The 59,913-nt window shown below is 36.8% G+C and overlaps 2 protein-coding genes across 3 annotated transcripts; one reads left to right on the top strand and one right to left on the bottom strand.

Moving 5' to 3' along the window:
- Window positions 1-8,355: 8,355 nt before the first annotated feature.
- Window positions 8,356-23,263, top strand: LOC116258082 (cyclin-B1-2-like). Of its 2 annotated transcripts, none has more exons than XM_031635184.2 (4): window positions 8,356-8,603; window positions 8,725-8,825; window positions 22,411-22,537; window positions 22,809-23,263. In XM_031635184.2, the coding sequence occupies exons 1-4, from the start codon at window positions 8,481-8,483 to the stop codon at window positions 22,944-22,946; spliced, it is 489 nt and encodes a 162-aa protein (XP_031491044.1). In that variant the 5' UTR covers window positions 8,356-8,480; the 3' UTR covers window positions 22,947-23,263. The 2 variants fall into 2 exon arrangements, with proteins under 2 accessions (XP_031491044.1, XP_031491045.1); XM_031635185.2 differs by having other exon boundaries at window positions 8,371-8,603; window positions 22,411-22,508.
- A 28,107-nt stretch (window positions 23,264-51,370) lies between these two features.
- LOC116257650 (pectinesterase-like) lies at window positions 51,371-53,644 on the bottom strand. The gene is made up of 4 exons (XM_031634597.1): window positions 53,156-53,644; window positions 52,624-52,908; window positions 52,143-52,539; window positions 51,371-52,050 (listed from the first exon to the last, which is right to left on the bottom strand). The coding sequence occupies exons 1-4, from the start codon at window positions 53,642-53,644 to the stop codon at window positions 51,371-51,373; spliced, it is 1,851 nt and encodes a 616-aa protein (XP_031490457.1).
- Window positions 53,645-59,913: the final 6,269 nt, after the last annotated feature.

Here is a 59,913-nt window from a genome sequence, read left to right as displayed (position 1 = left end):
GACTCTTTCAACCTTGATGCTCCATGACAAAGCACTCAAGACTAGATCAGCCATGACCTGGACCAAACAAATAAAGAGTGGCTCAACCAAGCACACTCTATTCAAAAAATTTCTAAATAAACTAATTGGTTTTTCAAAATAGTGAAAAACTAAAAAGGCATTCTAATAGTACATATTTCTTCTGAAATTTCTAAAAATGCAAGAGGAAAATCCTAAAATCAATTCAAAATCAACCTTGCAAAAATGCCAATCTAGAGAAATTTCGAAAATATTTTCCCTAGATCAATTCTTAAAATTTTCATATTAGGTTTTAATATAAGGAAACATGTTTTTATCTATACTCTGTGCCAAAACAAGTTGAAATCAACCTATCCAAGTGTGTGATTTAGTTACAATTAACAACAGGGACGTAACAAATGTGAAAAATCACATAACTAAAATTTTGTGGCCATTCATAGTGATAGGTAAAAGGATAGAGTAATTCAGCCAATGTGAGTGATTTACCAATGTAGGATTATTTATCATAGATGCATGTAAATAAGAACATTATTTAATAGAAACGAATGTTGTTCATCACAAGAAAAAAGTTGATGCAAATAACTATTGTATTGGTATGTAACATATGTCTCTTGTGGATGGCATGGTTTTTCTTGTGGATGGCATTGTTATTTCTTTCTATTTACGTTATTCTTATTCATTTTTTGTCCAATAGTCTTTACTGCACCCTTAATTCTACAGTAATTGTGGTCTAATACCAGCCTTCTATTGATGCTTATTGTGATTTACAAGTAAATGTTCTTTGACTTAAAATTAAGATCATACTTGCATTTGAGCAGTACCATTCTTGTGGGTTACAAGATATGGGATGTTCATTGTGGCCCTTGATGTTTCATACTAGACATCATAGCTGCATTGAACTGATGGAATTGAATGCACACTTTCCAATGTTCATTTATTCAACACTTCTATATTTTTTTATGTCAATTCAGCAACAGAAAAGTTGGTAACAATAGGCTATGTAGGACTCATCCTTCACACTGTAGAAACTTGCATGGCTTGCATTTAATTTGTTAGCATTGTGTGCTTCCCCATCTTCATATGGTATATGATTCGGGCATGTGATTTTAATACATAATGACATAAAATACCTTTAAATGAATATGTTGTTCCATGTATGTTTGATAGTTTAATCACTCAATATTGTACATAACATATGCCTCATGCCTCTTATGAAATTATTCACCCTCCCATACCACATTGTACCTATGTACATTCACCTTTTGCAATTGAGGTATGTAGATATGTAGCTCACATTAATATTTTAATGTTGAAAGTTAAAATCCATGTGTCAAACCTTCTCTTCTTGATGGTCACTTTGCCTAAGTCGTTCAATAGATAATTCATATTGTTGTATGAAATTAAATATTGTTAAATAAGAAATTCAATGTAACATGTAGACTGAGTGCATACATTTATTGCTTCTCATTTGTAACACAAACATATTTTTATCTTTATACAATATTTGTAATCATATATTCTCTTTAATGTTGTAAATACGAATCATTTGTTATCATAAAGATCAAAAGTTTCCGCCATCTTTGCATTTGGTGCAAAGGGAAGAATATAGCACAAACATAGATAATGATGTGAATCTAGCCATACATGTGACACTACAACTGCTATGTATTATTTGCCATTATTAACATGTTGTTAACACCACAAATTTTTCCAAATTTTCACAGTGGCTTTTTTGAAAATTTGACTAAACATTTTAGATGAAATTTAAAGTAAACTATTTCAATGCCAACCCAATCCAATCCTATACTTAAATCTAGGAATCAATCACAGTCTCAGCTCTAAAGTAACTTAGAACTATGAATTGCAAAATCAAATGCCCTATCAAATTTTAAACAAGATTTGAAATTCGAATTCAGTTAGAACTAAAGCATAGATCTAAAAAATCAATCTTGATCAATGGCAAGGAGCCAAGTAGAATTTAGTTTCAATTTGGATATAAAATTCTAACCTAGACTAGGTTAAAATTTTAACTTAGTCAATTTTTCCAATACTGGAATTTTGGAGCAAAATCTCCTTGTCAATCCCAACCACATAAACCTTAAATTCAAGGTTATCTCAAGCCAATTTACACAATTCAGAGTACATGGTCACATGATCTGACTCAAACAAGTCAAAAGAATTTGATTTGCATGTAGTCAAATTCAGTCAATCTGGGATCACTCGCCATAAAAAAGTATTCAAAACATGATTCAAACTATAACTATGTATACTCTATACTCTAGAATGAAAATAATTCAAAACAAAGTTTAGTGGAAGTCATGATGGACTTTGACTAAATCTAAACTCTCCTAGCCCATGTGTGTGGGTTATGTAGGCTCCATCGAATTCAACATTTCTAATAAAATTCAATTCTCTTTGCTATGTCATCTAATCCAAGAATTCCGAAAGTAGAAATTAAAATTTTTCTTAGTAAGTTTAAAATTTAGCTAAGAGAACAATTAGAGAGAATTTAAATTCTTTCTTTCAAAATTGGTTTCATTTAAAGATGAAGCCAAATCAATCAAAGAGAGCTAGTTGGATCTCTCTCTCTCTTCTTGATAATAATTTTAAGTAATTCTAGTTATGAAGCAAACAATTTAAATCATGGCAATTCAATAATAATTCATTTGGGCATCATTCTCTTCATTTTAAAATAATTCCCAATGATTTTAACAAATTTCAAAGCCAATTTAAAAGTTGGTGTGTTTTAAGGGGTAGCCCTTTTGAGGCACTGCTCTTTTTCAAACAATTTTGTGAACATTCCAAAAACCAGCTATTAAAGTTGGAGCTTCTTCAATTAAGAAGAAGAGAAAATTGAATTGCAACAGCCCATTCTGGGCATGTTTTATCCCTTCTTTTCAAAAAATTGAAAATATCTCTAGTTTAAAAAACAAGTCAACTTAATTAAAAATGATATAGTTTTAAAATGCAATCAAACGGCCGCACATTTGGGCATCCTCTCCTCTTCAACTCATTATTTCAAATCTTTTGAAAAAGATCTCAAACATAAAAGTAGATTAGCACCAATTAAAGCTGATCCCTTTTCAAAACAAATTAAAGATCAACCATTTGGGCATACTCTCCTTTTAATTCAAATCTTTTTGAAGAAATTTCAAATCTAAAAATAGGTCAGCTTAGTTAACGCTGACCAATTTCAGAAACCAAAAAGGAGAGCAACCCCTTTTGGACGTGGCTCTCTCTATCTCTCTTTAAAATCATTATGATTTTAGTTGAGACCCCAAAACCAACTTAATTAAGTTGGCACATTGCCAAAACCGAATTAGAGCAGCCTCTTTAGGCAGTGTTCTCTTTTTCCTCTTTCAAATAATTTGCATTAAACCAAAACCAACTCAATTGAAGTGGTATATTTTTGAAAATCAATTAAAGAGCAGCTTCATTAGGCCTTCTCCCTTTTTCTCATTGTTTTTAAAGTCACATTTAATGACTCTAACTACATTAAGCTAGCTGGTTTGCAAAGCAGAAAAATTAAATGGGTTCACCTTACGTGATGTCCTAAGCTCTCCCTCAAGGATGAGCAACAACTCCTCCAAGCTTGCGTGGGCAGCTATAGAACTTCTCTCTTGGATGCCTAGCAGCTCCAAGTTCAACTCCAGCTCTCTTGGAAGCCTAGTAGCTCCAAGCTCACTTCCTTTAGTTTGCCTCAAGTACAGCAGCTTACATCGTCAGCTTCCTATCAAGCCAAGCTGCACTCTAACAAACCCAGAAAGGCTCAGTCGTATGGCTCTTGCTCTAACTCAGGAAAACTGAGGCTTTGCTGCTCCCCAAGCTCAGGCCAGCAACTCCATTGCTAACTTCCCTCCAAACGGCAGCCCCGCTGCCCCAAGGCAGCAGCTCTGGCTGTTCCAACTGGTCTTTCGCTTGCTGTCTTGAAGTTCCAAACCACAGCAGCGTTGCTGCCACAAAACTGCCAGTTCTTTTGCTGTCATCGAGCTCCAAACCACAACCCAATGCTGCTTCTAACCTGCTGCTCCCAATTTTGAATCAGTCTTGCTACTCCTAAACCGAATGCAGCCATCTCGGTTTGGCCATCACTTCTCCAAGTATTGACACAGCCCTTCTCGTTTGAGCAAGGTGACCACTCTCTAGCTAGTCTCTACTCCATTTTCTTTGCACGAGATGAATGAATGAGTCAGCACGGGATGAATCTCAATTTTAATTAACATGTGAATGATGTCCAGCGGAGCCACCTATGCATAAATGTACATATTAATGCAATTTATACCTATCAATTTCTGTTCGTTAAGGATCAGACTCACTCAAACATTGAGTGTAGTCCACCTTGCAAGGGGCTAAATCAATCAAAAGGAGCCTACTTGAGCCATTATCCAATATATATATATTTCTGATTTTTTTAGAAATTCCTGCAATTTCCCCAATCTTATTTGCTAAAATCAATGCCTAATCTAATTAGATTAGCAATCCTATGAAAAAGAGATTTTTCTTATGCAAATCACAAAAAGTTATTTCAACCAATAACCAAGATCAGTAACTAAGAGAAGAAATCAGAATTTTTATACCCATTTTTTAGTCAAAACAACTCCAAAACCGGCCATCCTAAAGAGGGATGAGGCTACTCAAATTCCCTGATTCTTTAAGAACCAGACTCTTTTAAAACAAGATACAAAATTCCAATTTTACAAGAGATCGATTTATCTCTCTCAAAACTTCAAAACCATCAAAAGAAATCTTAAAATCCATATTTTAAACAACCAAATCTGTGTTTTCATAAATCTAAAAGAGAATTTGAATTATCTGACCAATCCCTTAGGAACAACTCCTAAGTTCCCAAACACTTGAGCAATACCAATCAAGTTGAATTTAAATCAAAACCTCATCTAATATTTCAGCCAAAATGAGTTGAAATTAAAATTTCAAAATCATCAACAATTCCTGAAAATACTTGACTCAAGTCCATTCAAAGAATCATAAAACTCTAGAATTCATTTCAAAACAAAGATTTTGAAAATTCCAAAACTCAAAAACCATGATTTTCAAAATCAAATCAAGCTCATGGACTTGCACTAGAGTGAATTCTTGATCCAAATATCAAGAATTGATCTAGAAGCTGTCCAACATTATATTTTCTGAAAATTAGCCAATATCATGTCTCCATAAATGAAAGCTATGCATAGAGAAATGAAAAAGTGAAGCATGAATAAATCATATAATTTGCTTTCGCCAAGCATGCACTCACCCACTACACAAACACACAAATTCACTAATCACAGAGACATAAACAAACCAACTCAGAGTTGTTACTGTGACCAAGTCATATTGAAATGAAGATTTGGATCCATAACTTATGTCAAAGCAACAAAACACTCAATCCTATTCCGAACGAATCTTCAAAATTGGAAGTCATCAAATCTTGAATTTTTCAAAAGGAGACTTCATCTCCAATTTCTTAAAAATCTAGTCTTCCAAAATAAGACTTCAAAATTATCATTTTTCCTCTCAATCCTATCAATCCAAAAGAATTTCAAAACCCGGCAATGACATCGTCTATTCAATTTCAAAATTAGTTTATAAATTAAACTGTCAATTTCCAAAATCCTCAATTTCAATTATCAAAAGGATCAAAACCCAATTTTCAATTCCAATTTCAACTATCCAAATTCCAGTTCCAATTTACATTATGGGATTAAACTAATAATACCAACTCAAATCTTCAAAATTGCTAGAATGCAAAAGAATTTCCAATCAACTCCGAATCTCCAACCAAATTTTCCAATAAATTCAAGTTTTTTAACGCCAAATAGAATTCCAATTCCCAATCCAATTTTTACATAATCATATATAAGGAGAATCATCAAATGACCTGTACAACTTAAGAAATGTCAGATCCGGTGGTCCTCGTACCGACAAGTGGATTTCTTTTTGCTAAAATTTTTTAAACCACAACCAATTTCAAAATTTCTGCTGCTTCAAGTGACCTTCCCCATTTCCCATGCGACAAGTGCGACCACATGTTTGATAGTGTTTTCCATTTATTGCTTTTATAAAAATAAATCAAACTACTGCTGAAACATCTTCATGGTTAAGGCATATAAAGATATGCTACAAAAAATTGCAGCTTTGTAAGTAATGGCACATGCCTACAAACCAGGCAAGTGGCTGCCAACAAGTATTAATATCCACTCTTATGTCAAAAAAGGGATATCCTTGAACATTGATGGTCAAATCATATTTTTGGCATATCCATGCTCATCTAATGGCATCATACTATAGAAGTAGGTATTTGCTTAATTTCTTTTATAAGCTTCAGCCAATATACATGTTTTGCATTTTCTTATTGTTTTTGTCATATTTGTACTCATGTGGTTTCTATAATTCATGACTATGGATGGCAGGTTCTCGCGACCACCATATGTTAGACTACTTGTAAGCTTTATATTACCAGCTAATTCACCTATTGCAGCATGCAAAGTTGTTACTTTATAACGTGACATTAACAAATAAGGCATAGTTGGAGGTGCCAACTCATGGTTATGATAACATAAAGTATACAAGACAAGTACATCTTCAATAATGGCTTATGCCTTACTACATCTCTAGTTTTTTTTTTCCAACCTTATTTGTAATAAAGTATAGAAACTTTTTTTTTAATAACAACACCATGTGCATTTTGATTCCAATAAAACTTTCAAATATTAAAGTCATGCTAGAGTATACTAAATATAAAATTTGTGCATGTCGACCACTTTATTGAACTAAATGCATTCTGCTGGAGTACAAATGCTGCTAATTTCTAGTGCATGCACTCATATCACTCTTGTGATGGAAAAACACTATCTTCTTCACATTTCCTATCATTAGGAATAATGGTACCTTTAGATGTGTCATTCATGTTATGTGCAAGTCTCCTTTAGGTGCATTGTTTATGCAATTGTTCTCCTCATATTAAAAATTCCACTAATTGACATAAAGTTTCTTCAGACTATCATATTCTTTATTACTAGTAAAAGATATGCATATCATTCACATGAAGCAATCTATAACACATGTGCATACACAAAACAAACTTATTTGAAGGTATAACTAAATGCTTAAAATGATTTACGAAAGACATATTGACCAACTGAACAACGATGGTTAATAGTGCAAGGCCTACCAACCATATGAAGTTAAAACTGCAGCAACTCGCCAAACCTGCATAAAATAAGGTGCATTCACTTGCATGTGAAGAGAAAAATATATGATGATGATAACTTATCTATGTAATAGAAGTCAACAAAGCAGTTTACCGTATGTTGAGATGTAAAAATCAATAATAATGTAGGGACAATAAAGTGATTTACGTGCACATGACAATAAATTTGCATGTATATAATAAAAGCAATTTAGAGAAATGATTAGACAAATAATACTACAAGGATTTAAGTTATATCAAATAAAATAGTTGGACTATATCTGTTGCTAATGCTTTGGTTACTGACATATTACTTTCTCCTTACCTCAACAACCAACTGAACTTTTCTTTAGGTCTGACATTTCCCATTACATCTCTAATTGTGAAACTAGTGGGGCCACCTTTTGAACATGTAACAATAATGTGACACTGGAAATTGTGCACTGTTGTAAAATAAAAGTGCAACAATATTAGCACCTTGATAATGGCTCTTGTACTTCTATTTTTCATTTATTTTTAAACATGATTTCTTGTGATACTGTTTTTTTTTTCCTTATCTAGGACTCCTTGTCATTCTGCCTGATGAATTAGTGTCCTTTTAGTACCATATCGTTTTCTTCACTCACGCTAACTTTCCAATGCAATTGATTGATTTTTCTACGAAACTGGATCATGAGCTCATTCACTGTACAAGGCAAAATTTGGCAGTGTAAAGTTAGGTATTTCATGTTCACCCCCTAAATCCCATGAGTCACACAACGATTTGGGTAGAAAAGTAGGGATGTACAGTGAGCGAGCTCAGAGCTGAGAGCTGAGCTCGAGCTTGACCAGTTCAAACTCGATTCAACTCACAAATAGCTCAGCTCGAGTTCAGTTCGAGCTTTATGAGGTGAGCTCAAGTTCGAGCTCGATTCATTTAAGCTCCTAATATATATTTTATGCTTAAAATTTTCACATTTTTATTTAAGCCATTTTAAGTTTTTTCAAATCTACTTCCAACTCAAAACTTTACTATCGGTTTGACAAACTCGAGTTATCGAGTTATCCGTGAAGCTTGAACCCAACGCGATTAACTTATGAGTCGGGAATCTGCGAGTTCGAGTCACTCGACTCGTTAAAAGTTACTAGAAACAAGCCAACGCTTGGTAAGCAAGATTTCCTAAAACAACCTTACTAGTGAAGTTTTCTTTCTTGCACCGGAAGCCATTCTGTTGCACCAGCGCGAAGTCTCGCGTCCAATACCTGCCGCTTCGCGCAGAGAGGCAGAGAGAGGATGGAGGGTTCTTCCAGATCGATGGCTCACGACGTTGCAGGCTTCCACGATACTCTGCGCCTTGGCCTTCCAGGCGTCAAGAATGAGCTAGCCGTTGCCCACCCTCTCCAGTCTCTGGATTCGGTACTTTCTCTCTTTCCTCTCACTTTGCTGTCAACGACGGAAGATTGGTCCGTCCCAATCAGATTCCTGTTTTTGGCACGTTTAGGCCTCTGATTCTCTTGGAGGTGTATTTGTTTCTCAGATGACGGGGAAGCAGGCGGAGATGAAGAGGATGCTCCTGGGGAACACCTATGGATCAGCGTTCCATTTGAGAATGGACCTGGATAAGCAAATTCTATCGAGGTAAGCTGATGAAAGTTGTCCCACTTTGCCGAGTTACACAGTGGTAGATCTGTGTTTGTAAATAATTTTAACTTTTCCTCTCTATCGTCTCTATGTTGCTTAACTCTGACCAATAAAAAGTTTCTGGTTTTAGTGCGTCTGATTCTTAACAATGAAACTAGAGTCTTCGCCTCCCATGCGTGCCTTGTCTTGGTAGATATCCGGAAACTAGATGGGTGAGGGATAGTGATTGATAATCCGGACAGAGGGGGTCATTTTTAAGCGGAAAAGAAAAAATGAATGAAGAATTGACCTAGTTGCTGAAAAAGACAACCTAAATAGTCGGGAAACTTTGCTTAGGAAAATGATTTACTCTATGCTCTGAAAAGTCAGTGCAAAAAAGTAGTGCAAGGTTATTCCTTGGTAAGAAATGTGTTTGTTTATCTGAGGAATGAAATTCATATGTCATTATTTATTTAGGTAGTCGTCCAGCTTTTGTTCTATTTCTATTTGGATATTGTACTGATCTTTGACGAGTGCTCCTTCAAATGTAAGTTCTCTAGTCAGAAACTAATGGAACCTTTTTCTTTTTCTTTTCGGTGGATTTATTGAAAATTAGTTTCTGTTTTCTAGTGTTGAGGCTTTTTTTTTTGTATGATATACCTATCGAGTAAGAGCGAGAAACATTGAAGCCGAATCCCAATTTATGAAGAAAAATGACAGATGTTTTAGGACGTTTTCAAGTTCATTTGGATTTAAAGTCAGATTTGAATCGTATTCAGGCATTTATAGAAGTTTGTTCTGTTTTGGAATTGTGTTCAGAATCTTCAGATCATCCATTTAGGTTCTCTTTTTTTTGTCTGCACATAGTATCATAATGAATATTGGGGACAGGCAATGTGTTGATTTAGCTTTTGGTTTTCTGAATTTTCTTTCACTGTGATAAATTAATTAATTTTAACTTATTGTTGGCATAGTTGAACATGAAATTAGTCAAGATCCTGATTGGGCCCTTACAACCAAGTAATGTTAAAATAAGACCTTTCTTTGGTGAGTTAAGAACTTAGGATTGATCTTATTGTGTTGAGGAGATCAGTTGTAGAATTGGTTAATGAAACTCCATCACATCAGTGCGGTAGGATTCAAAACACCAAGGATGATAATGCTTTGCTATTGGGTGAGATTGATCCATGAGTAAATATGCCTTTGGCTAGCAATTGGCGCGTGTATGAGGCATTATCATGTGGTGACATGATTCACCACATACTCATCATATGCTAGTCAAGTAAGTGTCTGGCAGTGGTCTTGTTGGGATCTTGCTGCATTCCAAAGGCTTGCTGCCGGCAAGGGCAAGCTGGTTAAAGTTTAAACCCTCTTGTTAGATGGTGTCAAATTGCTTGTTTGTGCCTTCCAAGGCTAGAATGTATTTAAAGAACTGGTTGATATCGTGCAAGCAAGATAAAAAAAATAATTAGAAGAATAAAAAGGGCATTTTTACATGTTAGATGGTGTACTTGGTTCAAAATTAATATTTGATTCTTGTTCAAACTTATATTAACGTTACTTCTTGTTTAAATCCTTACAAGCTATTGAATCTATTTTTGATCCATTTAAGTCTTACTGTAGCTTCCTTATTGTTTTTTTCTTGTATGTATATTAACAAGAAACTAATAATTGAAGTGTTATAATTTGTACCTTTGGTTTCATTCAGTTTTGAATACATTAAGTCATTAATTAAAAATGTGGATATAAGTAGCTTTTTTGGCAATTGTTAGGTAAGTTCTTCCTTTTTTTGTCAGGTGAGGCTTTTCTACGTCGTATGTTGATAAGCTTTTAGCTTTGGGTTCTTTAGAAAAAAATTGGAAAGCATTGTAAACAACCTAAATACAGGTACAAACCTATATTTTGAGTCTTTTTTAGTAAGCATAAAACTCAGTCCAACAGGAAATCAATATAGATATAAATCTATATTTCTCTCACAACACAAACACTCACAAGAGTGAAGAATCTGTGTACTAAACCACCAAAGAAAATGTATCCAATAAATCTCAAATTGCTCCAAAGAAGCGTTACATAGAATGGGACCAGGTGGTTCCTTAAATAGACAAAATGAATGAGCTGTTAGAGACCCAACGGCTAGAAATTATAGTAGTTGGGGTCTCTAACAGCTCTTTCACTAGAGCAAAAAAAGATGGAAAAAACAGAGAAATTCAGAAAAAATACAGGAAAATTACGGAAAAATATGAGAAGAAAATATAAATGAAATACGATAATTTGTAATCCACCACTCAAACTTACGGTGAAACCACCAAAAGTTTGCTAAGAAAAGATAACTAGGAGCACTAAGCCTTTTAGTGAAGAAATGTGCCAGCTGGAATTTTGATGTTTCATACGGTAGGTCAATGGTATTAAGAATTTTTCTCTTAAACAGTGATAATCCATTTCAATGTGTTTAATCCTCTTGTGAAAAGTATGACTACTGGCGATATAGATGGACAATTTAGATGATTTTTCATGGTCGACTCTCAAATCCTTGAGTAAACTCCTCAACCAAACAATGTCCATAGTAGTTGAAGTCATAACTCGATATTCTGCTTTGATAGATGACAAATAAACCTTCTATTGCTTCTTGCACTTCCATGATATTAATGTACTCAAAAGTACACAAACTGGTAGCCTTCAGTTACCAAAATAGGCAAAAAGATTAACACGACTCACGCACTCATTGACCACTACATTAAGGTTAACCTTCAGCCAAGTTCTCATTACTTCTCATCTTGGTGTCAGGGTTTGGTTACAAGGGTGGAGTCCAGATCCAACCCATTTACCCTATTTATTCTTTCCCTACTAACTCTAAGTTAGGCGTAATTACATTTTCCCTGAGAACGCCCAACACAAACTAGTAGCAGAATGCTGATTGTTGGGATCACCTCCCTAATCAGCATTACTATAGGCAATTATCTCTAAAGATGGAGAGGAAAATAGAAATAGGCATTTGTTAAGGGTGTGCTTCATATATCATATGATCCTTGATATGGCTTCTATATGCACTGAGGTGGGGGCATGCTGAAATTAACTTACCACATGAACCGTATGTATAATGTTTGGTCGAGTGATAGTTAAATAAGACAGGGCATCGATGATCTGATGATATGGGATTTGATTTTCTAGAGGTTTACAATCATTAATCTTCATCTTGACACCAAGAGCTTCATGTGTCTCAACAATTTTGTCATCAATTATCCCTGACCTAGTAACATTGTTAGCTGCAAACTTGATTTGGGACTATAAATAGCCTCTTTGTGAATATCCAACTTCTATGCCAAGAAAGTACATTAAAAAAGCTAAATCAGCATTTCAAATTCATTCTTTAAGAGTTTTAATTTGCTTTACTCCATTCCTATCCGTTCGTGTGATAATCATGCCATCAGCATAAAGAAGGAGAATTGTAACGCCATCGGTAGAATATACAAAAAAAGGCAGTATTAGAGTAGTAAGACTTAAATTTATCTTTTACCATGATATTGCTGTAGTGATCATACTATGCTTTTGGAGCTTTCTTTAAGTCCATAAGGAGCCTTCATTAATCGAAGAACTTTTCCATCTGGAATATCATAATTTGGTGGAGGAGACATAAATACTTCGTCATTCAACTCACCATTTTGAAGACATTTGTCACATCCATTTGATATGGGTCATCCCTTAATAGAAGCTACGGCAACAAGGGTTCTCACAGAGGTCATTTGAGCAATTGGGGTAAAGGTATCATCATAATCTATTCCGTACTCTTAAAAGTAGCCTTCAGCAACTGACATTGCTTTAAATATTTCAAATGATTCATCATTTTTAGTTTAAAAGACTTTAAATACTCATCTACATCCTATGTTTTTTTTTTTTATCTTGTGGTAAAGACTGGATTTTCCAGGTTTTACATTTTTATAAGGCCACTAATTTTAATCTCATGGCTCCTCTTCATCAAGGAACTTGAACAGCTTCATAATAGTTAGATGGTTCAGTATAGGAATGGATTGCTGCAAGGCAATTTTTATATCTGGGTGAAAAGGATTCATATGACCCAAGTCTTTGAGGGGGCTTAGTAGTTTTGGTAGATCTTCTAATGTGTGACTCAGAATCATTGTTTTCTCTATTGTCATTTCTAAATGGTTCTCTCTATGATAGGTAATCAATTCCTAGACAGCCTAACATTGTTTGGATTATTTCAAAAAGTTTGAGGTCAAAAACATTATTAAAATCATCAAAGCCAATTTGAACATCTTCATTACCTTCATCATTCCATGGTAATAAGTCATTCAAAAAAGAGAATTGTAGATCATGTTTGGACTTTACCTTCTCAAATCCTTTTTCGTTTTCCACGAAGGACACATTCCTAGAAACATAAAGCTCATTTTTATAACATTTGTATCCTTTTTGACATTCACAATATGCAATAAATGCATTAATGGCTTCAGAGGAAACTTTATCATTTTTATCATCTAATATATAGCATTTACAGTCAAACGCTTTGAGTCAATCATAATTGGGTTCAATGTCATATAATTTTTGAAATGGAGACAAGTTATCTACTATCTTTGAAGGCATTTGGTTGATTAGATGAACTGAAATAGAGCAGCGTTAGCCCAAAAAAGATTTGGGAACACCTTTTGAAATCAAAAGCGTTCGAGTAGTTTCAATGATGTGGCAGTGTTTTCTTTTAGGGATTCCATTTTGTTCAGGAGTTTTTGAATATGTTTTTTGGTGTACTATTCCTTTCTTCCAAGTAAGTCATAAACAAGGTAGAAAAACTTTTCACCTTTCCCTCACGGTACTACTTCGCATTCAAGAATTTGATCTCAAGATTTAGATATTCATTTTGAATTATTTTTTAACAAGTTGATAAAAAAGTTGAAACATGAGAAAACTTCAGGTTTGTGTTTCAAAAATAAATCCAATCATATTTAGTAAAGTCATCAATGAATATAGCATAATATGAATACCCTCCTTTAAATAGAACTGTAGCAGGTCCCCATACATCCGAATGAACCAATTCAAATACAAGTTTGTACACCATTTCTTCCAGATAAGTCCTAAACAGGCAAGAAAAGTATTCAAGAATTTGATCTAAAGATTTTGGTGTTCACTTTGAACTAATTTTTAACAAGTTGACGAAACTTTTTGAAACATGAGAAAACATCAGATTTGTGTTTTAAAAAATAGTTCCAAACATATTTGGTAAAGTCAGCAATGAATATGACCTAATATGAATACCCTCCTTTTAGATATAGCTGTATCGGGTCCCCCTACATCCGAATGAACCAATTCAAATTTAGATTTACTTGTAAAAATTCTATTTGCAAAAGGTGGAGACTTCATTTTTTCCAAAACACACTTATCACATGAAAATTTTTTATTACAAGATTTCCTTAAAGAAGGAATACATGTGATTTTCTTATACTAGTTATGACCTAACTTTTGATGCAAGATAGACATATCCTCTTTCATGGCAACATTACAATAAAACTTAGACACATTGACACAGCGGTTAGAGTTCCTCACTCTAATCCCTGCAGGGAAAGCACCAGAAAGCAAGAACATAAGGGAAAACACGGGAAAAAGAAGGGATGTTATAAGGGGAATTAGGGTTTTCTCTTCAACAATTAGCCCTAAACAATACAAAGGAGGCCTTTTTAAGAGGCTTGGCCCTTAGATCTGAATTAGATGTCAGGCCCAAAAATAAAAAGATCCAAACCCACAATAACATAAATAACCAAATAAACCAAATCCAAATCCTAAATGGATCCGATTCTGGGATCTGATCTAACTCTAAACTACTCCGTGTCAGGAATGAATGGTGTCTATCTTCGTTTAAAACTTTAAATACCTTAGTTGAACCATTTTTTCCTTTTTTGGTTTGTTTTTCTTGATTTGTTCACACCAGTCCAGATCGGCTCCAATTAAGATAACACCATTAACAGAACGTCAGAAATGTAGCAATAGCATATGGGAACATGTTACAAGAATTAGCTAGAAGTCTCAATAGTTTCGGAAAGCAAGCCATCTTCTTCCTGGAATGTCCATAGGGCAACAGAGTAATATGACTCATACAGTTATATCCATGCAAAGTGTATGGGCTGTAAATGTTCTAATTATTTTGGGTTCTGAACAATCTGGTTATGAGGTTGCTAAAAGCTGAAAAAAAAGCAAAAAATACTCTAGAATCTGTTTTATTCTATCCTTTCTTCAATAGTAGCTGTTTCTCTACAGTTTGGTTTTAAGAACCTGCCTGCCTACTAAGTTATATAGGTTGTTAAAAATCGATGAAAAACTGGTCTAAGGGTATCTAATATTTTCTGTCTACATATTTTTTATCAAGGTTTTAAAACCCAGTGACTTGGGACTCGACTCGGCTGGTCTAGACTCGTGACTTGGTGTTCTACTTGGTGAGTCAGACCGGGTTATGTTAACATTTTTTTTTTAAAGAATCAACAATGTATAACTTGTTTTTAGATGTAAAAAATTGTAACATGACTTAAGTTTTTCTTATATGATTCAAAAACAAGTCCAATTAATGTCAAATGAAGTTATAGAAACAAAAATATGCATTCAGATGAAAAATTAAAAAAATGGAGAGATAGCAGGATAGTAGAACCATATCAACTAAAAAATGATGAGAATTAGATGAAATAAAAGAGAAACAGAATATGCATTCAGTTGGAACTTGAAAAGAATGAGAACTATGGACAAAGAGAGAGTCTGAGCAGCCGAAGGGAAGGAGAGAGAGTTAAAGAGAAAGGGGCAGGAGCAGGCGAGGCGACAAGGGAGAGAGCAGAAAGAAAACATAGAGAGAGCGTAACAGGTTTGGAAACACTTTCAGTCTTTCATAAGACTATGAACCGACAGAAGGAGAGAAGAATGGGGAGGGTAAAAAGTGTTAGAATATTAGATTGTATGCATTCTAAATGTATCTATATATATATATATATTTATATATATATATTACATATATTAGTTATCTAATATATGTCTTATATGTATACATATATATATATTTTATATATATTTGGATACTAGGATACTTATGTAATTTTTCCCTTTTTTATGTATTTTTATTTTCCCCTTTTCCCCCCTTTTCTTTATCCTTATTCCCTAAAGGGGACTAGTCCCAACGGCTAGAATTCTAGCCGTTGGAACTAGTCCCAACGGTTGGCTCTCCTCTTTCTTTTGTTCTCTCCTCTATATATAGTGTAGGCTCCCCTCTCTTTAACCTATGGCTTGTTAAGCCACTTCTTGTATTATTGTTGAAGATAAATACATGTTTTCTTTATCCTCTTGTTAGAGGACTCTTGTGTTTTGCCTTGTTGAGTTAGTGGGAGATTCAACAGTGATATTCTTGAAGTATTTGCCTAAGTTTTGGGCCTGATTTACATGGTATCAGAGCCACGTTTTGGCTATTCATCTTGCTGTCCTTCAGCTTAAAGTTTCAGCTCTTACTCCTTCTTTGGAGCCGTGAAGCACTCTAAGTACTCGACGTTATTGCTGGCTGATTCTTGACACAAGAAGGTGCTGTTTTGCTAGTCTCTATTGGTGGAAAAAGATTGTGACTGATTTCTTCATTTTTTCATCATCTGAAACATACAAGTTTTACACAAGAAGAAGGGAGACTGGTTTTTCTTATTGCCGTGGACTTCTTTTTGTGCGACAGCCAGCTTCGTCATAACTTGTAAGTGGATCTATCTTGTTGATTGTGATCATGGATAACAAAGTCTCGTCTCTTCCATTTCCCAAACTCTCATCAACAAACTATATACAATGGGCTAGAACTATGGAACATTTTATTCGTAGTAAAAGCCTTTGGGGACTAGTTGATGGGACAAAACTTGAACCACAACTAGTCCTTACTAAAGTTGTTGATGGAAGAGCTATGGAATTGGACGGAACCGAAAAAGAAAAAGTAATGACTGAATACAACAAGAAATGGGAAGAATGGAGTGTTGGTCATCACAAAATTATTACTTGGATCTTGACTTGTGTTGACAATGCTACTAGCGGGCAAATTTCCAAGTTAAATTCTGCCCTAGAAGCTTGGGAATATCTAAAGAAAACTCATACCATGAGAGACGTTGCTTATATGCATCATGTTCAACTCAAAATTCACAATCTTCAACAAGGAGATAGATCCATTAAAGATTATGTGGCTGAAATGGATCAATTGTATGATGAATTAAGTATTTTTGAACCACATTGGACACAAGATCTTATTCTTAGAGAAAAGCAAATACAACGTGACAAGTTTTACAAGTTTATCATAGGTCTTAGACCTGAATTTGATGTTGTTAAAACTGCCTTACTTCATCGTTCTAAAACACCATCTATGAATGAGGCTATTGCGGAGCTCCAAATGGAGGAAAATCGTCTTTGTCTTGATAAAGAGAAAGTCAACAATGTGCTTGCCACATCTAGGCCGGGAGCCCATTTGAGACCTTATAGACCTCCTCACTTCAATCGTACATATGAAGGAGTAAGAAGAAAAGTTATTTGCTATCATTGCCAAGAAGAAGGACATACCAAACCAAGATGTCCAAAACTTAGAATTTTTGACAAAAGAAGCAATGTTGCAGCTCCAATTCAAGAAGAAAGAAAAGAAGCAAGCTCATTCCAACTTGATCAACTTATAAGTGCTCTTCAACCTTTTCTAAAGGGAGGAGACACACCTTCAACTTTGGGAGCTACCGTAGCATCTACTTCTACAAGTAAGTATTCTTGGATTATTGATTCGGGTGCATCTTTTCATATGACTCCTTGTGGATCCCTTCTCACCGAATGCACTAAAAATGATTCTTATTCCTTTGTGAAAACAGCGGATGGTACTTCTCTTGAAATTGATTTTATTGGAAACCTTGACCTAGCTTTTGGATCCAAAACTTTAAAAGTACCTCAAGTAAGACACATTCTTAAATTAAGCTTAAATTTATTATCAGTTTCTCAAATAGCCGACCTAGGTTTGATATAATCTTCTCACAATCCAAATGTTTGATACAGGACCGAGTATCCAAGAAGACGATTGGAGAAAGTTTTAGAACAAAAGATCTCTACTACATAGACTTTTTGGACCTCTCAAGACCATCTTGCAATATCTCCAAAGAATGTGACATTCAAACTTGGCATCAAAGACTTGGACATTCCAATATAGAAAAAATGTCTCATCTTCCCTTCATGGAGAATTTTTGTCAAAAGAACTTTCATTGTAATGATTCTATTAAGGCTAAAATGAAAGCCTTACCTTTTGATAATAGAAATTTTATTGCCCAAAAATCTTTTGATTTAGTGCATTCGGATGTGTGGGGACCCGCTCCCATTATGTCAAAAGGAGGATTGTTGTACTATGTGATCTTTATTGATGATTTTTCTAGGCATACTTGGGTTTACTTTCTCAAACACAAATCGAAGGTTTTCACAAACTTTAAGAATTTCTACAACATGATCTATACCAAATTTGGCACAAATATCAAAGTCTTTAGAAGTGATTCAGGAGGAGAATTTATGTCAAATGAATTTCAACAATTTCTAAAAGAAAAAGGAGTTGTTCATCAAAGATCTTGTCCTAACACTCCATAACAAAACGGAGTGGCCGAGCGTAAACATAGACACATTATTGAAACTGCTAGAGCCCTTCTTTTATCTAAAAATGTTCCCAAAAACTTTTGGGCTGAGGCTGTTTTGACTTCAACCTATTTAATTAATAGAATGCCTACCAAACTTTTGAAACATATTTCTCCTTTTGAAAAACTCCACCATGTTAAACCTAATTACAATAGACTTAAAGTCTTTGGTTGCAAATGTTTTGTGTTAAGTGATAAAGACGATAAGCTTTCTTCCAAAGCTACTTGTTGTGTTTTTATTGGGTATTCCGAAACTCAAAAGGGTTATAGATGTTATGATATGGAAAGAGATAAAGTTTATGTTTCTAGAAACGTGATCTTTTTAGAAAATGAAGATAATGAAGATGGTTTCAAAGATGAACCCAAGAAACTAGAAGATTATACTTTTCTTTGGACTAATGATATTGATGATGATGATGATATTGATGATGATGAACCCGATAAAGTTGTAGAAGTGTCAATTGAAGAGGTCAACAATGATAATTCTACTAATATTGAGATCTTAGTTTATAGAAGAAGAGATCCCCAAAATCAAGAAACTAATCAATCTCTTCCTAGGAGATCCCAAAGGCACACTAGACCTCCTCAAAAATTTATCTCTTATGAGTAGTCTTTTTCCCCAAAATTTCGAGCTTGTATTATGGCTCATCACTCTTTTTATGAGCCATCTTCTTACCTTGAAGCTAAGGAAGATCCCAATTGGATTAAAGCCATGGATCTTGAACTTAAAGCTCTTGAAAGCAATGAGACTTGGGATATTGTGTCTCTACCAATGGGGAAAAAGACTATTGGTTGTAGATGGATCTATAAAATCAAAACTAGAAGTGATGGAACTTTAGAAAGATATAAGGCCAGACTTGTTGCCAAGGGATATGCTCAAGAATATGGGATTGATTATGAAGAAACCTTTGCTCCTGTTGCTCGCATGACTTTTGTTAGAACTCTTATTGCCATTGCTTCTGTTAAACATTGGACTATTTTTCAAATGGATGTTAAAAATGCTTTCCTAAATGGTCACCTACAGGAAGAAGTTTTCATGAGTGCTCCTACTGGTTTTGATCTACCTCAAAACAAAGTTTTACGACTTAAGAAAGCCCTTTATGGTTTGAAACAAGCTCCCAAGGCCTGGTTTGACAAGTTTAGTAGTGTCATGTTTAATCAAGGTTTTCAATCTTGCTACTCTGATACTGCCATGTTTGTAAAAACCACCTCCGTAGGTGTAATTGTTTTATTATTGTATGTTGATGATATGGTTATTACTGGGAGTGATGATGAAGGGATTATAGAGGTAAAACATTTTCTTAACAAATGCTTTCAAATGACTGATTTGGGAAGACTAACTTATTTTCTTGGAATTGAAGTTGCTTATAGCAAACAGGGTTACGTTCTTTCTCAAATGAAGTTTGCCAGTGAATTAGTTGACAGAACAGGTATCTCAGATGACAAAGTTGTGGATACTCCAGAAGCACTGGGAGTAAAAATGAAAATTGATGATGGAGAGATATTGGAGAATCCCACTCCTTTTCGGCAAATAGTTGGCGCTCTCTCTTATCTCTCCATCACCAGACCTAACATTGCTCATGCCGTACATGTGATAAGCCAATTTCAACAAAGACCCACCTCAGTGCACATGAGAGCGGCAATGCGGATTGTCCGTTATGTGAAAAATACTATCAACAAAGGACTATTTCTGTCTTCCTCTTCTACATTAGAGTTAGTTGCTTATACAGATGCTGATTGGGGTGGAGATCCCAATAATAGGCACTCCACCACTGGTTTTTGTGTATTTTTAGGTGATTCCTTAATTTCCTGGCGATGCAAGAAACAACATAAGGTGTCACTATCATCAACAGAAGCTGAGTATCGTGCGATGGCAACTACAACAATGGAGATAGTGTGGCTGAAGAGCTTGCTGAAAGATATGGAAATTCATATCAAGGATCCGGTCAAGCTTTGTTGTGACAACAAAAGTGCAATTTATATTGCTAGCAATCACACATTTCACGAAAGAACGAAGCATATAGAGATAGACTGTCATTATGTTCGTGAAGAATTCCTTTAAAAGAACATTGATCTCTCCTATGTCTCTTCTGAATATCAACTAGGCGACTTCTTCACAAAGGCTCTTGCCGCTGCCAGATTTAATTTTCTCCTTAGCAAACTTTCGGTTATCACACCATAAGTTTGAGGGGGGGTGTTAGAATATTAGATTGTATGCATTCTAAATGTATCTATATATATATATATTTATATATATATATTACATATATTAGTTATCTAATATATGTCTTATATGTATACATATATATATATTTTATATATATTTGGATACTAGGATACTTATGTAATTTTTCCCTTTTTTATGTATTTTTATTTTCCCCTTTTCCCCCCTTTTCTTTATCCTTATTCCCTAAAGGGGACTAGTCCCAACGGCTAGAATTCTAGCCGTTGGAACTAGTCCCAACGGTTGGCTCTCCTCTTTCTTTTGTTCTCTCCTTTATATATAGTGTAGGCTCCCCTCTCTTTAACCCATGGCTTGTTAAGCCACTTCTTGTATTATTGTTGAAGATAAATACATGTTTTCTTTATTTTCTTGTTAGAGGACTCTTGTGTATTGCCTTGTTGAGTTAGTGGGAGATTCAAGAGTGATATTCTTGAAGTATTTGCCTAAGTTTTGGGCCTGATTTACAAAAAGATACTGGAAAGTGAGAAAAATGCAAGTCCCTGAAAAATTAAAAGGGTTAAGTTAATCATTCCAAATCATTCGGAAACATAAGGTTGGAAAATAAAACAAAAAAAAAATGCAAGAATAACATATCTGAGAAGCCGATTTTTCTATTGACATAGGTGTGTTGTCAGAATCTCCATTCCAGCTAGAAATATGGCCGGTAACAGTAGATGAGTGTTTAATGTCTTTCTCCCTCATCTTTTGCCGTCGAGAAGAAGAGAACTCAAACAAGGGTTTAGGTTTTCATCCTTTTTACAACATGCTTTTATTACACACAAACCCCCTGCACATTTTAGCTTTTCTGTATTACACTGCATACAAAAGCTCAACAGAACTTGGGCAAGTCTTCCTTGACTCAGTTGACTTGGCTGAGTCAACCGAGTCCAAGGCGAGTTCTACCAAGTCTTACCGAGTTTCTGGTTAAACCAAGTCACTCTACTGGGTTGACCGGTAAGAGGGTGAGCTGAGCCGAGTCAATGAGTTGACTCGGTGAGTTTTTAAACACTGGTTTGACTAGTAGCTGTTCTCTTTAGGTATTTGGTGACCAAGGGAAGATCCAAAGTTGTCTTTCCTTTGCTTCCAATTTGTGCTCTCCAACATTATCACCAATCAGGATTAATAGAATTTATAAAGTACATAAAGATTTTTCTTATATAAATTGGATAGTCTGTGGCTCCACTTTCTTGTTGCTCAAAAATTGTGGATTTGAAGTAATAATGAAGGTGTTACCAGGCTTACTTTTCTCGCCAGTAGGCATTATTATGTTTCAATTGTATTTTATTTGCTTTAAGTAAATTAGATTTTGTGTTGTGTTATCCATTGCTGGATTTAGAGTAGTACCAACCTAGTAGCATGTGGGGCTATTCATAAGGATGCAGAGTACCTATTAGAACAAGAAAATAATAATTGGCTGACGGTTATCTGTACCTCAGATTCAGTAGGAAGTGCGCAGGATTAAAATGTCTTTTACAGGTGCTATAAGTTCCATAGTTTGATTAGTTTAATGTGGTATAATGTTATCTCACATGCATGTTTTTTATTAATTTCAACTTTCTTAAGACATTCTATCTTTCAAATCTTTTTGGTTGTTGTACTGTAACGACAGGATTTCTTGCTTGGTTTGGCTTGGTTTTGATAAATGATTCATCATCTGATGGTTTCTCATGTGTTCACCAAGTAAATTCTCAATTTTCTTGATGCAAAAATGTTTTTTCTCTTGCAGATTCCAGAGGCCTTCAGGTGTCCTGCCATCTTCCATGGTGGGTTTGGAAGCACTTACTGGCAGCCTGGAAGATTTTGGCTTTGAAGATTACCTGAATGGTAAACATATACCTGCTTCAAAAGCCAAGGTCTTAATTTTTTATTTATGCACAATTTAGGTTGGCCTGCCTATGCTCGTATAATGACCCTGAAGTGAGTCCAGTCCTAGTCCTCCCTGCGGCCAACCTCCTCCACCCCCCGTCTTCCTTCTTCAAGAAGTAGGGTTTGGATCCAAAAGTGGTAGCATTAGTATAATTTTTGTGTTGAATGTGATGTTAGTGCATAGGTTAACAGAGTTTAGGGACGCTTACATCTGTTGCATCTTATTGATTCTGTTTATATTGGTCTTTTTTGGTACAGATCCACTTGAATCAGAAACTTTCCGGCCAGTGGACATGCATCATGGAATGGAAGTCCGGCTTGGTTTATCGAAGGGGCCAGCTTACTCTAGTTTTATCTGAAGAGGTTCATTTAATTTATGCCTTCTGCATCAGCTGATCTCCATCTATGTGATGTTCTATACTGCTAAAGGATTGGGAAACATCTGCCTACGTCAGTTCTTGCAACTTACATCCCCTGTTAGATATGGTGATTGTGTTTCATTTACTCGGTCGAAGCGTGAATGCTATACTTGTCAAAGTTCTAGTGGGGGACTAAAGTTTATCGAATGGTTATTGCTGAGTTTGAACCCCGGTTGTAGTTTAGTGGCTATTGGGCTTGGTCGGTGTAATTGCACCAACATTTTGCTGGTAAACATTGTAAAGACAAAATTTGGAGTTTCTTTCAAAATTATAGTCATACAAATTCAAGGTGCAGCAAGTTGGCTTTGACTGAGTCAATTGAGAATCCAAATTCCACGTGTGCCACTTTCCATGTAGCCCAAGCCGATAGGCTCCAGCAGAATTATGCAAAGGGCTATGCCACCCATTACTAATGTGGGAACCGTCCCCATCACAAGCACCTACAATGTCGTGGTTGCACTGATTTACACTTTCTTTTCTGCAGTGCATATTGAAGTCTTGCTTTTTCTTTTCTTTTTTCAAATTCACCTTTTTCTAGTCAAAGAAGCTAAGTGAGGACAACGCTTGGATTTGAATTCGAGGTCTCACATCTAATAGTGTCTTTTTGTTTAATGAATAGCTGTTGCAGGGTCAGCCTATTGATAAGGTCAGATAGGTCATTTTAAGTAAATTATTTTATTCTGTTCATTACCTTAACTAATTTTGCTAAAAGAAGTTTGTAATATTAGAACAGAGATATTACCTTTAGGATAAGTCCATTAAAAAAAAAAAAAAACATGTTCTTGTACTAACCTACTTTTGATAGCATACCCATTGTGATGGTGATAGTAGAAGAAAACACGGCAATCCGGTGATATGGTGATTAATTGAACAGATCTCTTAACGATTAATTCTTATGAACTTTAGTTGGTGATGAGTACCATTTTCCTTTCCTAAAAATAAGAACTGTTTCCAACTTTGGAGTACATCTAGTTTTTCCTTGCTTAATTCTTTAAATCTGATAAAATAAAATTATCTAATTCAGATATTAATGGAAAAGCTTCGGAATTTGGAAGGTAAAAACGCATGGATGTTGTTGAACATAATTGACGAGACTAAAACTTCAACAGGAACATGGTTGAAAGTGAGGATGTCTTTTCCGTCATTTGTTTCATCGATAGATTCTAGGAGTTGGAAAGAAATCTCTTTTCTTATGAAATTTAGTTGGTGACAATTACCATTTTCCTTTCCTGAAAACAAGAACTGTTTCCAACTTTAGAGTACCCTAGTTTTTCCTTGCTTAACTCTTTAAATTGGGTAAAACAAAATGATCTAATTCAGATATTAATGGAAAAGTTTCCGAATTTGGAAGGTGAAAACGCATGGATGTTGTTGAGTATAATTGATGAGACTAATACTTTAACACGAACATAGTTCTAAAGTGAGGATGTCTTTTTCGCCATTTGTCTCATCGATAGATTATAGGAATTGGAAGAAGCCTTTGCCGACAGTCGATTTTTTCCTTTTCTATAAACTGAAAGGCTGTAATTTACATTGTGAAACTTCATGCCTGGATATCTTTACCTATCACCTGCAAGAAACGTCGGTTTCAATGCTTAAAAGATAGACTGATAGGAAACTCTAAGTATGTGTAACTTCCTTCACGGGATTCAGTAAGTTGCTCGCTATATCCGTACCAGTCCCTGCTGCGACCCTCATAGCTTTCTTCTGGAAGTTTTTGTTTTCCTACCTTTATTGTAAATGGTTCAAAATTTTGTACATACTTCGTTTTCTGCATACGATTATTAAGAAAGATGGGAGACCTCCTCCAGCGGGTTTGATGCAGAAAATATTTTCCAGCTTACAAATTGAAGCCCTTCACTAGTTATTGTCGCTACATCTTTTTGATGTCGTCAATCGCCCTGAATGATATAGCATAGCATAGCTAGTCGGACTAGCAGGCTAGTGAATGTTCATCAGTTTGATTTGCATGGATGTTATTTCTTTGAAATGCAAACCATGGATGTGTGATACTGTAGTTGATGGGCATCTAGACTTTCATGAGTTTGACTCTTTATTCCAATTACATAACACCCCAGTTATGTATAACTCAATAAAGTGTAGATTCAACCTAAATGTGGACCATTACTCTGCTACCAGCTTCCCTTAAGAAAAATGGTCAAGTTTTTAGTTTTGCAAGCTTATGGTTTTTCTCAATGGCAAGGTGTTTTTGAGAAATATTTCATGTGTGCATGTCAAACAAGTGGTCCTATTTCATGTGGAATGCTTAGAGTTTGAGTTATCTTTCATATTTTTTCCCCTCCCTTTCTTTAATTAAGGCCGGATTGTTGGTGATTTTAGCTCACAAGTTTATGCCAAATTTCTCAAGGGGTATTAAAGCAATGACCCAAATTTTTTCCACCTCGGCAAATTTTTCCACCTCGTAGGTAGATAGAACAAAAGGGGTAGAGATGTTGAGATATTCCACTGCTACTTTTCATTTATGTTTGGATGCCATGGTGCATGGTTTTGCCTCTGGAATGGGGTTTAACCTAAGTTTGGGAAACGTCAAAAACCCAGTTTTTGCCAGAACTTCGGAGTTGATTCCCCAAACCGGCGCTTTTGGGGGATTGAACTTGAGAATAAAGCATGCCCTAGCAAATTTGGCGAGGTGGATGAAGAAGGTGAAGAGAACGGTTTAGAGTGTTTGGCAACGAAGAAGAAAAGCTGAAACTGTGAGCTTCTTGGCATCTGTTGACAATTGCATTAGGGTTTGTCCTGAATTTGGGGGTCAGAGCCTGAATTCTGAGCCAAATCACTGTGTCTCTTAGAAATCGAAATTCAGGCATTGCTGCAACATCCACAAGAAGGTTTGTGCAGAGTATGGTAGTTGGGTGGGGTATGTATGATCTATCGGTTGAAGAGTGAAGTTCTTACACATGGGCCAAACACATTAACACATGGAGACGAAGAAAGTTGTATATATATATATATATATAGGATCCAGGAACCAAATGCATCATTGAGTACAGCGTTGATGAAGTCCAACCCTACCAAGGAGGGCCATACACTTCTTCACCGGCGCCGCACTCGACAATGCATTTGGCGTGCCGCATAAAGAATAAAGAAGAACCGTCCTGTCAGAAGCATCAAGTGAGGCAGAGAAGAACGAGAACACTACACCTTAGTTCACCGATGCAGCTCGGTTCCACAGGTGATGAAGTCGCCAGTATTGTCCACCAGAAGAATATATACAGGTGATTGTTCTCGCCATTGTAAATATTATGATGCCCTCACCACAGAAGTAGAACTAGGAATTTTTTGTGGCACGGGCCAAACTATAATTTCAAAATCTCTTAACAGAGACTGAAATAGAAAATTTCAAAATTTTTATATATATTAAAGTGATTGTTTCTAGATTTACATATAAATTTTTGAAGTTTTTAAAATCTGAGGGAGACCAAGCCCCCTGCTGGGCCGGGCCCCCCTTCAATCCGCCCTTGCCTTGCCATGGTTCTTGTACAGCTGTTTCAAAAACAAAGTCAATAAGCTTAGGCTTTTGATTATCACGGGGAATTGCCAGGTATGATCAGCTGAAGGCTGCTGTAACTGTCTTAATGGATATGATCAACAACTTTTGATGCATCATTTTGTTATTACTCTTAGGAAATAGTTGGTGATCACCATGCTAACTTTTATCATTATCTAGACTAACGTTTAGATCAGCCATGGATACACTCATATTTTGTCCAACTCTAAAATATTTCTATTTTTTGGGAGAAATACTGAAAATATCACTGTAAAAACACATATTTTGATGAATTTTCCTTTTGGTAATATTTACGCACTACCGTAATTGAATTCATGCCTTCGCTCTTATGTCACCATTTCTAACGTGATATTTTGAAAAGACATCCATTATTTGTGACAATTATTCGCTAAAATATTTCAAAAATTCTGAACTTTTAATATCTACGACGTTAGCTCAATAAAATGTTCTTTTTTTCCCGTTAGCGTTTACATGTTCTCATACTCTTAGGTATTTCATATACAATCTAGTTGCCAAAATTTTCTTGAGATTCTTTTTTCTTGAGATTCCTTTTTTTTTTTTCAGAAAATAAAAAAGAATGTGGGAAGTGGGGAAGTTCTCACTGAAATTGTTGTGAGATGTCTGGAAAAGAGGATTTGTTTTTTCTAGCCTTCACCAACTTACTTTGTAAACTTTTGAAGTTAGAAGTTTATTTCCATTATCTACGCTGATGTCTCCACAAATTTTTTCCCATTAGGAGGGCTGTTTTTCAAATGACTTCGGGTGTGGACATTTACAAGCAGCCCTGTCGTTACTTTTTCACTTACTCTCCTGACTCCTTGACATGGTTGTCCGCCAGTGGTTGACAAATTTCCATATTTTTGCTTTATCTTGATCCAAGAACTTTTGGTAGGCTCGTTTGCTATTGTGCAAGTATATTTATTTTCTGCTTCCATGCCTGTTCTGTTAGAGCCATACATTTACTGACAAATAAATGATTTGATTAACAAAGTTCTTAATGTTTTGTTAATAAAACATCCAAGTTATTGTTATTAGATGCATATCACGTAACGTGTAGGTCAAGAACTTCTGGTTTTCTTGGAACAGTTGCTGATCCACGTGCAAATAGTACTGTTTATGTAGTTCCTGGTGTTACCATGACGTGTTTACGTAATCTAATTATAGAGAATATGTACTAAGTTGATAGATTCTTTTTCCACGAAATCTTTAGGATCTGAAAATCAACGTACATTGGTCATCATCTAGGTCCAGGGAAGGATGTTGGTGTCATAGATGCAATAATAATGTAAATCAAGGACGTTGATGAAAGATACACAATAATAAATGAAATGCACTTGGGTTGTAAGGAGCTCACGAATTGCAAACTGCTTAGGTCTGAAGCAAAATTGACAAATTGGCGTCTTCTGCTGGAATAGACTGTGGCCGTTGCTGGCAGAGCAGTTGAGGATGGAAGCAGTCGGGCCAGAACGTGACGCTGGGGGAGTGTAGAGTCATGTTAAATTTCGCAGCAGTGATAAGTACTCTCAATGGAATACAGGGGTGGTCTATTTCACCGGTATGGATTTAGAAACTGTACCGCTATTATGATTTAGATTCAGTTGTGTATTTAAAATCTCGACCTATTTGAAATTCAGGTTCATATTCAAATAAAAAAAACTTGGGTTAAGATCCAATTTAATGTATGAATTTAAAAATCAGATTTACACATGGTTTAAACTTTTCTTTAACATTCAAAGATATGGTAAATGTACATCCCGTTCAAACTCGATCCATTGGCGTCTTTATTCTTATACAAGTTATTTGGCACCAATAGTGAGTAAAATATGACCTAGGCTACGCAGGCTTCGTAAACCAAACTTTTTCTTTGCAGACTTGCTTTTTCTTCGTTTTCTTTTTTTAGTACAATATATTGCTTGCAACCACCACCATATTGATTCAAGGAAGCACTGACAACAAAAATGCAGACATGTATCTGCAGTTATCATTTTCCCTACTAACATTGAAAACTTTCTGATGAGTTTTTCTTCGACGGGGCTTATATAACAGTGAGCTTCTTTCAAGTCTCTCTCCTTCCTCGTATGACCCTTTGTTTTTGTGTTCAATTTTGTTTGTCATCGATATGTCGCTGCCATTTTTCAAGTCAAGTTAAGATTTGATAGCAAAAGATAATAAGAGTAATAGAAAAATAATAGTTGTTCCATTACATCACTCCAGGATAAAAGATCAAACTCGAGGGCTCAACTCTGAAGTTTAAAATTTATTGCTCATTGGCAATTAGTATACGTTACTTTATCACTTGAAAGGAGAGTAATTCTCGGGTCCCTTTTCAAATTCAGACCCCTTTTTATTATTAATCTTTTAGTCAAATAAAGGTTTTAAACAAATTGAAATGAGAATTTCAGTATATAACATAATGAATTCCAGCCAGGCCCATTGTTATAATTAATAATTTTATTCAGTAATTGATATTCAGGTTTTAAGAAGAAGTGATTAATTTCTTGAAACTTTAGAATTAGGTTGATCAAGATTCAGAAGCAGATTGGAGTTGGAGATAGGTAGGTTCTGTTACATCATTCGTTTAGATCTTTTTAAATTAAATGAACTCTATGGTTACTCTAATTAAATGATTTTATTTGAACATGTGTATAAGATTTTAAATTCCTTTCATACTCTTATTTGAAATGTATACAAGTTCTTAGATATCTTTGCACTCCTTAAGAATGTCGTGACTTGTTTTGAGGAGTGCAACATAGCTGATTGGACTGGCGGAACAGTGAAGGGACATCGTCAATTCAATTCTTATGGATGCTACTTCCTTGAACTGCAAACTGTGAGTGCACGACACTTAGTTGATGTAGGAGATTCTTATTTGGATGAAGCTTATGCAGTTAAGTTTGACAGGTCGCTGTTAATCCAAGGTTTGTCAATAAATAAAGGTTTGGGACTGTTCTTATATAATTATAAGATTTGGTAAAAACCATCCCAAAGTCAAGTTCAAAATAAGGTTGAGTGTCTGTACATGCTGGCTTCGATATTATAGCTTGTTGTATTGGGTGATATCTAAAATCAACACAAACATAAACCAATGATATAATGTTAGATTTTGGTATAAACTAACAGTTAGGGATAATTTTTCTCTTTACTCCCTGAATTTTAAATATTTGAAAAAAGAGAGAAAATTGCTCCTCTAATACATGCGATATGACAGACACAATTGCATATTAAAATAGGAAACTTTTGTGATGTTTAATATGAGTGCATATATTGGTGTTCTTGTCAAAAGGCAAGACAAGAATAGAAGCAAAACAATAATTTATTAAGAACTCCGATAGCCAGATAGGAAAATTAAACTACGACATTTGTTTACTTCAGATCCATGAATTTGATCCGACATTTTTTTTGTTGTTGTGGTAAAAGATCAACAATAAAATTTATGGTTCACCAATCAAACTGATAAGGGCGTTAGACCGGAATGCAATCATTTTCTTTATATCTTTTCATCGAGAAAAGTTCTGATTCATGAAAAGAGGAAGGATGATCTGATCTTATTAAGTCCATATATGTGAGGATTTAAAATCATGGTCAATCAAATGCCCGCTAAAAGGTGAGAAGTTTTTCATATTGTCATCAGAGTTTCGTGTGAGCAACATCAAGATTCTCAATTCAACAAAAGAAAAGGATTTTTCTAAAGATTTGGATGAAACATTCACAAGAAAAAGAGAGGTGGGGAAGAGAGAAAACTAAAGAAAAAGGTTACAAAAGGAAGCGATCTCTGCCTTCTGCCCTACTCCACCAACTCACTTCATCTTCTCCCCCTCTCTCTTCTCTCACTCTTTACCCCAAACAGATGACCAACAAGAAGATTCATAGGGAGAGGTAAGGCCCAAATTGAGGATTAACCCTAGCTCCGGTATAAATCTGTATGCGATTGATGACAGTGTCTGATTCCAAGAGCCAGACGCTACTCGAGGCCTGTGCTGCCTGGGATTTGTCCAAAGCCATTCACATCCTTGATTCTTTGATTTCTATCCAAATGAAAAAGTAAGGTAATAATATCTTGTTACAGGTGAATGAAGTTAACTATGACCAAGCCATGTCTATCTTCAACTAGGTTATTATCATGCTCAGGCTATGTTTTTCCATCTTATTATTTGGTAAATATCGGACAACTAATTCAATGCCATGAATACAGATCTTATGGGAGAACCCTATGTCTCCTTAAGCATTAATTGGAAGGGGAACTATTATGCCTGAAATCTTTGGGAAGGACCCGTTTTGAGAAGAACAAAATTTTTACAAGGAATAGTGAAAGTTTCGTAAACTAGATGGATCAATTTTTTTAGAAAAGAATTCTTATTTGGGGGAAATTGCACCCGGTCTACCCTCTTTCGTTTTCTGTTCCTCTAAGCACCAAGAGTGATAGAGGTTGGAGGAAGAAGGGAGTGAAGAAGCATGAGGAACATGAGGAGGAAGGGAGAATGGAAGGAGAAAAGGGGGAGAGGGAGAGAAACAGGAAAATGAGAGAAAGAAATAGAGGAGGAGAGGAGAAGAGGGAGAGTTAGGGTTTGAAGTAAAAAAAAAATGCTAATGTGATTCCTTCACGCCGTCTCTTATGAATTTTTTGGGTTTATCTCAGTAAAATAGCATATTAGAATACTTAATTTATAGTTTTTGATTGAGATTGTCATTTTTTAATATGAGTAAAGATTTTAGGATATGTGATTTTTGTTGTTTGCTCTCTTTGATGATAACAAAGCTTTTGTGCTTAGATTAATGAGTGACTGTTTTGATAAATTTTTGTAAAATATTAGAAGAGAACAACTCCATGAGTTGTAGTATAGATTTGGGGAGAGAGGGAGCTCCAATATATATATATATATATATATATATATATATATATATATATATATATATATATATATATATATATATATATATATATATATACTTACATTTGTTTCACATACCTAATGAATCAATATCCGTAGGCACAAACGAAGGTGTGTTTGGATGCCCTACGGAGCAGGAAAGTTTTCTTTTATTCTTTTTGTCCTGAGCAGATTTTATTTAAGACACGCATAATTTGTTGTGTTTGAGCTTAATGAATGTTATTGACATGATCTTGTATGTATAAAGGATGAGTAATGATTTTTGCGATGGAATAGAACCTAGAGCTAAAAAACAAAAGCTAAAGAACTATGTAACAATAAAATTTATTTGAAATACTTCTATGCTAAAGTATTTGTCAATGGACGAGATAATTAAGTATATGTTGTGCTTCTTAACACTCTTACATAGTCTAGAAATTAGATGCAAAGAAATGAATCACTTCATAACACTCCTTTGGAGTTTAGAAACTGAAATTGAATTCATAAGTAAACCCCCTAACACTTTTTTAGAGTCTAGAAATTGGTGGTGAGTAGAAACTAAACTTCCAAACACTCCTTCAAAGTCTAAAAATTGGAAGTATATTCATATTAAACCTCTTAACACTCCTTAGTAGTCTAGAAATTAGAGGTAAAGTTGTTACTATCCACAAGATTACTAAAGAAATGAATATTTTAAGAATAAAAATTTCATTACTGTGAGTCCCATATACCCTTTTTAACTCGAATGAATTTAAGATAGCTAAGAACCAGTTGAAAAATGTGTAAGGATTAAGCCAAAAGTGAGATGACCGTTGAACTTTGCTTATTTGTTATTTTGTTGCATGATTTATGCTTATTTTGCTGCAGTATTGGATCTCTTGTGAATAAGCTTATTTCTTATTGTGGACTACTTTCTGGGTCTACAAGGCTCATGGTTCATTTGTTCTGTTTTAAAAGGGAGCAAGATATGAGCTTAAGTTGAGCAAAAGAGCACACGTGTAGGTTTAGCTATTAGAGTTCCACAGTATATAATAGAACAAGACCATTTTCACACATTTGGATCTACCCCATATTATATATAGAGGAATGCATAGTTCTCATTTAGGGAGAACAACTTTTTTTTTTTAGTAAAGGTAAGACAGTTAAATTGGTAGTTGTTTGCTCCATGTTAGCATTAGAAATTCAAAATTTGTTGTGAATTCTGTTAGATTATGAAACTGTAGTGTTATTACAGGCTTCTTCTCACTCCTAGAGTCTAGGGGTGACAATTTGGTATCAAAGCAAGGTTTAGAATGGAATTATCATGCATGCATTTAGACTTAGTTGTTTGGTATGGAACTCATTATGATGGCTAATTCTGTAGGATATGCTACCTTGTTGACGTGGTGATGGGGTTGAGGCACCACAAAGTAGTTCTTCTTTTGAGATGCCTCAAGATCCTCATAGGGCACCTCCAACAGATGCAAGAAGTATAGTCGAGCAATATCTTAAGCAAGTTCGACAATTGCTCAGACTTTCTCAGGCACTGGTGACCCCCTTGAAGCAGAAAATTGGTTGAGGAGAAACTGTGTTTCTCCATATTTTTGTTGTGTGGTCCAGCTGATGCATGGTGGAAGGCTGTCTAGAGAAGATATGTAGATTGTGGTGCTCTCACTTGGGATGACTTTTGAGGGAATTCAAAACAAAGTATTACCTCTAATGTATATAGAAAGTAAAAAAAAATCAGTCATAACAGGGCAACATGATTGTAGATGAATATGAGCAAAAGTTACATGTTTGCTACTTTTCTCACGGATATCAAGCTGGTTGAGGTAAAGAAATGCTAAAGATTTGAAGGGCTGAATTGAAGAATCAAAGAAAGATTGCTAATAGCAAAATATCAAAAGTTCCCTCAACTCATAGAGGCTGCATGACAAACAAAGATTGGACTATGCGAGAGACATGTAGTTTTAACGCATGAAAGACCATACATGGAAGTGAAGCAAGTAAATCTCAGTGATCTTAAGGGTCATATCAATGTCAGTTTGAGGTCCTTGCTATGCTGCTTCAGGTGAGGGATCGACTGTGGAACATCTGGATCTATAGCAGCATGTGAAAGTTGTGGATGTTGACACCTTGGTGAATGTCAAAAATGATTTCAATGGTTATGAGTGCGGCCATTTGGAATATATTAGAAGGAACCGTCCTATTCTTATAGGAGGCAGAGCAGAGACTTCATATTCTTAGGCCTCAGGTGTAGTTGTATCAGGTTATAGCAGGTCTACATGTTTGACATTATGCAGTTGAGGACGCACTAGCTTATGACAAAATGAACTCATAGTAGAGGCCAAGTCTTTGCCATGTCAATTCAGGAGGCCATAACTGTCAAATTCTTCTTTCGTATACCTTAGAGCTATGGCTCGTTTAATTTAAAAACCTAGTGCCTTGCATGCATGTTTAACATTTACCTCTCCCTTAGGAAATATGGTGGCAGTTGGGGAGGTTTATTCTACATGTGTTATTTCTTGGGGTGAATAATAGATTTATGCAGATTTGATAGCCACACACATTCAAAAATTTAATGTTATATTGGGCATGGATTGCTTAGCCAAATATCACTATATAGTGGATTGCAATAAGAAAGAAGCCACATATTAGAGGCCCAGCCCTTTCTTGTTTTCCCATCTTTTCAACTTAGAAATCTAGAACTCAAACTATTTCTACTCTATTCGAATTTATCCAACTCTCCCCTTGAAGACCACATCCCCTTAGCCTCTACTAGTTCACGAGGCCTTTTTTGGCCAGCTCATCAAGCCTTTTTTATGTCACCTTAGAGTTTTGATTTATCTTGAGCCCAACCTCTAACTTTAAACCTATGTAACATAGGCTATGTTGTTAAAGCATGCCTAGGCCATGCCTAGGCATGGACTAGGAAACAGTCCACATGCATCGTGTAAGTCCATCACTTAGGCGATGAGTTTGGTGATGGCATTTAGGGACGCCTAGTCCATGGGAAGGAATATGCTGGCACCTAGGCTTGACTAAATGTCAACATGCCTAGTCAACGGGAATGTATATAGTGATTTGTACAAGCTGTTATAATGTATAATATATGTTACATGTACAATTTGTTGTAATATATATTGTATTGTATTGATTTGATACAATTTTTGTTTGAAATTATTCAAATGGAATAGTTTATAGGGTCAGGTGCCAAGCACTTCCAAAAAATTTGGGTGTGGGGATATGGCTGTGCACACACTACAACCAAAACAATATATAAAGTTTTAATAAAGAAAACTAAGTTGCCAGAAAAATTGCCAAAAAATTTGCCAGTTGTTAGAAAATTCTATTGAATAGGTAGAGTTAGACCATAGGGAACATGAACAACCGTTTAATGTTTATGAAAGGCTCTTTATTTCCACTCTATGTGCATAGATTAAAAGACAACCTAATTAATGGACAAAAATAGACTTTTTTTTAACTCTGATCGAGTCTAAAAAAGGATAGATATGGCCATTGGTGAATTAGCTGCACCCGACGCATGTTTGACTGTGTTTGAGCCATGTCTAAGGGTGTACCCTTGTTCAAACATGTATAAGGTTTGGTCATGAAATCTGGATCTAGATACAAACATCATATTAGGTGTTGTTTCACTTATAACATTATTTTTTCTCATTAATGACATGGCTATAATATTCTTTGTTTTTAATAGTACTTATTAGTCTATGGTGTAAAAGATTGATTTTTATGATATAATGTTAGGGTTCAACAGGCAGTTACTACTGTTGCCATCCCTATCCTTTAGCACTTCTCTACTATTTCTTTCTTGTTTTTCTGTGCATAAGTCTTCGGTGGATGACGTAATAATATGATATTGCAAAATCTTAAATGGCATTAGAGCCAGGTTATGATACTAGAACCTATGGGTTATGGGCCCACCATACTTCCACTGCAGAGAGAGGAAGGCTTTCTGTGGGTTCACGGAAAGCCTTCCTCTCTTTGTCCCACTTACAACAGGTTTTATCCCCTTAAGCAAGCTTGTAAAAAAAGAGATTTTGCTTTTTGCTTATATTAGCTTACCTTGTTTGAAGATTCCATTCAGTGCTTGCTACAGAGACTTTCTAGGTTATGAATGAGGGAATGGAGGACATCAAGGAGGTAGGGGCAGAGGTCGCTTTGGACAATGAGGACGAGGCATTTTGCCAACACCTATCATTCTATTGAGCTCTACTTTAGGAAATCAAAAGTGAATACCCACATGCTTCCAATGCAATAAAAGGGGGCACGTGAAAGCTGACTATTGGTCTAACCCATAGAATAAAGGGAAAACGCATAAGCTTGAAAGTAAACCATCTAATTATTAGGGGCCATTTGATGGCCTGGAAATATATTTCTGCAAATATAGGAAATGAAAAAATGGAATGGGAAAAATCTTTCCGATTTCAATTTTGGTGTGTGTGTGATGACTCAGAAATATATTTCCAATTCTATATTTTTGAGTTTGATGGTACATAAATATATTTCAAGATTTCCAGAAAATTAATTCTTAATTTGATATTAAGGAAACATTTGTCCAGATTTACAAAAATTAGATAAATAACCACACCAAATACATAAATATCCCTCCATTGCGAGTCTTTTTCCTACAAGAACATAAATAACTGCAGTAAGGTTTGAAGAACATATCAACACTTCAAGATACTATAAATACAAACATTCTCAAATGTTTGCATCAACATCTACACACAATTCATAAATACAGGAACCATATTCATTGGATATATATCAGAATTTCACTATAAAGTCTACAACACCAAACAAACCACATACATATTCCTATCAGTGATAAAATATTTACATATTGTCATCAGTGTTCAGTGTTCAGAAGAGCTTCAATGTTCAATACGAAGCCAGGTGCCTGGTTTTTCAGGATATCATCTGTAGGATCTAGCAACCAAGCCATGAACAGGTGCTGTTTAAAACTCTTGCCATGGATGTGATTATTCCTTTAGGTGGTAGCTCTTTAAGTTGATTTGTTGTGACATTTCAGATAGTCGTGTTGCTTAAAAATTGTGTTCATTAATTAAGATTCTCTTTAACCGATTATAATCTTTGCTGGCAATGCTTAGGGCTTGAAAGTTTTGTTCTTTATAGTCTTGGATGCAGTTGTTTACTAAACTCACTGCGTTTCTTGGATTCTAAAGTTGGGATTGTGCAGATCCACCAATTTATGCCAAGAGAAACTAGCACAGGTGCAATTATTCCACAAAGAATGTGGGAATATGCTTAATACAACATTGTTTTGAGTGCTTTTCTGGATTTCTGTCGTGCTTATGTGATCACCACTCGAAACTTAGAGACCACCTCTTGGATTAAATCATTTCAATGTGTTGATTATGGCCATTTTTGAGGATCAGAAGCAAATCTTTCCAATTCTGTGAACTATAAAATCTCTTCTAAGCATATGAAAGAGCTGATCTTCAATTGTGGTAGAAGGGCTGCTCAAGCACTTTGGAAGGACTGATTCATGCTATTACTTGTTGCAGAACAAAGGTACAATACATTGAGACTCGAAAGCAAGAACCAGGTAGTAGAACCACCAAAACATGTTCAATTAATTAATTACACACAACATCAAAGAAAGCAAATGAAAAACAAAACATCTAATTGATGCCAAATAATAAGAGATCCTAAATCCATACCAAAATCTAACGACACTCAAGTTTCATCCAGTGAACACCATACCCATCTAAGAACCAAATGGAAACATCACTGGTCATATTAAAAACAGACAGAAAACAGCAGCTAATTTGGTCATTCATTAGAAATGTAATAAAAGTAGGCTAAAACCAAGCAATCAGAATGAGCAGTCAAAAACCTCTAGATTAACGACCAAAGGAAACACAAGAAGAACATGATGCAAAACTGAAAGAAACGAAACAGAAAGTGAGGCGAGGGGTTTCCCGCAGGCAGTCCATGTTGCGGCAGAGGGGCGCACGTCTTTATCTGAGCTGGCCAAAGAGTGAGAGCGCAGCCGGCATTCACCAGCATTCACCGGAGAGAGAGACAGGGGCACCCGAGACAGAGTTCCCCTCCCGTTTGCTGCTGCCTCTGACTGCCGCGCTATGTGGCCAAGTCATTCACACGCAGTAGAAAAGGGCGATAGAAGTGAGAGTGAGAGGGAGAGAGGCCTAGTTGGAGAGGGGAACAAGAGAGAGAATGAGAGAGAGAGGGAGACACACACTACCTTGCAAGAAAGAGAGGAACGGGAGGGTCGCGGCTGCACTGCTCGGGTGGAGGCATGGAACTCTGCTGCGGAGAGGGAGAGGAGAATGGAGAATGGGCTGCGACGCGTTGATATTCTGCATGTGAGACGACGAGAAAGAAGAGGCAGGGGCTGCATCTCACTCGCGGCAGCAGAAAGGAAGAGAAGGAAGAGGCGCTCTTCGAGCGAGCTTGCCCTAACGGGCAAAAATAAATTTTCGGAAAAAAATTTCGTCTCAGCTGGAAATATTTTTCCGAAAAAAAATTTCTGGAATCAACTTTAACTGTCGAAAATATTTTTCTGTGTTTGGTAGGATGGAAAAATTTTGAATTTTTGAAATTTTTTTCTCAGTGAACAGTGGATTTCCGGCCTATCAAAAGGGAACAAGGTTACCACCAAGAGATGTACATCAAGTCTTATTGTTAGCCTTATCATAGATTATGCTCAAGCAGAATCAGCAAGGATAATGCTATGTTGATTTAGGGGCAGCATCATATGTGATAAGCAATGCAGATAAATTGTCTAACCTATTTCGTTATCTTGAGAAAGGTGGTATAGTTACGGGTAATGGATCTCATCACTCCTTCAGTCATATTGGCAATGCACAAATTCATGTGTCAAAACTGTCTCTTCCTCTGTCCAATGTCATTCTCGCTCCTAACACAAAAAAGAATATTGTGTCTGTTGCTAAACTTATTGATGTATGCATTCAATCGTCGAATTTACTCATTCTTCTGCCTATGTTAAGGATCTTCAAACAAATGAGGTGCTCACTGAGGGAGAACGATGTGAAGACATGTATGTCTTCAAGGAGAACACACTCACCTCTTTAGTTTCTTTAGTCCTTGTTTTTTAGGTTGAGCCATCGACACCTTCTTCAGAGTTGTCAGATCTTTTCAGTTCTAATTCATTAAGTGCTAGCTATTGTAATAAGCCAGAACTCTAGCACCATTGTTTGGGTCATTGTACTAGAAGTTTTGTTGAAAGTCTTGTTTCTCTCAAAGACTCTAGTTTGTCACCTCCCTTAGAGTTTAAGAAGTGCTCAAGCTGTGAACTACTCCATAAGAGTCATGTTCTTTCATTTTATATTATTAATAAAAGAGCTTAAAGGCTTTTTGAAATTATTTGCTTTGACATTTGCAGACCCGCCCCTATTACTTTATCTGAAAGCCGATATTATGTCATTTTCATTGATTTGTATTCCCACCGTACTTTGATATATTTCATGAAGCATAAACATGAAATATTTCAAATATGTCAGAATTTTCATTCTATGCTAAATAAAATTTATTCTGGCATTAAGATAGTAACCATAAATGAAACTGAATTAACAACAGGCGAAAAACATATATAGACATAAGCAAACAAGTTCCAAACGAGAAACTAACCATCCACGTATGATAATGAATCTGAATTTGACCTTCTGAGATAAATAATTTGCAGCCCTGTAATTTCCCTATATATTAAGAAGTAGTTCTGATGGTTGAACACTTGCTACTAATCGCTGGCCTAAGCTGCAGAAGGAAACATGTCAATAGGAAAGGTATCAAGTAAAGAAAAAACCATAATTGGATGCATATGTATACTCTTAATCATTACCCATATATCTTATGTCTTCGCTTTGATACTTCCAGCAGGAGCTTTTGCAAGATTACTTCATGTGCGATTAATCTTATAGGAGGAAAGACATGTTAAATTAAGCTGGTGGCAGGAAAATGGTAGTAACAAAATATTCAGGTTAAACTAAAACAAAAGCCACTTCTAATGACTAAAAATGTGGAAAGAAGAAAACCATGTTTTGTATAATAGTAGCATTTTCTGATATTTATGCATGCCTACCTAATCCAAGAGTTTAGGTCCAAATATGAGCTCATGAATTTTACATTTGTTTGTGAAAGAGTAAATAGAGAAGTCTGTTCAAAATGGTTATTAAGGCAGTAAACATTCAAAACTCTCAGTAAGCTGAGCACTTCAAAGTCAACACAAAAACAATAGATCCCACAATGGGCTACTAGATTTTTGCCAAACTGATCTATGCTTGAACTTGATCCAGAGAAGTTACTGGTCACCCATGACTTAACCAAATCCATGTGAACCAATCCATGAAATATCTTAAACAAAAGAATAAGAGTCTATGTATTTTCAGAAAAAATAAGCACATAATCAAAGATGGATCCATTCATATTGATTCTTTTTATTTACAAGACCACATGGATATACTTAAGAAAGTTCCTTCTTTAATTTAGACCAAAGAAAAGTATTCTATAAAGATCTACACTTCATGGTTTTAACATAGCATCAAATCATCTCAAGTAGGTCCAAACCCAGTGTAGGCAAAACTCAACCCAGTTATTTTGACCAGCTTACCCCTAGCCTCTTTAGACACTGAATTTCAATTCCAACTATTGGATTCAAGTCATAAATTTCATCTTGGTCTAAACTATGACATTAACCTGAGTCTACTACCTACTTAGATTTGGCTCTCAAGTATTTTATTTTGGATCCCAAGTATTAGATTTGGTTCTTGGATTGTAGATCTCACATTTTAGATCTTAGATCTCGAATTTTAAACATTAGCTTTTATATCAGATTTTGCGTACGAGTCTCAAATCACTTTAGATCATGGATATTGGTTTTTTGTATCTTGAACCTTATATTATAGATTTCAGATTTCAGATCTTGGATTATAGAGCTTGGATTTTGGATTAAAGATTCTAGATTTTTTGAATGGAAAAACCACACACTAACTGGCCAGGTCCCATTTCTAAAATCCCACACAAGGAAGCATAGGCGAGTACATGTATAATATCCCACCAATTATGGTCTAAATGTAATATTTGATTGATAAAAATTTTATATGTAAACATGAGCATATAACTTGGTATTATCTGTGTGATTGTTATGTTGACATTATTTGACATCACTCATCGTCTAAGTCATACATGTAAAGGTTATCTACACACATTCATTATCTCACATGTTAATGAATATTGATTCAATTGATTTGATTACGAACATATAACTTGGTATTATTTATGTAATATAACATTTTTTTGGTTTATGAACATTAGGCAGATCTGAACTAGGGTCTAGATCCCACCTGAAGTTATTTTCAAGTTAAGAGAAGCCCAATGGCTCAAGGCTTCTTCTTGGCATCTTAAGTGGGGTGGGAGAAGGCAGAAACTAAAGAGGAAACTTAGTAGGTGATGAAGCAAAAGTGAGAAAGAAGAAGAGGTTGTGCAAGAAGAAGAATAAGAACCGAGGAAAAAGAAGAAAATTAGGGCAGAAGCTAAGGAAGATGAGGAGACAATGGTGGTAGAAAGGTGGGTTTTCTCTCACTTTGCTTTGTTCTATCGATTTTTTGGTCCCTCTTGATATCTCTCATTCTATTTGTAGATCTCTCACTGTCTCACCTGCTCACTCTTCCTCATTCTCATTCTCTCTCATTGTTTCTCCCTTGTTATCACTTTCCCTCGCTTTTGAGCACTCTCCCCCTCTCTCCTTTATGCTCGGTCACTCTCTCTCTCTCATGTTCCCTCTCTGGTTCCCTCTTGCTCTCATATGATTTTCTCCTTCGCTCTCTTTCTCGTCTAAACGCTCGCTCACCCTCATTCTCTCCCATACTCTCTATCTCTTGTTCATGCTCACTCTTGTTATCTCCCCTAAGAGCCACCCCACCACCCCCGGGAACTCTCGGTCTCACTTCTCCAGTTTTCTCCCCCTTTTGTTTGAGCTCACTTCCTCCCACTACCTCCCATCTAGCCCCTCACTCTCACCCAAATCTCATGCACTCACTCCTTGTTCCCCCCATCGATTGAACCTACACTCTCACCCTCACATCTCTCTCCAATGTCCCTTATTTGTTTTGCATTTTGTAATTCTCTCTCACAATCTTGCTTTTGGTTGATGTCAAACCATTGCAGAAAATCAATTTTCCTTCTTCTCAAGGCTTCTAATTTTGGGTGTCCAAGGACAATGGCAGTAGACCTCATTAACAGCTCGAAGAGAACTTAGGGTGGCGTTGTACAATATTTATTGAGTTCTTAGTGTTATCCTTTAATGCTTGTCAGTCTTTGTCATCATCTGTTAATCATCATTTTTCTTTCATTGCTAAGTACCATATTCATTGCATTTATCTTTCATGGTGTTGCCATTCCTAAATAACATACAATTATTAGGACACATCAATTTTTTGGCAATCAAACCCCAACTTTCAATGATTTTCTTTGCCTCAAGAACTGATTTTGGTAATTCTACGCCTATAAGAAATGTGTCCATTAACAATTCAAGCAAACAAACCAAGGTTTTTGTCTACCCACATAAATTTTTAATATGAAATAACCATATTAAAAAACTCATCTTCAAAAATCTTTTACACCCTGGATGTTCAACTTCTTTAATCAATCTTTCATAATCATTATTGATTGATCATTTTCTGTACTATCTACCCTATGAGAAGTTGATACATCTGGTTGTACATTTGATAACAAAGATATGCCTGCACAAAACCATTACATATGATGTGATGGAGGGTGTCTTTAGCAACATGAGTAAGGACATTATTGCATCTTACATAAGGACATCTTATTCTTTCATTCACTGTCGTATTATGTGCGATAGCATAGTCAAAAAATTGATTGACACCAATTACATATTCCAACGTGTCTCTTCTTTTCATAATCCAAGTTCAATTATCCATCTTTTAAAAAACATATAAAATCAATTTAAATACGATCAACTCTCCATATTGTCAACACTAAATTTTAACCATTTAGTTTTCAATTCATGCAAATGAATGCTCGTTGAGTAGCTTGTCATGCAACCTTTCAATCTAGTACCTAAGCATTTTATTTGGATAATCCTACATGTTTCGAACAATTAACATATCAAATTGAATATGCTAAGGATAACAAACATGCTTACAAAGTTTCACGGCCTAACACTACTAAAAAATGGTGAGATCTCACAAAAAAATACACACATATATATATACCCTACAAGTATCTTATAACTTCAAATCATATAAAATTAGAAAAAATAGAAGAGGAGATTGAGGAACCAACCTTTTCAACTTTCAAGCAGTCAAAAACACGATGAAGAAGGACTTGCCAAAAAGTTGCAAAGAGAAAAGAAAAGAAGGAATAAGAAAAAGGGCTCGGGCAGAGGTAACAAGTTGAAGCAGCCTTTACTGTTTCGCAAAACACGTCGATAAAGACATTACTTGAAAATATTGGTAATGTTAATGCCGTAAACATTATCGACGTCCAGAGCGCATCGATGAAAACGATATTAACAACGTCTATGGGCAACACGTCGTTCAACGTAGAGAGTTTCAGTGATGCACGGTACTCGCATCTGTAATGTTTGAATATGTTTCAACGATAAGGAGAATGTCACATGATGGTAAAATTAGATGGATATATGTATATTTTATCGAAGAACTCAGCTGAACATCGGTATTCTTTGATATCAAAAACTTTGATGATCACGAGAACCATAATGCATCGGTAAAAGTAAAACTTCAATGACAAAGTCTTATCTACCAGTGAAGGTTTCTTTTGACCCACATCCACTTCTGGACGTCCGACATTTAACTCCGAACCTTGGTAGAAGTCAACTTTCATCGACTTAATTTCTAAGTGCCGGTGAAATCACTTTTTCATGTAGTGCACCATGGGTATATATGTTACCCGCTTCGCATTTGCACCAACAAAGGGTAGAGGCCATGTACCATGGTGCATCGTTCTGTAGTGCAGTCCTACTGTGCGCCATAAAAAAACAATTTTTAGCACTCGCTGCTGTGCCATTGAATATAGAGTACTTCATCGTTCGTAGGGCAATTTCTACTCTACGGAAGGCATAGTCCTGTGATAAAACAGTGACACAGTTTCCATCTCCACAATTGAAGGTAACGTTTCTTGTAACGTGTGATCAATGGTAACATTTCAGTCATGTCAGCTTAAGTTAATCACCTATAGGGATTATAAATAAGAATTCCAATTTTACTCTATTTATAGTACTGAATAAGTATTTAATTTCCATGCATCCTAAGCATGTAGTGCAAAATGAGACTCAATTGTTAATAAATGTTCGTCATTGTAGCTTGATCTTAGTCTCGCGCTTCATCTTTTGACTTCATGATTTCGAGGTATATTAGTTTACATTGTTCTTAACATAACCACAAAAGATGACATGTATATATTTTCAATTACTTTCATTTGAAGCAAATACTGTAAGATCATTTGGTGGGCCGGCATATGTCTATGAGGAATTTCAGACATTATGGCTGTCTTAATGTAAATATCTGCTTAAGTGCATTTCGGGATATTACGTCATTTTAGATGGTATGGGGTAATTTTAAAATGTATAGATACCAGTACGCAATTACGGACTCTTTGATGGGTGGAATCCGTAATTGTCCTTATTATAAAATGGTAGTGGTCCCTGGGGTCGTGCAAGGGTTGCATGAAACATTGGTTTCTAGGGTTTTCCTCTTCCCCATCTGAGAGAGACCTCAAGCGCGCCGCACGTACCCTGGAAGACCCTGCTGCGATCTTCCCGTGCACCAGATCAGATGGATTCAGGTACGCTTCCGCTTCAGTTTAAGGTTTCGTTTATTTCAATGATTTAGCATGAGCATGATCCTGTATCAGGGTATATACGTTTGGTTTTGTATATGCGTTATGGAGAGAAATCCCAACATTTGGTATCAGAGCCCATGTTGTTCGTTAAATCGTTGAATTTTTGGATGATTTTGTGCGTCTTCCCGTTGGGTTCTTCCCTGTTCTTCGGCTGCAAGTATTGTTTTCAAAAAAAAAAAAAAATTGTGTTGAGGGCGTGCGACGGAAGCCGTCGGGCTTCCGTTGCAGCCATGAGGAGGATCGTAGAAGGGGACGACAGGATCGGGGGCGTCTGTCGCCGTTGGGCGATGGCGGGCCTCCGGCCGTTGGGGCGCGTCGCTGCCTGCGGCCACCCACGCCGTGGGTGGCCTGTCGGTGCCCTCGGCGTCTCCTTCGCAGCCATGAAAGAAGAAAACAAGAGGAAGGGAAAAGGCGAAGGCAGGGAGAGGTGATGGCCGGCAGAGGGCGACCGCCGGCGACTCAGCTGTCGCCGGACGGGCCCGTGCGACCCGCCGCCATCCACCCACAGTCACCGGCGACCCACCGGTGGCCTCCTCGCCGCTTCAGCAACCGCCCAAATCCAAGAAAAGGGGCGGAAATCAGAAGGTGAAAACCGGTCGGAAACGGCCGGTTTTCGGTAGGAGACGGCCGGCCATCGCGGCAGGCGACGGCCGGCCGTCCAGGCGGCGCCTGCCGGCGGCCACCCACGAAGTTGGGTGGCCTGCCGGTGGATGACCATCGCCCGCCTGCCGTTCGGCAGGCGAGCGGTGGAGGCGACGCCCGTGACGCTCGGGCGGTCGAGCTGTGTCGGACCGGGTCGGGTCTTGACAGACTCGATCTGGATCCATCGTGATCTAAAAAAAAAAAAAACATTTTGCAGCCTCGCGCCCGAGCCCCTGCGTTTGATTTTTCGGACCGGGTCGGGTCCTATCGGACCCGACCCGTATCCATTTCGTTTAAATCGGTTCATTTTTTTTTAAACCGGTTTTGGAAAAGACTCGAACCGGTTCATTCGGTTTCAGACCGGTTCAATACGATTCAGAACAAATTCGGTCCGATTCAGACCGGTTCGGACCTTCTAGAGACCGGCTCGGACCTTTTAAACCCGATTCGGACCATTTTGGGACCGGTTTATTCAGTTTTGGAACCGATTCTAGCATTTTCAGACCGGTTCACTTGATATTTAAACCGATTCAGGGCTTTCAGGATCGGTTCATTCAGTTTTTGAACCTATTTTTGCCATTTTTTTAACCGGTTCATTGGGTTTTGGAACCGATACGGTCTAATTTTGAACGGTTCGTCCAATTTTTAGACCGGTTCAGCCCTATTTAGGGGCATGTGGGTGTTTTTTGTTGTGGTTTAAGAACCATACGGGCTATTTTAAGGCCGATTCAGTAGTTCTTGACCCTCTTAAGCACGATTATGGTACTGGTTAATAAATTTTGGACTCTTTTGGGCTCATTTCATTGAATCATTTTGGTTTTGGATTTAATGTAGGGCATACTTGTATGAGAATTTGGTTTATGCATTATGTTTTGCATGTTGTTAATTTGTGTGTACTTTAGATGAATATTTGGATTATGAATTTGATCTTTGGCCATGTCTGTTGTTTCAAATGAGTAAGTTTGTACTTTATGTCGCCAAAGTGACCTCTGTTGTACGAATTTGTTTGTTTTAAACATTAGATGATAGTATACTTGATCCGTACGGACAATGATCAGCCCAAAGGAGGATTGTTGTTTGGTCAGGTTTAAGTATACAGGGCAATGAATATGTGATAATTTTTCAGGTTTCCATGTGAATAGCGAGTCAATCCAAAGATAGGCTCGTTGTTTGACAGGGTTAATTATCTATATTCATTGTTGACCAAGAATGCCACTTGCAGTTAATATTTCAATCCAAAGATTGGATATTAGCGTTGCACCGGTACCTTGTGATGGGTTTTGGGCCATTGTGTTTAAATTCATTTATATTTGTTATTTCATCTTTGTACATGTATTGATTGTGAGCATGCTTTGGTTTGTTCTTTGTACAGTGAGTTATGCTTATATGATATTTGCAAATTTTGAGTACTATTCTTGAGTTAAATGATTCGATTTTTTTCAAGTAAGAAAAGAAAGACTGTTAATGAAGTTGCAGTTGACCAATCATCCGTTCAGAAACAGAAGAAGCATAAGGAAGGCCTATCAGGCTGCTTCTTTTACAAGGGTGAAGGTCATGTGAAGGAGGATTGTACTGAGTATCACGCATGGCGTGAAATGGAGGGTACACTTCTCACTTTGGTTTGTTTTGATGTTAATTTAACTTCAGTACCCAGAAACACTTCGTGGGTAGATTCGGTGTTACTACTCACATAGTGTCTATGCAAGACTGCCTAAATTGTCGAACGCCAAATGATGCTAAAAGATTCATCTATGTGGGCGATGACAAGAAGGCGAATGTTGAAGCCATAACAGATTTTTGGTTATTGTTAAAGACTGGTTGCTATTTGAATTTGACAGAAACTTATGTGGTACCGTCTTTTAGATGGAATTTGGTTCCTATTTTCTCATTGAACAAGTTTGGTTATTATTGTTCATTAGGAGGAAGTAAATTTAAGTTGTTTCTGCACTCAAATTTGATTGCCACTGGTTCTTTGTCTAGTAGCGATAACCTTTATTTGCTTGATATGGTTGCTTCATATAATGAAACCTTGCATGTTACGTTTAGTGGTACTAAAAGAAAATTAGCCAAAGAGAATTCTGCTATGTTATGGCATTGGCGCTTAGGACAAATTTCTGAAAAGAGAATAAAAGGCTTATGTCGAATAGAATTCTTGAGTCCCTTTGATTTTGTAGACTTTAATGTTTGCATTGTATGTATAAAGGGAAAATGAACAAACATTAAGGGGTTATAAGTTTTATAATCCATTCAATAAGTCTTTCTTTGAAAAGGAAAATGCCTATTTCTTTGAGGATATTGAGTTTGGGGGAGGTGATTAGGTTAAACACATTGCCTTTGAAGAGGGACCTGAGTCCACTCTATTCAGAAGAAGGCAATGATGTCGATCTCCATACTGAAGAACAAACTCAACAACCTCAAGAAAATCAAGTAGAGGTGCCACTGAGGAGATCCACTAGAGAGAGGAGAAATACAATTTCAAATTATTTTGTCTATCTCCAAGAACATGATGTTGATATGGGCTTAATGGAGGATGATCATGTCAACCTCCAGCAAGCAATAAAGAGTTCTAAATCTCTTGAGTGGGTGGATGCCATGAATGAGGAAATAAAGTCCATGATGGATAATGACGTATGGGAAGTTGTTCCCTTGCCTGAAGGTGTGAAACCCATTGGTTATAAATGGATATTTAAAACCAAGAGAGATTCATTAGGTAACATCGAAAGGTATAAGGTACATCTCGTCGCTAAGGGCTTTACTCAAAAGGAAGACATTGATTATACAGAGATTTTCTCTCCAGTTTCGTTGAAAGACTCTTTCAGGACTATAATGGCACTTGTAGCTCATTTTGACTTAAAGTTGCATTAGATGGATGTTAAGACAGCGTTTCTAAATGGAGACATTGATGAAACGATATATATGGTGCAACCAGAAAACTTTGTTTCAGGAAATACAAAGAAAATGGTCTGCAAACTCAAGAAATCCATCTATAGGCTAAAGCAAGCTTTCCGTTAGTGGTGTTACAAGTTTCATCAAGTTATAGTTTCATTTGGTTTCGAAACTAATATGGTTGATGAATGTGTATACCAAAACTTCAGTGGGGCAAGTTTATCTTTCTGGTTTTATATGTCAATGATATATTGCTGACAAGTAATCATGTGGGCATATTGCATGAAACTAAGAATTTTTTGTCAACACAATTTGACATGAAGGATCTTGGTTGTGCATCTTTTGTATTGGGGATCTAAATATTTCGAGATCGTTCTCGGTGTATTCTTGGATTATCACAAAAGACCTACATTGATAAGGTGCTTCAGCGATATGGCATGAAAGATTGTAAACTAGGAGATACTCCAGTTGCTAAAGGAGACAAGTTTTGTCTCAAACCAACAGTGCTCTAAAAGTGAAATCGAATCTAAGGAAATTGAAAGGATTCCCTATTCGTTTGTTGTGGGAAGCCTTATGTATGCTCAGTTTTGTACTCGTCCGGATATTGCTTTTATCATTGGAATGTTAGGCAGATACTTTAGTGATCCTGGTATGGGTCATTGGAAAGCAGCCAAAAGAGTTTTGAGGTACTTAAAAAGAACATAAGATTTTATGCTTACATACAGGAAGTCAGTCCAATGGGAGATCATTGGGTATTCAGATTCTGACTTTGCTGGGTGCCAAGATAATGGCATCCAATCAGGTTTTATGATTGCAGAATTTTGTCACGAGGTTGCGTATTATGTATGGTATAGAAAGACCACTAAGGTTGTTGTGTGACAATAATTCAGCAGTCATGTACTCTTATAACAGCCACAGTTTGTCAAAGTCGAAGCACATCGACATTAAGTTTTTTGGGCTGTTAAAGAGGGGATACAGAATGGTCAGGTGTCTTTAGAGCATATTAGGACAAACTCTATGATTTGCGGATCCGCTTACCAAGGGTTTAACACATAAGGTCTTTCACGAACATGTTGTTCGTATCGGAGTGTTATCCTTGGATGATGTGCTGGTTTAGTGGGAGTTTGTATTTTGTTTGCTCTTATGTATGGACACATATTCAGTTTTCTGCAGAATAAAGTTTAAAGTTCTTTGGTTCCATTCTGTGTTTGTGTTTTGATCTCCATAAGGTTTTTAAAGTTGGACCAGTTGAGAATAGACATGTTGTAATCACATTACATGTAATTCTCATGCTATACATCTATATCAGATCTATGTCATTGGTTATGATAACATTTGTGATCATTGAAGGTTTAGCTAATTTTGATATAGCGAAAGCCGCTTTGGTTCTGTGTTGATATGATCATGGACGAGATTGGTGAAATGACGTTTAATAAGATAGCAGTTATGAGCTCTTAAGGTTTTGTGTAATGTCTGAATGTATTAAGACATATTTGGCCCAAGTGGGAGATTGTAAGATCATTTGGTGGGCCGGCATATGTCTATGAGGAATTTCAGACATTATGGCTGTCTTAATGTAAATATCCGCTTAAGTGATTGCATTTCGGGATATTACGTCATTTTAGATGGTATGGGGTAATTTTAAAATGTATAGATACCAGTACGCAATTACGGACTCTTTGATGGGTGGAATCCGTAATTGTCCGTATTATAAAATGGTAGTGGTCCCTGGGGTCGTGCAAGGGTTGCATGAAACATTGGTTTCTAGAGTTTTCCTCTTTCCCATCTGAGAGAGACTTCAAGCGCGCCGCACGTACCCTGGAAGACACTGCTGCGATCTTCCCGTGCACCAGATCAGATGGATTCAGGTACGCTTTCGCTTCAGTTTAAGGTTTCGTTTATTTCAATGATTTAGCATGAGCATGATCCTGTATCAGGGTATATACGTTTGGTTTTGTATATGCGTTATATGTTCAACTTCTTTAATCAATCTTTCATAATCATTATTGATTGACCATTTTTTGTACTATCTACCATCTAAGAAGTTGATACACCTGGTTGTACATTTGGTAACAAAGATATGTCCACACAAAACCATTACATATGATGTGACGGAGGGTGTCTTTAGCAACATGAGTAAGGACATTATTGCATCTTACATAAGAACATCTTATTCTTTCATTCATATTATGTGCGATAGTATAGTCAAAAAATTGATCGACACCAATTACATATTCCAACGTGTCTCTTCTTTTAGTCATCCAAGTTCAATTATCCATCTCTTAAAAAGCATATACAATCAATTTAAATACGATCCACTCTCCATATTGTCAATATTAAAAATCAGCCATTTAGTTTTCAATTCATGCAAATGAATGCTCGTTGCGTAGGTTGTCATGCAACCTTTCAATCTAGTACCTAAGCATTTTATTTGGATAATCCTACATGTTTCAAACAACATCAAAAGTTGACACCTTTAACATATATTGGACATAAATATCAACTTATTTCTTACTCAAACATCATAAAGAAAAATTATTTGACCATACGGCAAAATAACAAGCAATATAATTCATAAATGACATTAGAATCCAAGTGGTTCAAGAAAAATATAACATTTAACTCATTAGACAATTTGTCAAACACTTGATGAATGGCTAAAAAGGGTAGGGATCAAAAACATTCAAACATCCAAAAAAACTTTCATGAGGACCAATGAAGTCTTATCTACCAGTGAAGGTTTCTTTTGACCCACATCCACTTCTGGACGTCCAACATTTAACTCCGAACCTTGGTAGAAGTCAACTTTCATCGACTTAATTTCTAAGTGCCGGTGAAATCACTTTTTCATGTAGTGCACCATGGGTATATATGTTACCCGCTTCGCATTTGCACCAACAAAGGGTAGAGGCCATGTACCATGGTGCATCGTTCTGTAGTGCAGTACTTCTGTGCGCCATAAAAAAACAATTTTTAGCACTCGCTGCTGCGCCATTGAATATAGAGTACTTCATCGTTCGTAGGGCAATTTCTACTCTACGGAAGGCATAGTCCTATGATAAAACAGTGACACAGTTTCCATCTCCACAATGTGTGATCAATGGTAACATTTCAGTCATGTCAGTTTAAGTTAATCACCTATAGGGATTATAAATAAGAATTCCAATTTTACTCTATTTATAGTAATGAATAAGTATTTAATTTCCATGCATCCTAAGCATGTAGTGCAAAATGAGACTCAATTGTTAATAAATGTTCGTCATTGTAGCTTGATTTCAGTCTCGCGCTTCATCTTTTGACTTCATGATTTTGAGGTATATTAGTTTACATTGTTCTTAACATTAACCACAAAAGATGACAGGTATATATTTTCAAGTACTTTCATTTGAAGCAAGTACAAGCCAGGCAAATTTCTTCTCGACTCTAACTTCCATGTACGAAAGAAACAAATCATATTGTACCCTATTCAACAGCACAAACATGAAAAAAGGCAACAAAACGCTGATACGAGGAAGAAGCAATAAGTATGACGAAAAAAGGAGGACAGTGAAACAATGCTAATCATATCACAGTTAATGTTGTCGTACGTCAGAGACCGGACTGATATTGAGCTCCAGAACCTGAAATCCATTCGTCGCCACTGATGAACTGACCGGGAGCGTATTTTGCGGCCGTAGAAGCCGGGAGAGATGGGTTGTACCCCTTCCATTTCACTCTTCCGCTCGTGGAGGATCCGCTTCCAGTGTTCTGATACTCGGCGTAGAAGATCGTGTCAGGAGCCGTGTTTCCTGTCCACGGCAACCAACCGGCGGGATCCACCACCTTACCGATGTTGGTTTTCATGATAACCGTCGTAGCATAGTCCTTCCATGGCCTCCCCAAATAAGTTTTTGCTGTGACTTGGCTGGAAGCCGGATTAATGGCGGACATGTGAATGGATATGCCAGTGTTCTGGTTCGGATCGGTTTTTCCTTGAGCTGTGACTGTGTTCGATTGGCCGGCCATCGGCTGTTTCACCACGATGGCGCAGCTCTGGAAGACGGCAGCTGAGTTTCCGAAGATGAAATCGATGGTTCCCAAAATTGTGCACTGGCTGAAGAATTGACGCATGGTGTAGACGTAGAGCGTGTCTTGGAATCCGTCGAACTTGCACCGGTAGAACACGGCCTTGTCGCCGTTCACGCGAAGTGCGACTGCCTGGTGTTTGGCTGCTCCGGCGGTGTTTGCGAAACCAATGTCTTTAGCTATGAATCCTGGTCCTTCCACAGCTGATTGGAAAATGGAAAGTTAATTAACTGGCGGAATGAACTGAGTATATCAGTTGCACGAATGTACTCAGGTTATAAGCAAAAATGCTCACCAAAGGTCGCGGAATTGTAGGTTTGCACGCCGTCCACGCTGTTCAGACTGCCGGTGATTGTGGTGGCGTCCATTCCGTCTCCAACAAGCATGATGTTCGGTAACTTCTTGTCAACAGTGACAGTTTCGGCATAGACACCTTTCTTAACGTAGATGATAAACCTGCTACCAGTGCTCACGTCCTTCGCTTTGGCAATGGCGGCAGCCACCGTTTTAACGTCCCCAGACCCGTCTTTCGCCACCACCACGTCCGCCTTGATGCCTGGCTCTGTTGGCTTTGTGGTTGTTGGTGGTGGTGGTGGCGTGCTCGGCTTTGTTGGTGGTGGTGGTGGTGGCGTGCTCGGCTTTGTTGGTTTCTTTTCAGGCTCCTTTGTGGTCTTTTTTGGTTTCTTGGCTGGCTTTTTTGATTTTTTTGATTTTTTCTTTGGCTTTGGTTTCTGTTTCGAATGGAGCAATCTCCGGTCTGCTGGCGAAAGCCAAACCGGGAAACCATCGTCGAGTACTTCGACGGCGGTGGTGTAGAGGAGCCGACGGTGCAGACCACCGCCAATATCGTACTTGCTCAGCAGGCCGAGGACCTTTGTTACGATGGCGAGGCTGTTGCTGGTCAACTTGGTTGAGTTGGTTATAGCCTTCTGTATTACCTCTCTGAACCCGCCGGTGGTGTTTTCTAATCCATCTAAGCAAGTGTCGAAGTTGGTCAACACCGCACTGAGCAAAGTCCTGAGATCCTCCACTTTGGATTCATTCAGTTTCCCTCCGTGAATCTAATTCAAGCAAAAGATAATAATGGAATTAAATTACTGTAAATAAGATGCTCTAATGCCACGTTGATGTAGACAGTAAATGTTGATGATGATGAACTAAATTCACTAATACTAAATTGATTAAGAAGAACAGTAAATATTGATGATGGTCATACTAAATTGAATAAGAAAACATGTCAAATTGAGAAGATAATTGAGGTGAAAAAATGGAGTTACTTGAGACTGGCTGGTTATCAACTTAACTTACTGCGTTAACAGCGGAGATGGAGGAGTTAACATAGTAAATGGAGTCATCTATGAAGGTCTGGCAGTTTGTCAAGGCTTGCTTCAACTTGGTGTCGTTCACCCTTGCTGCGAGTTGCCCAGGGATGCCGGCTATCCCCACCAGGTCGTTCATGGCGATCTGCAGCGTGAGGGTGAAGAGCTGCTCCGGCGTCGCGTGATCTGGGTCGGTGAGGTTGCTGAAGCTCTGGACACACGTGTCCGTGTAAGGTACCACCGAGCATGTCATCTTGACGACGCTGGTAGGCGTGGCCGCTGCTACGGGTTCATCATCCTTCTTGCTCCTGGAAGCCTTCGTGCCGACGACGGCAGCAACGACGATAATGGCGAGAAGGACGGATGAGAATGTGATAATGGCGACCCTCTTCCTGGTTCTTCTTCGCCATGAGCTCCTCTCTGCAGTAGCTTCGTTTACATTGTCATACCCGGCACTAAACGAGTTAATGCCGCTCATTTCTGCTTTCCAGCAATGGTCGCCAAATTCCTTGCCGGCGAGAGAGGAAAACGTAGAAAAAGAATGGGAGGAAGCTACTGATGGTGGTGCATCTTTTATAGGAGATTTTTTTTCAGGTGTACTGGTGGGGGCGGGAAAGAGAAAGAAAATCAACTAGATCTGCACCTTGAGTCTAAGACAAAACAATTCTTCTGTAAAATTACCTTAGGAGGCATGTGATCGCCTAGAATCAAAATTTTAAAAACAAAGTTCTACTTTAAATTGGAATTGGAATGAAAATTCCTGTTCTAGTTTAATATTTTGGAATTTTTATTTTAGATTTGAAAAGGAAGTGTTTGATAAAAAAAGAAATTAAAATTTTAGAATTGAACTCATCATGTCATATGGTGTAAAAATAGATGAAAAGTTTCTAAATTTTAAAATCATAATTTCATCACTTGGGGTATAGAAACACAATTTCGGAATTTTAAATCTATAATTTCAGAATCAAAATTTTTTGCTGGATAACCCAATTCACATTTTATCAAAAATGAGAATTTTAATTATAGAATTTCACAATTCCCGCTTCATGAAATACCCCTTACAATAGTTATACAGTTTTAGACTTGTTGGTGTCTCTCAATTATTTGGGTACCACTCTCAATCATTTTATTATTTGGTTGTCCTTTTGAATCAATCCACTAATAAAACTGTCTGCCTTCCATCCTGATTTTTGGTCGTCCACCAAACAATTATAGTTACACAGCTTTTACCTCATGCTCGCACGTCCTAGCTAGCCAGTCATGGCTGGTCGTAATGTAAGAAGAGGACTTTGGGAACGTGCAGGGTCCCATAAATCTATATCTTAAGGGGAATATTACTTTTTGATAGGGCTTCAAGATCAATTGCTTGACTTGAAAAGTTTACAAGCTAGTTATATGCATGGTCTGGGTACCATGTTGTGTAATGATCAAAATATCAAAAAAAAAATTATAAGAATATAATAGGTAGTGAAAAAATTAACAGTAAAAGAAAAAATCTTTTTCAAAAGTTTTTAAACCACCCCTATTCTCAGCATCCTTTCTGGAGGTGCATATATGTTCCATGCACCACTCTGGTGCATCCAACTCACTCTTTCAAAGTTCATATATTTTTTATATTATTTTTCTAATTAATTTGTAATTTATTTTAGGTGAAAAAAAATTACTTCAACTGACATTTTTAACTTACAAGTATAATTACTATATATATATAGATAGAGAGAGAGAGAGAGAGAGAGAGTAGTGATTAGTGATTTTGGCATTTTACAATCACCTAGCCATCTAACCAAGACTATTCCATTCATGATGATGAATGGTTAAGAGAAAAATAAGAAAAAAAAAGTGATGGTCATTTTTGTCATCCAATATCAGTTTTTCTTCATAGTTTTTTCCACCTGTAGTTTAGACTCGCTATATAAATGGGGCCAATATGGAACAGTTCAATCCCTTTTCAAATTTGGCAGGTATAAGATTCAATTAGCCACATAAAAAGTTCTAAATTGTTTTTTAAGGGGATGATACATACAAAGGTGGATTAATTATGACTCCATATACGTATAATCATGGTTTTAATTAATCAATTATAGAATTTTAATTCATTTTTTTTATCAAATACATCCTCTTCGATTCTAGAATCAAAATTTCAAACTATCAAACACAAAAGAAAAATAGAACTGAAATTTTCATTTTAATTCCAATTGAAGTGGAATTTTCTTTCTAGAACTTTAATTTTAAAGTCAAATAAAAGCCGTCAAATGCTCTCCTAGTGAAAAATATTCTTAAAACTTCAGAATGTTTGACTTCAACACAAGAGCTCCTAATGGAAGAGAAGGCCTACGTAAAGACAATCACCAGTTTCATCTTACACCAGCAACGTCAATCGTTCCATTGAAAAGAGTTGTCGTCCCAGACTCGCAGCTGTGGGCTGCATACATCCTTCAAGCACGTACTGGTCGATCGGTGGATCTAATAGTGGAAAGGAGCGTTGAAAAATAAGACGTGGCATAAATGAAGGTGCTGTTGGGGCCGAAGACGTGCAAGAGATGTAAATTAATGGCCTCCGCGTTTCATTAATCTCCTGCAACCAGATGCGCCGGCTCTACCCTATTGGATTCATCAAAGGCGTGTGGGGCTTGGGCTTGAAGATTAATGTATGCTTTGTTTTCTTCATGGGATGTTGGAAGAATAATTTTTATCCCAGGCTTTGAAGATCCTATGCTCCCCAAGCATATATCGGATAAAGAAGTCTCTTCATGGTTTCAATCAAACACTTCGGTTTGAAAACTTGAGTTCATACTTTTTGGGATGCGTCTTCAAGTAATCTCGATCTGATTCCTCCATATTTATTCATGTAAGTCTACCACCAAGGATCTTAATTCATGTGGCTAGCATTATTCTAATTAATAGCTCTGCACAAGAAGTGCAGGCTGATATCATCAGAAACTTTATTCAAAACTAATCTATTGAAAAATTGACAACAATCTATTATTTTCTGGCATCAAGATATAATGGAGTGAAATATACTTATGATTTTATGGAAGAGAATACATATCAGACATCATGTCCAAACCGCACATGTATAAGAGGTCATGGAGAGAGAGAGAGAGAGAGAGAGTCATTAAAATGTGAATATATAACAAAATTTGGGGACAAAAGGTCCCCTAGGTTCAACAATCCACAAAAATAAACCGTAAAAACAGAAGCAGGAAGAAGAAATATACGATACAATGCACATAAAAATAAGAGAGAGAGAAAAGACGGAGCGACACAGTCAACCAACCGCAGACGGACAGCGACGCTTCAATCGAATGGCAAACTGGACATCCCCTTGCACAAGACAAGCCACAGAATCTGGCGAAGAGAATGTGTCCCTAAAGACTCTGTTGTTGTGCTCCTCCCAAATGCGCTACCAAACTGAAATGAGCCACGGCCTCCTGACAACATCCCAGGAAGCAGTCAAGTAGGGGGAAGAACAAAAGAGAAAAAGAAGACGAATGGATGGTGGGTTTCAAGACTACTAACAAGAAAAGGCCAAACAGAAGCAATGACACTAGAGAAAAAAGGGCAAGAAATAAAAATATGGACCCGATACTCAGACGCGACAAGATATAAAGGACACTGGTTAGCCAAACAGATGCCAAGGCGTTGCAGGTGGTCAAAAGTGTTGATATGGCCAGTAAGAAGAAGCCAGACAAAAGCAATGGCACGGGGAGATGGGCCAGGAGATCAAAGGGACCGGGGTAGGAACAAGAGATCATGTAGAAATTTGATAAGATACCGCCACATTTGATAAGATACCGCCACTAACCAGCATAGTAGGCATATAACTAGACATGGGCTTCTACTGCAGGTTAGCAAAATATGTAGATGAACTGCATATGTAAGAGTTAACTAGATCATCTGCATTACAGGCCGTCCAACCCCAACCTTTGTGAAAATTGGATGTAGTTTAATGACTGTCAAACACATTTTAGTTGATGCTCGACCTTCTTCATATATTTCTCAACGAGGTGACCCACTTTCCTAGATGAATACCAAGCAATTTATTTATACTTATATGATGCTGCCACCAACCAACATAGCTAGGCATGGGGATATAATTAGGTTGACTTGAGCTCCGTCCGCAACTTAGCAGAACGTGTAGACAAAATACATATGGAAGAATATCACTAGGTCACCTGCAGCTAGGCACAGGTAGACAAACCCTTACATTTGTGAAAATTGCACATGCAGTTTGAGGATTGTCAAACACATTCTGGCTGATGGTCCATGTATCTTAGGGGAGGTGACCCACTCGCTTAGCATGAAAGCACTTGATACATTTTCAGGTGAGCAGGAGGTTTACAACCTGCTTAGGTGTCAGTGATGGCAATTATATCCTTCAGCTTGGAAGCACTTAACACATTTCACTTAGACCTTCCAAATAAACGAAAATCCTAACACAAGTTAAATATTAGGCCATCAAATTTGCCATTTCTTCACTGTTCTATTAAGTTGTTGTTGGCACATGCGCATGCACTGCACACACACACACAGAGAAAGAGGGAGAGAGAGTCCTGATGGACTGGCTTTATGAGAACAAGTGGTGAACACTAACCAAAATTTTTATGAGTTTAGCATCCCATGGAGAATCATTACCTCTTGGTAACGTATTGGAGGCTGAACTAATATGAATCTAAGCTTACTGCTAAAGCAGAAAAAAGACCACCACTTCAAGAAAATTGGTTGCCGCGTTTCGTTTGCTGCAGAAGCCATGACATTCATGTAGCACGCCAAGTGAAAAAGGTGACAGGTATGAAAGCCAAGGCGATGCGCTTTTGAGTTGGACTATCAGAATTGCTGGCAGATTTCTCACATCTTGGGAATATTTAACGCATGACGCATACTTGGATTTCCTAATGAAATCCTCTCTTAGTTTTTCTAAATTGGGAGGGCATTTGCAAACCCCATTGACCGGCAGAACAAGAACTTTACTAGTCCACAAACGCGTAAGCAATCAAATGTGGGACGTGAAATGAGGAACTACTAATGGATTTAGCAAAACTAATCATTTGGAAAAAAAAAAAAAAAATTGGTGTTTAGATTCAGCGTAACAAGTAATTTACCCTGGACAAGGGGTGAAAGTTGAAATTACACACATATGGTAAATACTAACAACAGTAAATGTTCAGCCCTTATCTATGTTAGGAAAAACTCTAGACATCAAAGGTGTTTGGTAATAAGAACACTATGTTAATATTTGATGAATCTATCCCAAAGATAAAGAACACAAGAATTCTCCATGGTTGCCTTACGCGTGTGATTATAAGCTGATTACTGTGCTTTCCCACATGAACATCAGTCTTCAAAATGTGTTGTAGATGTAAATGTTGCTAGAGTACATTGCACTTCTCTAAAATTTAGTGCCACGTATAGCGTCACTGGTAACATCTAAGATTATATCCCAAACATATCCAAACACCTCAAATATACAAATAAATTTTCTTTGCTTTAACTATAAAAATGCCTAATTACTTTTCCTAAAGTCCAAAAGTTGAGTCATAGATAGCTTGCCAGATTAGAAACCTGTTAAAAAGTATATCTCTAGTTTGATTCCTCTGAGCATAGCATTATGTGGTACAATGTGTTACCTAAGTTAAAAAGTTGCAACACTATCATCGCTGACGTCAATGCTATTAAAGACGGAAATAACTAATAAGGGAACTTTCATGCTTATTTCTGCACAGTGAGCTGGTAACCACTTGCTCACCCCGAAAGTCCAAGAGTTGATGGTCACAAGAATAGAACTATTGGCTGCCTGTCTGAAACCATCGCCAGCCCCCACTATGCCAACTCTTTTGCGTTGCAAGTATACTTTGTAATGGACAAATATTCTCAAGAAAGAAACCCGATTTTTTGTATAATGTATTGAACTCATATTTCTTTAAAAATAGAAGTGGGGAAGAAAAATACTTTAGCTCATCTTTGTCGTAAATTAAGACCTGCTTTCCAGAAAGTTAAGATTTCTTCCGTAAGGCAACGTTTTATGCACAGAACCGTGGAAAAAAGTATCCGACTTTTTTGCGTGGGATTTTTTTTCAAAATCAATGAGAAACATAAGGAAAAGTTTCCTGTGTTTGATGTTGTAGGGGAAAACGGGGGAATTTCTTTGATGCACAGTATTTTTCCACGAAGCCTAAGGATAGGTGCGTAAAAGTGCAACGGTGTCTAGGTATGTATAAGTCAGCTGGATATATCTTATGAGAGAGAGAGAAAGAGAGAGAGAGGGCTCTAAATTGCACGTCAAATATATGGTCGTCTGGTTAGTTGAGTCAGTTCAGCCAAATTTCAGCGGTTTCTGAAAAAACGGACCATATCATTGTAACCAGAGTCATATATATTTCAATAAAATATATAAATGATGAATATGTACATCAGATATAACAAGTGCACCAACGGAGCCGTTTGGCAAATGAAAACAGTAGCTAGGGCAGATACATCAAACGGCATGTTATTGTTTATATTGCAAAATTGTAGTAGGTTGATCATGTCATAAAATCCAATCTATATGTCTAAATTTTTTTCAACCTACAGTTTCGAAAAATCCAACCACGTGTGTGTAGTCCGGTTTTTTTTTTTTTTTTTTGAAGGATGGCAAAAAATTTGTCCAAAAGAACCGGACAGACCAAATATTAGATGGTCATATATAGATATATAATGTTGGTGATTGACCCTATTTTATGATGGCAGGACATCGATAACCATAAGAGA

This window comes from Nymphaea colorata, chromosome 7, assembly GCF_008831285.2.
Source record: "Nymphaea colorata isolate Beijing-Zhang1983 chromosome 7, ASM883128v2, whole genome shotgun sequence".
Lineage (NCBI taxonomy): Eukaryota > Viridiplantae > Streptophyta > Magnoliopsida > Nymphaeales > Nymphaeaceae > Nymphaea > Nymphaea colorata.
The sequence above is the reverse complement of the archived record's forward strand: the minus strand, read 5'-3'. Positions and strand labels throughout refer to the sequence as shown.

Bases quoted from the DNA above. Each gene is read 5' to 3' on its own strand.
- LOC116258082 (XM_031635184.2), top strand. From the start codon at position 8,481: ATGGAGGGTTCTTCCAGATCGATGGCTCACGACGTTGCAGGCTTCCAC. The intron at 8,826-22,410 runs GTAAGCTGATGA...TTTCTCTTGCAG, and splicing joins GATAAGCAAATTCTATCGAG to ATTCCAGAGGCCTTCAGGTG. The intron at 22,538-22,808 runs GTCTTAATTTTT...TTTTTGGTACAG, and splicing joins TACCTGCTTCAAAAGCCAAG to ATCCACTTGAATCAGAAACT.
- LOC116257650 (XM_031634597.1), bottom strand. From the start codon at position 53,644: ATGAGCGGCATTAACTCGTTTAGTGCCGGGTATGACAATGTAAACGAA. The intron at 52,909-53,155 runs GTAAGTTAAGTT...TGCTTGAATTAG, and splicing joins CCATCTCCGCTGTTAACGCA to ATTCACGGAGGGAAACTGAA. The intron at 52,051-52,142 runs GTGAGCATTTTT...TTTTCCAATCAG, and splicing joins CTACAATTCCGCGACCTTTG to CTGTGGAAGGACCAGGATTC.